The 66126-nt window shown below is 39.9% G+C and overlaps 1 protein-coding gene across 1 annotated transcript; it reads left to right on the top strand.

Moving 5' to 3' along the window:
* The first annotated feature begins 7609 nt into the window (after positions 1-7609).
* fbxl16 (F-box and leucine-rich repeat protein 16) lies at positions 7610-52006 on the top strand. Its single transcript, XM_077534942.1, has 7 exons — positions 7610-8163; positions 29766-30486; positions 39411-39653; positions 40987-41252; positions 45791-45875; positions 45964-46027; positions 48706-52006. Exons 2-7 carry the CDS (start codon positions 29773-29775, stop codon positions 48852-48854), a joined length of 1521 nt encoding a protein of 506 aa, XP_077391068.1. The 5' UTR covers positions 7610-8163; positions 29766-29772; the 3' UTR covers positions 48855-52006.
* The last annotated feature ends 14120 nt before the right edge of the window (positions 52007-66126 follow it).

The following is a 66126-nucleotide window of genomic DNA, read 5'->3' as shown; positions in this document are numbered from 1 at the left end:
CTTAAAGCGCTTTATAAATAAAGTTGAGTTGAGTTGAGTAATAGTTGTACTACCAGATATTTTGAATGCTATTCATTTGGCTACTGGATTTATTCAACATGTATTCATTTTATTGGATGTTCTATACAAAAGATGTATTTTATGAATTCAACAATTAGTTTTCAGGTCCCCAGTTCCTATTGAATGTTGTACATGGTTTAGCGCCTTCCTATCTTACTGACTTAGCGCTACCTTGTGTTCCATCCCTAACCTTTGCGCTAACAAAATGCTGATCTTTTAGTGATTTCGAGAGATACAGGTACAGTAACACGAAGTAAGCAGTTTTTAGAACATACTCTATTCAGGCTCCAGTGTGCTGGAATGCCCTACTTATTGAAATCAGATCAGCCATGTCTCCAGAAATGTTTAATGTTGATTTACAGTATTTCTACACTCTTTTATTTGGGTTAAGATTAGTCTAGTCTACTGCCTCACCCTGTGAAATCTGGATTTTGGCCTAACTGCGACTTCTCTCATCTCCTCACTCCCCTTTCCAGCTCAGAGGGAGGGCTAGATGTTAATGAGCCAAGTGAGGCCGAGGCTGTTACTGTGGAGGATTATGCATCGACCAACTGGGACAGGACCTGAGGAGGTTCACTTACCCGGAGGCATGTACCTGTGGCACTTCATTTAATGGACTCATGTTGTTCAAATTAACTTTTTAATTATTTTTTTAAGCATTTATTTATCATATTATGTGATGATTAATGTTGCCTACTTGGAAGGAAGATTCCTCTGGCTGTGATCCCTTGTCAAGCTTTCTTCCTTTCTTTTTTTTTGCCCAATTGTCATGACTGGGTCATGCCAGGGTTAAGTTTGGGTCATGACTGTGAGGTCAAGTGTCTGTTTTGAACTGATGTTTTGAACGGATGTAATCGGCATCTAGTTTCAACTGGTTTTAAGCTATGTGATGTCAGGGGCTATGTGATGTCAAGAATCTCTTTTTCTGGTCATGTCATGCCAGTCCTGTTACCCACATGTCTAGCCACAGCCAATCCGATCAATTCACTGTCTATTTAAGACAAACCGAGAAGTGTGTGTTTGTCGGATTATTACCTCGGTTTCTCTGTGCATCTCCACAGCCCAAGGTGGCTCGGCGCCGCGTGATTCTTGATGCATTCTCATTGTTTCTCGCCTAGTCAAGTTTGTTCTGCGCCTCTTGATGTTATGCGAATAAAGAGTTAAATATTATTTGTGTCTGTGCTTTTGGGATCCAACCTCAGAACATAACAGAATAATCCGACCACATGGATCCCGCAGATTTAAAAAGGATGTGTCATACGCCTGGACAACCACTCGAGGAAGCGCTGGAGAGAACTTTGCGTGGAACAGGTCCTGTGTTGGTTTGAGAGGGCAACGACCAATGGAGTACCAGTCATCCTGTGCCAGCGCCAACCGACTCCGCCAGCACCAATCCCCAATGCTGACGCATCGGGTGGGAGCAGTCATTTCGAAGCGCTCCCCGGTTCATCCCTGCCTCAGCTTCAAGTCCCCTCGTCGTAGTAGAGGTGCCGCCGACTGAAGTCCTCTCCTCGCAGCAGAAGTGCCACCATCGCAAGACGCCTCCTCACGGCAGAGGTGCCACCGGAACTGGAGCAAGAGTGCTTGAGACGGCGGCACCTCTGACCTTAGGGTCATGTAAGGGTTATGATTAAACCTAGGAGAACGCCAGGAGGCGTCCTTTGAGGGGGGTGTACTGTCATGACTGGGTCACGCCAGGGTTAAGTTTGGGTCATGACCGTGAGGTCAAGTGTCTGTTTTGAACTGATGTAATCCGCATCCAGTTTCAACTGGTTTTAAGCTATGTGATGTCAGGAGCTATGTGATGTCAAGAATCTTTAATCTCTTTCTGGTCAACAGCCAATCACATAATTCCATGTCAGTCCTGTTTCCCACATGTTTAGCCACAGCCAATCCGATCAATTCACTGTATTTAAGCCAAACCGTGAAGTGTGTGTTTGTCGGATTATTACCTCGGTTCTTACTTCTCTGCAGCCCAAGGGGGCTTGGCGTCTCGGGATTCTCGATGCATTGTCATTGTTTCTCGCCTAGTCAAGTTTGTTCTACGCCTCTCGATGTTATGCGAATAGAGAGTTAAATCTTATTTGTGTCTGCGCTTTTGGGATCCAACCTAAGAACATAACACTAATAGATTTTCTGGGATTCATTCCCTGCCCGAATTGGGGGGGGGGTTAGATCAAGGGGATGTCGTCGATCTTTGTGAACTATGTGCTAGTGAAGCCCTTTTAGAGTCTTTTGTGATTAGGCTCCTGTCTATAAATAAACTTGACTTGCCTTAATCAGCACCATTGTGTGCGTTCTCACCATTTCTCAGAGTTTTGGCGCATCTGTTGAAGGAACACTTTATTCTTACCCTTGCTTACCCTTGTTCCCTAACAGAAAGTGCGCGTTAAAATGGAATGATTTGTGTTCGCTGTCACCAAAAGGGACACAAGCTCCCACAATGTGACTTTGTAAACAGATTTATGCCCACAGCATCAGTAATATCTAGTGCACAGACACATATGCACACAAGCCCCCACCCCCATATCCATTACAGGGAGTGTTCCCTTTCCCCCTCCGAAAATCCCTGCATTATTGATGCTATAGTATGTGCACTACACTACGGTGAACGTATGCTGGGTTTTTCTTTGGCTTTGCGTTGCACTTGACATTTTCGGCCTGTATTACATCAAGTGTGCACACTGTGCTTCTGTATTTACACTGTGAATGCATGAATTCACTTGCTGTTTCCGTGTGTGTGTGTGCTTTGTCCATTCCGCGGGTGCTTTGTGCGAGTCTGTGTGGGTGTATCTCTTTGTGTCGAAGAGGGTGGGAGGCTGAGCGGGGCGGGTAGCAGTCTATAAATAGAAACCTACAGCTCCCTCTTAGCCCTCGTCTTGGACTCAGAAAACGAAAGGGAAGAAGGGTGGAAGGATGAAGGAGGGAGAGAGAAAATGCAGATTGAGATGAGAATAAGCAGAGGAGGGAAGGTGCTAAACTGTGTTGTCACTTCCTCAACAAGGTGATGCCCATAAAAGGATACAGAGCATCCACAGATCTAAATACAGCCAGGTAGCTTGTATAAACGCACTTGTTGTTAAATGAAGCTTCATTTGAACAATTATAATTTTTAATGAGGTGGAAAGTGAAAAAACAGATCTCAATTATCTTGAAATGATCTCACAAGATTTTGCATGAACGTGGAACTCTAAATCCTATGACTGACATACTTGAATGTTTTTATGTGAATTATGTCATCATAGTTGCTGTTTAAAGGGAATTATTAGGTTAGGTAATGCCATTTTCTGTGTGGGTTTGTTTGTTTGTTTGCTTTCCTCCAAGCTCAAGGAGGAGGTAATGTTTTCATTAATTTGACAAATTAGCATTTAGTTTGTGCACCACTGGCTGTATTTCTTTGTATTCAGATAACACAAGAATAGTATTTAATGTAGGCTATCTACTGTATATTTTCCGTCTGTCCATCAGTCAGTCTGTCTCTGTCTGTCTAGCCATCAAATCCATTAATATATCTCTGAATTCTCGATGTTAGCACTGCATAGCAGCATGCCCAATGAAATCAACAACCACTGTTTTTTTTTGTTTTTTTTGGGGGGGTGGGGGGTGGGGGGTTGTTTTTAATTTTTCTTAATGAGGAATTCCATTGGCCACTAAGCAGGTTTATTAAACAGGTACTTGGCCACAAAGTCTATCTCCTTCATCGACTTTTGATGTAAAATATTAATCCTGTCATGTGTTAGTGGTTATTATGAGCTCTGGATAATCATGGATCATGATCTGGTTCACACTGGGTACTGTAAGGGAACAAAATGAAAAACAAACTGCTTGTGTATCGTGTGTAAACAGAAACTGGCCTAATGTCATTTAAATAATTCAGCCCAAGTATTTTCTTAATTTGAACAGTGTGATTAATTATGTTATCTAATAACTGGATATGTTACTGATTTGAGTGAATCAAAGGAGCCCGGGATAGTGCCTCGTACTGCGTGGCCCAAATTGAAAAATGTTCAATTTGTGTAGTAGCGGGCTTTGATGACATCTCAGCGCATTCAATAGGCGAGACGGTGGCAGAGTGATTTTAGATTGATAGTAGCAAGAGATTTTGGAAGAGTTCTACGTTGAAAGGAGAATGGAGAAAGTGAAGGAAAAAGTTATTAATGCAGTGTCCTTGGGTCCTGACCACATGTGACACAAGACAAATTGTGTAGTCTGACATGGTTCCACAAAAAAAAAAAAAATGCTCCTTGTTTAGCCTGAAGCACACCTCAAAGCTGTCTTCATGAACTGTAGCTCACGGACAAGCCTAAACTCCCTGAGATCCTGCTGCCCGATTAGAGTCGAATGGACCATCATTTTTATTTATTTATTTTTTTGCTGCTGCTTGTCTTCTCTTCCTTACGACAAGCAATGTCAGGGCAAATGACAATGACAAATCCATACTGACAAGATGTGGGAAAAGACACAAGGCTACTTCCTGTTCAGTTGCTTAGCAACCAACACCAAATATGGGCAAGCTTCCTTCGTGTCACCCTGGCCGATACGCCATCCTGTGGTGCACACTGAGAAAACCAAGTGCTTTTAACTGTAGGCCTATGTACAATTAAATGTGACCCACTCCAGCAAAAGGGTCCGCATGTCGGGAGGATCAATCTAGCGATAAGGACGATAATAGACAGTTGGACTTTATTTGTCCATTTTGAGATTTCTCCCCAAATAGCCTCCTTGAGGTCTCTAGTTTCATTTCCAAGCAGCACAAAAGTCAAAATTGTAATAGAAGTGTATGAAAATGAGCAATTATTAGACAGTATGCCTCATAACTACGGGGCATGTTTTTAGCCGAGCCGCTAGCTAACGCCGTGTCTTGCGCAACTGTTTAAAATCCCAAATTTCCTAGCCTCAGACGTAATTCACAAATGATTTATATAAATGTTGTGAGGATAAGCAGATCTGATAATGGATGGATGGATGGATGGATGGATGGATGGATGGATGGATGGACACAGCAACCAAAATAAGTCGAAATACATCATTCAGCACAAAAGTGAAAAGATAGGCTTGATAGGCTACCTTGGAGCAGAAGCTATGTACTGTCATCGGTCCCGGATATCGGCGAATTGTAATCAAATATTCTCCAGGATCTCTTTCTTAATGAATCAATTTCTACTTTTAATTGAAATGATTATGTTCACACACTAAACTATATACAATGACAACTCGGGGGAGCAGCTACAGGCAGTTCTCCCAGCAGAGCACAGACAGGTTGCCACTTGCTCTCTTTTTCCACTCTAAACTAAAAGTTATGACATGCGCCAGTGCCTTGTATGTAATGTAGGCTAAGGTAATGTATTCTAAATACTAATGTAATGTTTTGATCGCTTGTCGATGTTGTCAATTTCATATGACGCCTTACATGCTGCTTCAGCGTCACAAATGAAGTCTGCGTACATAACTACACATTTTTTTTCAACTTTTTTCAACATGAACATAAAAATGAGCTATGAAATATGAAACTTGAAGATGAAAAATTATCGCGATGGTCCACTCAAAAAAGTCACCATGACACCCAGCCCCAAAATGCACATATAAATACAATAGTGTCCCTCGTGTGTTACTTGGCCTGGGGTGGTGGGACAAAACAAAACAAAACAAAACAAAACAAAACAAACAAACCATCACATTTTCATTTTCTTCATGTGACCAAACGCATTTAAAATATAACATTCATGAGAAACTATCAATAAAGCACTTATCACAGGCCACATCAAATGTCAAATAATCTTTTAATTGACACAAAATTATTAAATCAAATTTCCCAGTGTGGTAATATAACCTCATTTAAGCAAGAAAATACCACAAGGGGCAACAATAAACTAACCAAACTTTGGCTGATGCCTCAGAAGATGACTTGTAAGCTGAATGTTCAAAGTTGAGGCTGATTTTGTTTCTTGAGAGGTCAAATTTCCAAAACATTTAAAGGGTTAAAATCTCGGACGATGGCCTTGCCTGCTATTGGAATTGACTTTCCACTGGTATTTTAACAAATCCTGAAAATTTCAGGTTCATCTATTTTTCCTCTGCACTTTACGCATCCTTTTGGATTGATATTTTGCTTAGTTTTTCACTGAACCTATATAGCGTTTCTGTACATTATTGACATATCTCAACTCAACATTATTCATTGTCATGGCCTGCGCCAGAGTTCATGACCTGTTATGTGCCTGTTATGCGTCTGTTTAGGTTCGATACGTGATGTTCGTGATGTCAGCCTTTGGTCCTTTGGGTGAGGTCCGGGCCTATGTGATGCTGTCTTTGGTCCTTTGCGATTCACTGTCTGTGGGTGCTGTCCGGAAGATGTGTTCGTTGCTGGATTATTAAAGACTGTCGGGTGTACTGCGTCTCGATGTGAATAAATGGAGAAGATCTTATTTGTGTCTGCATTCTGGGATCCTACCTCTCAGCACACAACATTTATAAAGCACTTTAAAACATCCATTGCTGCAGGTAAGTATACAAGCAAATAAAATTTATATTTAAAAAAATTAGAACATGATGTAGGGAAGTGAGTAAGTAATTATGCATTGCATTTAATAATAAAATCAACACAAAATAGAGAAGTCACCATAAAAAAATGAAATGATGCGAAGTCTCATGCTGAGTCAAAGACCAAAGAATAGAGATGTTTGGCAAAAAATTTGTCCATATCGTACAGCCCTACTTCCAACACGCAAATGAAGGCAACTGCTAGCCAATTCCAGATAGAAGGGGTTGGGTCACAGAGTCATTCATTCGGACATCGTTGTTTACAGAAGTAACAAGTGGTTTTGTGGCAAATAAACTTGAGTTGAATAAATCCAAAATGAACGACAGTCTTCCCTCGCTATAACGCGGTTCACTTTCCGCGGTCTCGCTGTATCGCGGATTTTTTTTTAAGTGCAATTTTGCATATTTTTTTACAGTAATATACCCATTTTATAAAATTTATGAAGGTTTGAACATTGTCAAAGTTTGAACAAGAGAGAAATGTGAGAACATGTAAATGCCTCAATGAGAAAAGTGTATAAATTGTGCGGTCGGGGATTTTAGAGCCTTAAAACATTTATAAGAGTTGTAAAACATAAAGCTAACTACTTCGCGGATTTCATTTATTGCGGGTATTTTTTGGAACCTAACCCCAGCGGAAAACGAGGGAACACTGTACACAATTTTTTTTCCGTTTGTCTTTGAGATTTCAGAATGAACTGCCGCTTATAATTAATAACAGAAAATATTTCTGCGCACTTTTGCAGTTGTCACAATGCCACTGTTCAACCTGAAGAACATGAGATTTATGTTGATGAAAGTGTAAAAAAATAAATAAAGATAATGCCCCAATGCAATTTCTTTCTGCTGACGGGTCTGCATCAATATGTTACTATAGTGTGACAAGGGAATATAAACAAATGTCAATTCCTTGAAGAGGGCTCCACATCAGTCGCATGCATAACCCCTGCCTGCCCCCATAGTGTGTCTGCACCCACAGGTTGTCGTTGAGCAGTCCCCTGCACGGCCACGGTCACGATTGTTTGCACGTTCGAGCTTACCTGTGTTTCACAGGCAGCGAGCGTGTGTCTGTATACGCTATAGCCATCACCAGAAGCTGCTGCTCGGGTTACATAAGAAGCAGGCGAGGGAGGAGAGGCTCCGGGCACAGCTGCGCCATCCTATCTCTTTAAATGACACGGAGCCGTGCAGCTCTGCGCGTGTGCGTGCACGTGCATGCGTGCGTGTGTTCGGTCGAGAAATTACGCGAGCGCTGCCGTGTTGTGCCGGAGGACGATCGAAAACACAACACAAGACGCCCCTTCGCTCATCTTTTAACGCGTAGAAGAAGAAGCTGTTCGTCGCTTATCCACCTGCGTGTGAATGCTTCTCACTTTTGGACCCGGCTGCTCCTCCGTCGTGTCTATGGGCTCCGTGGGTGCATCGCTGGCCTCTCCATAGAGGAAATAGCGGACAGGGCGGCCTCCCGATTCTAATTTGTTTCGCCCATTTGCCCGGAGAAACGTGATCTAGAGGCAGCGTGCGGATCATGGATTAAAAGCCGAGTGAATATCCATCTGAGAGGTAAGGGGAGAAGTGGAGGACGTAGAGTGCGTGGATGTACAACGATAAGTGGCGTGTGTGTACGTGTGGCGGTGATGGGTGAAGCTGTGCTTGGTTATGGCAGCAGCAGCAGCAGCAGCAGCATCCACGCTCCACACTGCGGTCCTTCCTCCGCTCCCACGAGGCGGAGGAGAGCGCGCAGAGGTATCCGGGACGGGGACGTGGGGGGGCCGGTGCACGGTGCTGGCTGTTCCAGCGTCTTTGTGTGCATCCAGCCTCGGGGAGACGAAGCCGATCAACCGCATCGTGCTGCGGATTATTAACGAACACAATGACGTCACCGTCTGTGAGTGACGTAACTGTTTTGGTTCTCGTTTTGTGCAATGTGAGTTCACTGCTTGCAGTGCTTGGTATGAGCGTCCACATTCAGTGGATGGTTCTGTTGTCCAGTATCTGGGGACCAACAGGTTTGTTTTTGTTACGGTTATTTATTTTACACTGTTTAGAACTATCCACCAGGTAGGAACTCATGGGTATAGGCCATGCCCTTTTTTATTGGATTCTACTGGATGTTTAAACTAGAACTGTGTGGTCATAAACTAGGCCCACAACAAACACCGTCTATTTACAGTAAACGGGTCATTCCAGAATTAGAGAGCACATTCTGTTTTCCCTCCATGAAATTTCAAATCAAGCATAAAATACACAAAACATGCACTTGTATTAATTATAATTGTCTTGATTTGGGATATTCAATACCACATCTTTTTTCAGACTGATTGTGTAAGTACTCCACTTTTGAATAGTTAGTTAGTTAGCTTTATGTTTTACATTTATTAAAAATGTTTTAAGGCTCTAAAACAAGGGGAATTCCGTGCTGGTTACAGCACCGCCACCTGGTGGTCGGGAGGGACGAAATCGAACCCCTCAACACACAGTTTATACACTTTTCTCATTGAGGATTCACATTTTCTCACAATTCTCTCTTGTTTAAATGTTCAATAAATATTCAAACTAGAGTTGTCAAACGATTCCATTTTTTAATGAGATTAATCACATCGTAGAATTTTGATTAATCATGATTAATCACTGACCTAAAAAAAAGCTTCTTTCCCCAACATATTTTGCCCGCTAAATTTGAAGCGCACCTGTTATGTGTTAATTTTTTCAACATTTAATGTTATGAGGACGTCTTCAAAAATTATATCCACGGCACACGCTCATCCTGCTTTTTCTAATTATTTACATAATTTAAAATAGGAAATATGACCTATGGCATTTGTGAAAATGTATTAAATGCTTTACTTTAATGCATGTAGTTATGTTTATTGCTCAAACTCCAACAGCTACCTTTAACGTAACCATCCACTGTCAGCTAAAAAGGATAATCTGCGGTCAAAATTAATAGTGTGATTAATCTGTGGTAATACAATGATTAATGCGGTAATTTTTTGTGATTAATTAATTCGTTAACGCTTTAACTTTGACAGCACTAATTCAAACCTTCATAAATGTTATAAAATAAGTACATTACTGTAAAAAAGAAAAATGCATGCAAAATCGCACTAAAAAAAATCTGCGAAACAGCGAGACCGCAAAAAGTGAACCGCGTTGTAGCGAGGGTACACTGCATAGCATTTGTCAATGTAAATGTTCTATTCTTCTCATTTGTAATTTCTAGTTCCTGATCGTAAAACGGACACAAGAGGGGAGTTGATACCGTCACGAGTACCGATACCTTAAAAAAAGGCTGGTATCGGCACCAATACCTGATATCGTTATTCGCCCATCCCTAGTCTTGAGACAAAAATGTGGCTAGTAAAAATGATTTGCTTTCCAAATATTGCTCTTGAGCACCATTTAAATGTTTTTTTTTTTTTCCATACTTTCACCCTGATGACCAACTTATAGAGGTGGGAATCTTTGGGCACCTCATGATTCAAGAGCTATGATTCAAGTATCAAACAATTATTGGTGCATTTTTCATTTGTGTATATTGATACACTTTTCTCAACACAGATTTCTATTTGTATCACTAAGCATTAATCACTTGAATTTTTTTTCCATGAAAAGTTTTCTGTATCAGCAGCTCAATAGTCGCAAAATAAAAAAGGCTGTCTTGACTTACATTATAGCTCAATTGCATTATCAAACAGCAACAAAAAAAAACATGCCCCCCCACTTACCAAAATATTAACTTGACTGCAGACTAAATGCTTGGCACAGAATCCTTTTAAAAGTGACTCCAAAAGGCCATTGTTATGGGATAGCTTGGTGTACCTGGGTTCCAACGTGGTTTTCAGCAGTGCTCGAAATCCCTCATTTTCCACGACGGCACGAGGGCCTTCGTAATTCGCGTCGCCTTTTCCGATGAGGCTGTTGGAATTGCTTCCTCGATTGTTCTGTCGTCATACCTGCAGTAACAACAGCAATCTCGCTGACTCCTCCGTGGTATAATTGAGTTATATGACTTATCATGTTTGTTGCGTTACGAAGAATTTTAGTTAAGTGCGACACATCTTACAGATAGTGGCATATAATGTGGCTTTTATCCAGTTCACTTCTGCTCTCGACATTGTAGAAGCTCAAGTGTTTCGACACGTCTGCTTTTAAATTAGAAGCAGCTATTTCGATCTCACGGCGACGGTCATCCATGTTTGTTTTCATCTGCGCGTGCTGCATGTGTCGGCGTTTGCGTTTCCCAAAGTGTCCTGGAGGTTATGGGTACCACACTTCCTTAGTTCTGCATTATTTTCTACGTTCTGTACCTTAATAATAGAAATGTGGATGTTTTGGATCGATTCAGGTTCCTCCACGTCTGAATCGCGATACATCTAAGAATATGACATTTTTCCCATCCTACCAACTTACATATCACATATTAAATCCATTTTTTTTTGTATGATTTTGTTAATATGTTTTTTTTTACTTTGTTGAAAATTTTTCACAGACATATTTTAATAGTCAGAAATATGCTCTGAAGTTAAGACTTTCTGAAAACATAAAGCAAAATATAAAATCAAGTGAGTTTTTTCCCCAAAAAATGTTGCCTATAATCATCCTCCAATTCTAGAATGACCAATACGTTAGCAAAATATAGGTCGCCAACAAGTTTGCTGTTTTAATCACCTTCTTATAGTAGTAACATACAAATATGCTGATCAGAATTAAACACATACACACAACATTTTAAAACCGAGTTCCCCGAAACCTTGTAGTGAGGACACTACTAAGGGTCTATGCATGACTGACACAGACCCTAGAAAATTGTATTTAATTTGAAGCCTACATGCTGCTTCCCCCCAACACAGAGTGTCAGTTTGATTCCAGGCCACACGGCCAGCGTTGCAGTACCCAACCACTGCCTGTCCCAAACCCAGATTAAAAAAAAAAAAAAAAAGGAACGTATCATTCAAGTGGTGACCCCTAATGGCTTTAGCTGAAAGTAACAATAACAAAAGCAACAACAATGTGGAAGGTTGCAAAGTTATATGTTCCCCTCTCTGGCATGGCCCTTTGGCTAAAGAATAATCCATTGAAAGTTTGGTGAGAATCTGTATAATGGGGCAGATATGATGCATTATTTGTTAGGGTCACTATATGGCAATAATAAATTACAATAGCGACATCCAGCAGTTTAAGCAGTTCATCATTTCCATGAATCAGGAAGTTGCTCTCTAACAACATAATAGACAAACACCACTTATCTATTTTATTACGGGAACACAACAACAGCAAAAATCATTTTTCCACTGTAGATTTAGTTAAAATCATTTTTCCACTCTAGTATATTCCCATTTAGCATAAAAAATAAGATGCTGAACAGAGTATTAGTCAGACTCCATAATGGCCCATACAGTTCAGTTATGAACGCACAAAATTTGAACTTGTTCATCTTCAGTTCGTGAAACGGTTCAGGTTCACGACTGATAAGCTTCCCATTTTGCAGTATTATTGGGCTAAAAGAAGATTCATTGCCTAACAATCACGCTATTGATATATCTTCATTCACTTTTTATGAATGTATGTTCAATTCAATTTTGGTTCTCCCTTGTAGAAATATTGTGACAGAGCATTTATTTATTTATTTACTTATTGTTATTAAATTGTAAATTATTATCCATCCATTTTCTTAACCGCTTACTCCTCACAAGGGTCGCAGGGGTGCTGGAACCTATCCCAGCCGGCTTTGAGCAGTAGGCGGGGTACACCCTGAACCGGTTGCCAGCCAATCGCAGGGCCTGTAAATTATTATTATTATGGTTTTTATTTAAAACACAATACTTGCAGTCTTGAAAATGTACTCCTGGCAAGAAAATAATGGCTGGTCCTCCAAGTGGACAATTTAGTTAGTTTGATTATAACAGTATACTGTAACATGAAGTGATGTGTGGGGGCGACTATGCACCAGAGAATGAGACACATCCATTGTCGTATATAAAGAACGACTTCAGTATTTGTACTTTTTTGCTGTTTGCCAATATACTTTGTATGTTAAGTCGTAGGTATGTTTACATGTGAGGGAAAAATAAAAAACAACAAAGTCAAGACCTGTCGAGGGATGCACTTAAATGGCATTATCAGCATTACATCCACTTATCAAGTCTAAATCCTTCTAAATCCCCCATTAAACCCTGGATGACTAGTCAACAAGACTAAGTAACTTTGCATTAAAGACTGGCTGTAGTCAAAAGGTCTAATCCGCTTTTGTTGACATAAACAAAGTAGTGTTTAGCCACTGCCTAATTAATGCCCATCTCTTGTGAAAGACGCCCAACCAACTGAAATGCAAATACCTTGTAGCCAAACAGTTTGCTATATATTTTCCATGCAATTTATTTTACGTTTTTACAGTCACTTCAAATCATTGTGCATTTATGATTTTACCAACAGAACTCTATAGTTCTTCTTACCTGTGAATGATCAACAAGTGAAGATCCAATATGCAGTGTTGTTCATACTGTAGTAGCATAAAGTAATATTAGGTACATGTAATATAGGGTACTTGTAACTTGATTTTCAATCAATGGATTCTAAAAGAATGCGATGCTTCATGTCCAGTATCCCCGCCTAAGGCGTTAATTCTTCCTGCAGTAAGGAAGTCATCTTTTTTAAGAGCAAAGCTAAATGTGAGGGTGTAGGAGGCCGTCAAGAGGCTAGATGAAAGTTTTTTTTTTTAAATCTAGTAACAAAACAGGAGAAGTATTTGTCAGGTAGGGCAGCACGATTTTGGAGAAAAAAAATCTAATTGCGATTTTTCAGACCAGTATTGCGATTGCGATTCAATTTGCGATTTTTCAAATGGAAAGTGAGTCAGTTTAGTGATGTAATGTAGTTAAGTAGTTAAGCAATGTTATCAATATAGCAATGCAATACTATAATGTTACTATATGATCAAAAGTACAAGTACAGTACTTCTGATGAATGTACTTTGACCTACATTCTGAACCAAATAACTTGTGAAAAAAAAAAATAAATACATTGAGGCTCAGGCTATGGTGAGATTAAATATACTATAGTTATTAGGGGTGTTAAAAAAAATCGATTCGGCGATATATCGCGATACTACATCGCGCGATTCTCGAATCGATTAAAAAAAAAATTGATTTTTTTTTTTATTTTTTTTTATTTTTTTTTTATTATTTTTTTTATAAGAGCTCAGAATTGTTCATTCGGTAGTCTTGCCGATTCAACGTCTTATCATCATTGCCTTTTTTTTTTTTTTTTTTTTTTTTTTTTTTTTGTGTGTGTGTGAATCGATTTTTAAACTTCCATTTTTAATGGAAAAATATTCAACAAAACGTCTGATTCGGGTTAGGATTCACACCTTGAGCATGGAAGAATGTTATATGAACGGAACATTAAGCCTTAATATTTTATTTTAATGCTGTTCAAACATGAAACAGATTACAACCTCTATAAGACTGAAATTTCAGATAAATAAATAATACATTTTCATATAAATCTTACACTCTACAAGCTTACTGATTAGTATTTTCTAAATTTGAATGAAAATAAATCGCAACAATCGACTTATAAATTCGTATCGGGATTAATTGGTATCGAATCGAATCGTGACCTGTGAATCGTGATACGAATCGAATCGTCAGGTACTAGGCAATTCACACCCCTAATAGTTATATATCCAGAATAATAACACAAAACGGAAAATAACATCCCAATTATTTATTTCTTTTGCAACATCATTAAAATCAAACAAGACAAAACAAACCATAAATAACCACCACCGACTTCAGTATGTCAAACAGGTTTGAAAACGACAGATGAAGGGGAGGCAACAACTCGCGGCCATCCATTCATCCATCCATCCATCCATCCATTTTCTTGACCGCTTATTCCTCACAAGGGTCGCGGGGGCTGCTGGCACCTATCTCAGCTGTCTTTGGGCAGTAGGCGGGGTACACCCTGGACTGGTTGCCAACCAATCGCAGGGCACACAGAGACGAACAACCATCCACACTCACACGCACACCTAGGGACAATTCGGAGCGCCCAATTAACCTGCCATGCATGTCTTTGGAATGTGGGAGGAGACCGGAGTACCCGGAGAAGACCCACGCGGCACGGGGAGAACATGCAAACTCCACCCAGGAAGGTCCGAGCCTGGACTCGAACCGGAGACCTCAGAACTGGGAAGCGGACGTGCTAACCACTCGACTACCGTGCCGCCCCATCCATTCATCCATCCATCCATTTTCTTAACCGCTTATTCCTCACAATGGTCGCAAGGGTGCTGGAGCCTATCCCAGGCTTCGGGCAGTAGGCGGGGTACACCCTGAATTGGTTGCCAACCAATTGCAGATTCACGTGCGAAGTAAAGTTGGGTGTGTTGCCTCTGGATCTGGCTACTAGCTTAGCTAATTTTGCATCTGGTGCTTTTCTATTGTCGAATCCAAAGTATGTCCAAATAACAGACATTTCGCCCACAAGCTGCTCCGTCTCCTCCTTTGTAACTTCTGCCGTTAAATCCACCTCGGTATGCGGCAATCACAACAAACCTCGAAGTGCTCGAGTGTTGTTATGGTCACGCTGTGCTGACTGTAGGTGCCGGAGCACATACTGACTTGTATAAGCCAACAATGCTGATTGGCCAGCGCCATTAAGACACAAGGATCGACAAATCTGGTTGGCTATTACAGCGTTCACTCAAACGCCAAAGGGTGAAAAAAAAGAAAGAAAAAAAACCCTGCATTGTTTTGCGATTAGATTATTGCACTAGACCAAACCTCGATGCCGATTAGATTTAGCCCTACCATCAAGGTGTGAAGGTGGGCTGGGTTTTATGACGCTTTAGTAACGTGTGTACATTTACACTGACTGTCTTCAAGGAACGTGCCACACATTTTGACAGGGTTTTTCCCTGGCTCAAATTGGGGCAGACGTGGTATCACCCTGACTATGATGGGTGATTACCAATACCAGGTATCGGTATCGGTGCCAATACCAGTCTTATTTTATTATTTTAATGTATCGGTACTCGCGGCGGTGACCGATACCATTATGGGTCGGATCAGGGACTAGAAATTATATGAATACAAAGTTGCTATTTATTTTTGCCATTTTTAACTACAATCATTGAAAATTCAGTACATAATAAACTGTAAATATAGTTCAGCATCGTTGCAACGGTTGCTCAATCATCTGTTTCTTTTTTGGTACATTAAAGGCCCAGTCTGCCGTTTTCACTCAAGAAAATGCACTTTTTAAACAAACTAACTACTTTTCAATTTATAGATATGGGCTTTTCATAACGTGTGGGAGTGATTTTGTGCGGAACGTTCCTGTGGAAAGACAGTGTTTAAACCCCTCCAGCCAATCGCAGAGGGATTAATTGCGCTTGCACCAGATATTATACTGCCATATACTACTAATATTTTTTTGCGGATTTGGGATGACATGCAGGACAAACACAGTACTTGAAAAATCAAAAAATTTTGATATCGTTGATTTTTGTGCAAAAAAAAATGCACAAAATAAGTTGTTGCACTTAATGTTGGTTTGCTGCTCAGCAGTTTGTGCCATTCTTGAATGCATTTTTTTTTAATGCACGAGAGCCCTTTGCAATGGAAAAACAAAACAAAAACCAAAGTGTGTTGTAACTTATTTATTTATTTATTCATTTATTTATTATTTTATTGTTCAACTTAAAAATCGTTGTTGAAGGCTGGAGCATTGAGCATGACATTTATTAAGATGTTGTGATGTACATTAGTTCAATAAAAAGCAGATATATTTTGTCCATATTTAAAATGACTTTTTATGTGGCCTTCCCAGTAGCAATGATGAAAAATTGTGGCCTGCTCCATCATTTAGGGTGCCCATCCCGAGTCTAAATTGTTTGTGTGTCTCCAGTATGTCTATGTGCCCTGCGATCGGCTGGTAATCAGTCCAAGTGGATCCCACTTTGCTCCCAAAGTCACATGGGATCGGCTGTAGCTCACTCGATCAAATTTGAAATTTTTTTATAAACTGTCATGAATCATGAAAATGTAATTAGATGTCCAGACACATCTTAGGATTTATAACTGTCATACCAGTATAAAAATAAGTTAAACTGTAAAATATAAGTTGTAATTTATTTCCCTCATGGTATGAATCATGTGTATGCATGGATGTGTATGAAATAGCGCTGTCACTATCGAATATTTTTAGAACCGATTAATCGATTGATTATTCAATCGATTAATCGACAAATCAGATACATTTTAATTTTGCATTAAAGTGTATTTAAAAAGCATTTTCTCCTGATTACTGTTCATTAACCAGTGATTGGTGTTTATTTTGTACTTCATATTTGCATAATGATTAAAAAAAAGAGGTGGATTGATCTCTTCCAAAGTAGAGACAGATGTTTACAAATGTCTTATTTTGATTAAACACAGAATATAGTCTTCTTTCATGAAGGACTACAGAAATCAATGGACAATTACTGTTGACATGCTGAAATCAGAGGATTTGGACAATTTAAAAAAAAAAAAAAAGGCTCTTAACGATTACTCGATTATTTAAATAGTTGTTGATTGATTTGGTAATCGATTACTTATTGATTAATCAATTAATTTTGACAGCTCTAGTATGGAAGTATGCTCGTTCACTGGATGTAAAAAGTCTACACACCCCTGCTTAAATGCCAAGTTTTCGTGATGGCCAAAAAAAAAAAAAATGACACCATCCATCCATCCATTTTCTTGACCGCTTACTCCTCACAAGGGTCGTGGGGGTTGCTGGCGCCTATCTCAGCTGGCTCTGGGCAGTAGGCGGGGGACACCCTGGACTGGTTGCCAGCCAATCGCAGGGCACACAGAGACGAACAACCATCCATACGCACAAGCACACCTAGGGACAATTTGGAGCGCCCAATTTACCTGCCATGCATGTTTTTGGAATGTGGGAGGAGACCGGAGTACCCGGAGAAGACCCACGCGGGCACAGGGAGAACATGCAAACTCCACCCAGGAAGGCCGGAGCCTGGACTCGAACCCGAGTCCTCAGAACTGGGAGGCTGACGTGCTAAAATGACACCATGATAAATCATTTAAAAACACTTTCCACCATCATGTGAGCATTTTCCTATATGCATTTGTGAGATTTCAAGTGTGTTTTTGCAATATTTTGAAAACAAGGTTGAGCTATTTGACCATGGATGGAAAAAAAAACCACATTTAAATTACACATTGAAATGATAAGACTCAATGACTACAGCTTAATGGCATGGCGACTGAGTGGGTTAAAATTGCCCATAGATGTGAATGCTAGTGTGAATAGTTGTCTGTATGTGGCCTGAGATTGACGGGTGACTAGTCTAGGGTCAAGCCTCTTTTTCACCAAAGTCAGCAGATAAGAGGCTCCAGCTCACCCAGGATCCAGTGAGGTCAAACGCAAAGAAAAATTGATGGTTGGATGGATCGATGTCTGATGCCGGAGTCTGCCATTCATCTAACATAATGCATAATCCTTGCTAATATCATTTCAAGCTATCATGATATCAATTTGATGCCATTAAGTTCAATGGGAAAGTCACTGGCTTTATTTGTCATAAATGATTCATGATATCATTAGATGGAATGATAAGACCTTGTAAGCCACGTTGATCTGCCTCTTGCACTCTGCTTGCACACCATAATACACAATGCTTGAGATTCATGCCGTCTGCCCCGATTCGCTCCCATAATGCAACTGCGGCTCATTGTTGGTAATGACAGCTTCTTAGGAGGCCTCTTTCCTAAAAGTGAGTATACGTGTTTCAAAAGTTGAGTTTCAGGCTTTGTGCTAACGTTGTACTTTTTTTTTTTTTTTTTTTTTAACTCTTTGACCAACAAATAATAACGATTAGTAAAATCACGATGTATGCCGCCATAAATGTTAAATGACGTCAACTACCTTTTGTGTTTTTTTTTTGTGTGTGTGTTTTTTTGTTTTTGTTTTTTTTAAATCAATGGGCAGTGCAACATCTAAGTGAAGCGTGCCTGGTCAATAGGTTGTGGAATCAAAAACACTCACTAACTACGGCCAGCAGATGGCAGCATTGTATCTCTTTTCAATGGGCTGCCGGTGTATGAAATTACAATGAAACATGACAATATCTGATGAAATAGAACTTTTTCAAGGATGATGTGAATCATCAAAGCTTTTGTCATATTATTTATTTATTTATTTTGATAACATGTGGCAGTAAAAGAGTTTACCTTTCACCCTGAATCTACCTCCTGTTTGTCCCGTGTTTGTGCATGTTGCACTTGGAAGTTGCAGATTTGAAAGTGGGTTTGTCACATGACATCACAGTGACAGATTGTTCGAGACAGGATTTTACAAAATCATATATAATTTTTTGCCTCGTCTTTGTTTATGAACTAAAATGTCCACATATTTTAGTCCTTTTTTTCCATTCTGATTCACTTAATGTTTATTAATGAGGGTTTTAGTCTAATTTAGTCTAGTCAGTAATTAGCACTAGTTGCCTCACTTTTAACCAACAGTTCAAACAAAGCAAAATTCCAGATATATCATTTATTGCTATCAGGCTGGATAGGCGCTCTCAAAGCCCGGACTTGGACACCCTTTATCTTTCTAGAATCAAATGTGTGTTGTCAGCGTGAGTTCAGTTCCCGCACAGTGCCAAGTTCAAACGCAAGCCTGAAAAAAATGTCTGTCTCTGTACGTGCACTGTGACTGACTGTCAGCCAGTCCACATGTAGTTTTCAGGGTGTAGTTGCTGGGGTAGGCTGCAGCTCACCCGCAACCCTTAACAGAATGTCGTGTAGAGATGGATGTACAGCGAAAAGCGGAGTTGTGTAAACAGCCCCTGAGATGGTCACACTTGGCTGCAGTACAGAATGAGTAGTTCAGAATATAAATAGACAGAACCTATTCCTATTAATTGCTACAAACAAAGTTTTGTCATTTTAGTAAGTAATATTTATCAGCATTGCTCAATGTTGCTTCCCTTGCCTAAAAAAAGTGGATTAAGGCTTTCACTGTAGTTGCTGTCATAAAATGTTAGTTGCCAGCCATGGTTACATCTCACTCGATCATAAAAGCATTGCCAGTGTGTGTTAGCATCTCTAATTGTCATGATTGGTGTTTTTGCTGATTTGATTTCAATTAGATTTAGTTTCATCATATTCTTCCTTGGGTTTAGCACATTTTCTTCAGCTCGGTTAATTACTGCGCATCGCAAATTTTTACACATTTTACATTATCACTTTACACGCATGAATGGCCCAACGAACTCATTAGCAGAGCAGGAATACAAAGATATGTCACATGCCAGAATGGCTGAGTTTCACAGGGGGAAATTCATTCATGTGTTTCCAATGTGCCAAGACAGATTACTACGGAGCCCCTAAGGTGAGATGGTAGAAAAAAAAACAACAACGTTGCGTTCCCTCGCAAAAAACTTTGCGTTCTCTTGCAAAGATTGCGAGGGAACGCAAAGTTGTTTTTTTTCGCCTACCATGTCACCTTAGGTGCGCCGTAAACACTTCCGGGTCATCTTCCATGTGACCAAAAGCGACGAGGATGTAATGTTTGTAAACATGAAACAAAGCAGTGGGAAAGATTTCCCAAAGCGACCAGGATGGAGCATGTATTTTCCCACTGCTTTCTTTACACATCGCTTTTGGTAACATGGAAGATGACCCGGAAGTGTTTACGGAGCACCTAAGGTGACATGGTAGGCGAAAAAAAACAACTTTGCGTTCCCTCGTTTTTTTTTTTTTTTTTTTTTTTTTTTTTTTTTTTTTTTTTTTTTTTTTCCTACCATGTCACCTTAGGTGCGCCGTAGACTACTGGACAATCTTGAGGAGACTGACAGTTGAAAATTACTTGTATAAATTGTTGGTGCTAATGGTCATTTCTGGAGTGCCAAACATTTAAGAGTCACCTTTTATGGTAATTAGATGCACATAGTCTAAAACTGTGAGGCTGTGTTTTGCTTCTATTCCCAGTTTACAAAATATGACCCAAGTTTCTGTTTTAGGAATCTCTGGCTCGGCATAAGGTGGAAAATAAGAAAATCCAAGACATTCATGTGAAGTGAGCTCATAATTATTAAGATCCTGGCGCTCGATGAATAACAGGGACAGAAATGTTGATCGTAGAGGTGCTGAATTTGGCTCCATGAATCATGGAAGCAAGATGGAAAATGAGTTATTCATACAGCTCCACTTCACAGCCTGGGCTGACTTCTCATCTTAGCTGACTGAGGCCCTTTGCAGCGAACCAAGCACACATCACTGGCAGTGCTACTGAGCTGGAAAGGAAGACTTGTTTAGGTAACTCCCGACTCGGTGGGATAAACACGGTGATAGTGCTCCTCTGCAGTTACAGTATGTCGAGCCTAGTGAGAGTGATTCATCAGGAGAGACAAACCTGTTGCCTCCTTCTGAAGCGCAACACGGTGCTTCTATAACAGAGGCGGACATTTTTTTCTCCTCGGAGGCCTGCATACAGAAAAATGGAAGGATGCCAGGACCGCTTTGACATTCTTAGGCTGAATTTATTAAGCATACTAAAACCAATCCATGAAGCGAATGTATGTTGTTTTGGTGTACACTGAATTTCAGTTATTTGGAAAAAGTCACAGCTTAATCTTAAAGATGATAGTAAAAATAGTTTAGGACCTTTCAGAATCTGAAGGTGGCTCACGGCTCGCTAATCCACAAAAATAAATCTGCCCCTTCACTGAGCAGCAGCTGAATCACTTTGCACAATGAGAACCAAAGCAAAAGTGACAATCTTTACAGCAGCGTTTACTTGGGGATCCTCGGATGTGAGATTTTCACTATCGTCGGACCTTGACATACAATGCAAAATCTGGACCACCAAACCATTTTTGGCTTTTGAAATGTAATTGTCTTTAGCCACTGTGGTTTTATGTTGATAAATTATGCTACTACTACACAGTAAATGGCTTATTTACATATCTAGAACAGATCTCTATTTAAATGTATTATTAGTTGTAGTAACAGTCATAGTTGTTGGCAGTTGTTTCATGAGAGCCTTTTGTTTGAGCAATAAACATAACTACATGCATTCAAGTACAGCTTTTAATAAATGTTTGCGTATGACATTCGGAATATTTCTTCATGTCAAACTATCGGGGTCATTTTTTCTCATTTTACATTATCCAACTAATTAACTGATTAGAAAAAGAGGAGGATGAGCATGTGCAGTGGATCAGAAAATGTTGACGTCCTAATAACATTAAATGTTGAAAGAATTGACACATTACAGGTGCCCTTTAAATTTGACAGGGAAAAAAATGTTGATTAAAAAGCCTTTTTAATTAAGCAATTAATTGTGATTAATCAAAATTCTATGACGGGATTAATCTGATTAAAACATTTAATTGATTGACATCTCAAAAACGAATTAAAGTCAATTTTATTACTTTAACCCAAATCGAATTTCTGATTGAGTATGAACAAAATTTCCAGGGTACAACCTGAGTTGGTTGCCAGACAATTGTCGGGCACACATAGATGAACAAACATACACACAACCACATCACTGGACAATTTAGTATTCAATTAACGTACGTAGGCACAGGGAGAACATGGAAGCTCCACACAGGAAGGCTGGAGGCTGTATTTGAAACCCTGGACTGCTGAACAGTGAGTTGAATGTGCTTAGCGGTGAGCTACCAAGCCGTAAACTCATTGAAATAAAACAAAAAAACATATTTGTAGTCCAATAACAAAATGCTATTAAAAACAGAAAACTGACCCTATAAAAAGTTTTTATTTCTATTTAAAACTAAAAAGTTTTTTTTTTTTTAATAAAAAAGCTAGAACTGTAAAAATTATGAAAAAAAAATTCCTTGATATTTTTTCCCGTCTTGAATTCTCATATGTATTAGATAAAAATGGCAAATTTTACACACAAAGCGGAGCTAAATTATTATTATTTTTTTTAGTCTGCAAAAGAATTGCATGTGTTCCAGTGTGCCCCCACATCTAAAAAACAAAAAAAAAAAAAAAAAAAAAAAAAAAAACATGCATAGTTGGTTAGTTGAACACTAAATTGTCCCTTGATGTGTACGTTTGTTCACCTATGTGTGCCCTACTGGCAACCACCTCAGGTTGAACATTACACATTTTGTTCATACTGAATCAGAAATTCAATTCGGGGTAAAGTAATACAATTGACTTTAATTAGTTTATTCCAAAGTAAAATGTTATTTGGAATTAATGTTATTATTTGGCTTGAGAAAAATAAATGTCTTTGATTTATATTAAATTGAAAATGATTTCAACCAAATCATGAATATAATGAGAAAAAAACTAAAAAAAAAAAAAACGAAAAAAAATAGCTCTAACAAATGACAGCTTTTTGTTTGTTTATTTGTTTGTTTAGTCCAACAAATCACTTTTTAGTCTACACACACCGGTGGAAGGACTAATATACGTGCAATCAGCCCTGGGGAAAGGTTCAGTTGAAGGAGCTACAATATTACCTCACCAATTAATAATGACACACAGGACTATGTTCAAGAACAATCCCAACACTACTTACTTATTCATATATCAAACAGTTTATCCTCACGAGGATCGCTGGCATGCTGCAGCCTATCCCAGCTACTTTCGGGCAGTATACACCATGAACTGGTTGCAAGCCAACCTCTAACTACAGTATACTGTAGGAGTTCAAAAAGCTTCATATCAAATATATATCAAGGTGTGAAATAAAATACATTGTGCTCACCAGAGATGCTGATGCAGCAAACCTCATTTCTTCGTCTGTGTAAGCGAACTCTTCCACTCTTGCATTTTGTCCTGCTCTGATAGTGCCCAAAAAATCAATTTCAGGGTTGAAACAAGTCAGCCAGCAACAGTTTTGGTTCATTTTGCCTCATAAACTCTTTTTCTGAAAAATGCACCTTGGAAAATGAATTTTTACCTGTGTCCGACATCATCCTACCTTGTAAATCAATATTTGGTCCGCATTTAAAACAATGAGAGGGATTAAGCATAGCTGAACTAATCAACGGACTGAAAAATGCCGACCTTACTCGGAGGATTCGTGAAGGCGCAGCATGGTGAATCTGAAAAATGACTGGTTAAAAAAAAAGAAAAAAAAAGAAACAGCCATTTCAACCGTGGGTGTTTATGTGTGTGCATGGTCAGCGCTAGCACTCTGGAAGGTGTTGGGCAACAAATATTTGAATGGCAACACATCGAATCTGAACGACACATAAAAGTCAACCTCTAAACGACTGGAAGCTGCACAGCCAAGACACACGCTAGGAAATGAACACAAAAAAAGACAGTTGTCATTTCATGTAAGATGTCAATGTAGGTCCATACTTTGAATCTGATGGTGTTTGTGCCCTGACCTCATTGCCATTGGTTGTTAAATTTGACATTACTAAACCTTCCAATATAATCTATCTGTATGGTTTGCGTGTTAACGATAAGAATGTAGCTATATTTTACATCATTGTACATGTTACGATTCCTCGGCAAGTGTAGACCCAAGTGCAGGGAAGGAAGGCAGCAGGGAGCAGAGGTGGGTAGAGTAGCCAAAAATTGTACGCAAGTAAGAGTAGCGTTACTTCAAAATAATATTACTCAAGTAAAAGTAAAATGTAGTCATTAAAAAAATTTACTCAAGTAGAAGTAAAAAAGTATTCGCTAAAAAGAATACTCAAGTACTGAGTAACTGCTTGAATAATGTCTGATTTATTTTTTTTTAAAAACGATGTAATCACACAGACAAAAACATTCATTTTGTTGGGGTGAACCCTCTGTTGACACAAAACATATCAAGCTTTGAGTTTACAGGCGAGTAAGCCATTGAAATCACACATTCAGTTCAATTTGCAAAGTTAAATTAAGTTAACTATATTAGAGTAGGATTTCTGATGATTAATTTATTAAATCTGAGTACACCTGAAAATATTGCGGTCACTTAATTTCTGTAAATACTCATCCGCAGAATAATTAGAAACTTGTACGTTTTAGCCTAAATCTTTTTTGTTTACATATGCTATCATTGCTACATTGAATAAGACGTTGATATGTTTTCTTACCAGGTTCTGGCATTACATAAAGTCAAGTGTTTATCTGTTCACAAAACTTCTTTAAAGTTAATCATTTGTGACACTTAGTGGCTACCGCCAATTCATGCCTCCATATAACATGTATCGTGATCTGTTTAATTTATGGCAACAGTAAACCAAGTGTCTGCAAAAGAGTCTATGTGAAAAGGTCCTTTTCAACACTTAAGAAAAATACCTGCCTAAATACAGCAAAAAGGGAATTTAGGTCAAACTTATCGCGACATGTTAACTCAGGTTCGATGTGGAATTTTTATATGCCGAAATGTCCGTTTGTTTCGGCAGACACATAAGACACCGTATTATAAAGCTGTTATTACGCACAACGTGTAAGGTAAACATGCTAATTATATGAGGCCATGGGTGTTCGGCTTCGTCCTCTCCGGCTGACATGTTCCAAATGCCGCCTGTGGTCATGTGACTGCATTGTTACGTCTGATTGGTAGAATGTTAAGGGCAGGAGTCGTCATGTGATTATTGTTGCTATGTCTGATTGGTGAAATGCAGTCATGTGGCAGAACCGCTGTTGGCTCTCTGGTAGAGATAATGAAAAAAGGACAAAACGTAACGACTTTAGTATGGCCAAATATAGCGGAGTAAGAGTAGCGATCCTTCTTCACACATCTTATCAAGGAAAAGTAAAAAGTATTGTGTGGTAAAACTACTCTTAGAAGTACATAAAAAAAAAATAAAAAAAGTTAATCAAGTACATGTAACGGAGTAAATGTAACTCGTTACTACCCACCTCTGGCAGGGAGGTTGAGGTGCTCAAAAAAGAAGTGTACTTTAAACAAAGCAAATGGCAAACAAGGTATTTAGCAACTTAAATCAAAACAACAAAGTCCAGATACTAACAAAAAACTTCAACAACAAACTAACAAAAACCTGACAGGGAAAAACGAGGCGTGGCAACAGCAAGGCAAAACTCAGCAGCATGACGACGGGAAAATAATAGGGGTGGGAATCTCTGACATGAGGCCGATTCGATATGTATCTCGATACACAAGTTGCGATTCGATTGAAAAACGATTATCTTTCAGAACAGAACAGTTCGATACGGTTCGATTAAGTTTGGGAACGATACAATTTACGATTCGATACGATTAATTTCAATATTCAAAACTTATAGTGACATTTGTTGCTTGTAAACAAGCTTACAACACCACAAATTTTTACAGTATCTACAAATGTGTTAAAAAAAGAACAACAACAATGTCTTCTATATTTTTATATATTGAATCAATTATTTAAATGGACCGGAACAAAGGGCTGGGCGATATGACTGAAAAATGTATCAGTTTAAATATTTATTAGTTGTTATTGACAGTTATAATTGTTTTTTTTGTTTTTTTAATTCAAAATCAGGATCAGGAAAACAAAAGGCTGATAATTCAATTTGAAATATAAATATTTAACCTTTAAAAAGACACCAACACAATTAAACAGAATATGTCCACATTGTGAAGTATTTCAGAAACATAAATTTAAGACATGAAATAAACCTACCGTCCAGCCAAAAGAAATATGAAGCCACCTTATGGAACAATAAATCTATCAAACACATTTTAACCACTTCATATATCCAAAAATATTTCCAAAAGTGCCCTAACCTTTTTATCAACAATTTTTGTTTTTCTTTGCCATCACATTCATTTTTGGTTAATGTATGACATCTTTTTTGTTTTTTTAATCTGAGACACGATGATGACCATTTGTTTTGTTTTTTGGGCTGTCGTTCATTTTGAGTTTGATGACGTAATTGCGGGCACGTCTCAGTTCCCTGCTGCTCATGCGAGTTGTGTACATTGACAGGGAGCCACAAACTGAGAAATGAGATACTTGCAGTGTGCTTTTAGCTTAGCTGGTGTGTTGGCTGTGGGACATACCTGTGTCGTTTGAATCCATGCATTGGATCGTCACGGGAGTTATTCTTTTTGGCTCGCGCGCAGTACCAACGCCGGCCCGGGACATACAAGTGCACCGAGAGGACTCGATAGCCATGGGAAATACCGAGATGTACGACACCTGCTTCTGCTAACTGTCTCCACTGTTGCATGTTGTCACTCGTTGTGCGCGCGCGCGCCGTGTCGCGAGCACGGCGTTGACGGTAGGCTCCCCCCCAAGGTGCGTAACGTCTTTGCATTATGTTTACAACATCCGGGGAATGAAGCGTCTCTGAGCGCTACTTTGCTCGCTCTCTGTAAACACGGAAGTAGCTTGAATAGTGCTGCTACTGAAATGTAAACAAAACAAGTAGAGCACGGTGCAGAACTCTTGCTATTGTTATGAAAACCATAAAGCCTCACTCGCAACCGATTCACAGCAACGCGATATCCGGTCCACAGCTTTACAAGCAATGTATCTAAGGATTCCCGGTGGATTTTGTATCGGTTGACAAGTTTGCTACCGATACGGTCGTTTAGCTCCCCTTGACGACCGATGGTTCGGTCGAATCGGTTTTTTGTCCCACCCCTAGAAAATAACAATGAACCGACAAAGGACTAAACACACACACAAACACACACACACACACACACACACACTAATTGACAATGATTAGACACAACTGAGCAAGACACAAGTGGCAGGGGATTCTGATTGGTAGATACATGAGGAAGGGCAGGTGACAAGGTGGACAAAACGAAGCTTAGATTCAGACGAGGGGATGACACAAGGACAACAACTCAAAAACACAGAACATGACCGACTTAAGGAAACACGAGGAAAAATAACCAAAACACAAACTAACCCTAATCAATTATAAAAGTGACCCCGTAAAAAACAAAAAACAAACATGACAGTACATTTTTGTATGTTTTCTCATTTAGGTTTATAGATAAACTGTAATTTACATCCCAATGTGCCACATCAACCAGCTATTTAAAAACAGCAATATGTTTAATCTTGTTGTTTGGCTTGTGTAAATTGTTTGGGATCTTATTATAATTGTGTACCTAAAGAAGAATTAGATGAGTGTAGATTTGATGATGGCATTCATTAGGATAATAGAGGCGTCTTTTTACATGTTATTTCATAATGTGAAATTTGTGCTTGCTCTGAAATATGTCAGACTTTTTCGAAACGCTTCAGTGCTGGCTGTAGCCAGTCTAGCTGAAAGAATTGTATTATGTAATGGAGGAACCTGGTGATGCTGCAGATGAGGCAGAGCAAGGCTCCATCTGCTAAGGGACCGGCAGAAAATTCTGCAAATCTCCAACAGGGCTCGTGCTAATGAATCGATAGCATGAACAGATACATGTTAGTGTACACGGATGTAGCATGCGTTGATGCACAGTGGGTTGTTTTGGCACAATAGGGCCGAGTGATGCTGTTGTGTGTGAAGCCCTAAAGTCAGGGTGTTACATAACTGATCAGTTGGAGCCTCCTCCTGCTGCTGACACGGTGAGATCAGAGAGAACAGGCAAGATGAGGCCATTGGCCGCGGATCATTTGCACTCTCATGTGAACATGGCATCCGCATTCTGTCCAGAAACATACGTATTTCAACTGTGTGAAAACAAATTGAAGAATTCGCTTCTAAATCAGTGAACAAATAGAGTATGATGATGATGTAACTGTAGTACAGTTATGTGGAAATCTATCGGTCTTGAGTGTCGACTGGCTTGCCAATCCATCTATCGAAAAATGTGAACTGTAAAGTCAAAAAAGGTTTTCAATTTCAATTCAAATTTTTTTTATTTCATTCTTCAAAAGGGAGGAAGCAGAGGAAGACCAAAGAGGAGATTTCTGGATGTGGTGTGGGAAGATTTGTAGGTTAGCGAAGAAGACGCAGAGGACAGTAAGAAATGGAGGATGATGATTTGGTGTGATGACCACTCAATAAGTTGAAGCCAAAGAAAAAAGAACAAGATTTAGTGTATTCAACATATTACAGAGTAAAACATAGTCAATTATAGAATACTCATGTGATTTCATCACTTCACATCACAACACATATGTTCCATTTCCTTCAGCTTCAAGCTACAAAAATGTTTTGACTGTGCGTACTGTGCAATGAAAGCATTTTATTTTATTTTTTTTGGTCACAGTTAGGTATCAAAGGCAACACAATTATGTTTTTTCAAGATGGTGTGGGTTTGATGAAGTCCAGCAATATAGAAAATGGTTGGATGGATATTTAGCAGGGCGGCACGGTAGTCGAGTGGTTAGCACGTCCGCTTCCCAGTTCTGAGGTCTCCGGTTCGAGTCCAGGCTCGGACCTTCCTGGGTGGAGTTTGCATGTTCTCCCCGTGCCCGCGTGGGTCTTCTCCGGGTACTCCGGTCTCCTCCCACATTCCAAAGACATGCATGGCAGGTTAATTGGGCGCTCCGAATTGTCCCTAGGTGTGCTTGTGAGTGTGGATGGTTGTTCGTCTCTGTGTGCCCTGCGATTGGTTGGCAACCAGTCCAGGGTGCCCCCCGCCTACTGCCCAGAGCCAGCTGAGATAGGCGCCAGCAGCCCCCGCGACCCTTGTGAGGAATAAGCGGTCAAGAAAATGGATGGATGGATGGATATTTAGCAGAAACCATCTGTTCAATCTCCGCAATCTAGATGACCAAAACCTTAGTTTTTAAGGGTTAATAATGAAAACTTCAATCAAATAGTTTCTGCAAACCTCACCATCAACTAAATAATAAACATTTCATTCACATAAATGCTAAAGAGTAGCTTGGTTTCCACAAAACTTTGCAGAAACGTGGTCATCATGAGTCAGGTGGAACAGATTCAACTTTGGTGAATAGAGGTGCAAGAAATTTGTTTTCACCGTTACAGTCCACTTTCACTGGGGTCAGGTTGGTCAATGAGCCACCAGATCCTGAGATGTGTCGAAAAAAACCTGCTACGTGAAACTGTTGGGGCTAAATTTGCAATGTACACCTGTAGGAGTGGAGTGCAACAGTCTCATCCATGATTGTTCAATTGAACCACTCGGGCAGATCTTTTATATTGATGCACAGCAGCAGTCGAACTGCACTTTAGATTTACTTGGACTAAAGTGCATATTTTCCGATTTTTAATATTGGATGTGTGCTTTTCCCTCAGGTTCCCAATGTTGAACATGTCCACCCCCAGTGAGCTGAAGTCTCCCTGCGTGACTCGCAACGGCATGGTGAAGCTTCCCCCCAGCCAAGCCAACGGTCTGGGTAGTGCCAGCATCACCAAGGGCACCCCTGCTGCCAAAAACCGCTTGTGCCAGTCCTCCTCAGTTCCCTCCATTCTGCCTCCGCCACCATCCTCCCTTCCCTACCACCACCACCACCACCACCACCTGGACAACACGGTCATGCCACATTCAGCAGCCTCCATCCTCGGTTGTGACCTGGAACCCGGGAAGCAGCTTGTAGGTCTGAAGTCGTCGCTACGCCAACTGCCCCCGCTCACTCTCCCCAAACCCATTCTGCTGGAGCGCCAGCTTGTCCTGGATGAGAAGCTGCTAAACCGACTGCTCTGGTACTTCACCACAGCTGAAAAGTGTGTGCTGGCACAGGTGTGCAAGACATGGCGAAAGGTGCTGTACCAGCCCAAGTTCTGGGAGGGTGTGACACCCATATTGCACGCCAAGGAGCTTTATACCCTGTTGCCCAATGGAGACAAGGAGTTTGTCAGTCTTCAGGCCTTTGCACTGCGTGGCTTTCAGTCTTTTTGCTTAGTGGGCGTGTCAGACCTGGACATTTGCGAGTTCATTGACAACTACCCGCTCTCCAAGAAGGGCGTACGTTCAGTCAGCCTCAAGAGGTCCACTATCACGGATGCCGGATTAGAGGTGGGTCATTCTCTCGTATGAGCTTCCTTTGTGTTTTCACCTGATTTTAAAACACGATGTACAGAGTTGCCCTGCCTAGATACGAAAAGCCTTACAATACCCTTAAAATGTTTAAGTTAAGCCTATAAAGGCTGCAAGATGGTGGCAACTGGCAAGGCATCATTTATGTCAAGTCAAACTCTTCAAGTGCCTTCAACATTGTTGCTTGACACCAAAATGTCAGAAGAAGGCACCGAAGCAATACTTTTATTGGTTTGTCCTGAACAAAAAAAGTAGGTGGATTTCTCAGCAAGTAATGGAGGATAAGTAAAAAAAAAAAAAAAAAAATCAAATCCTTTAGCTATGTCTACACCCGCTTGGCAAGTCCATTGTATTATTGATCTTTTGTTTATTTTTAACTGTATTTAGGACATCAGTTTTCAGTGTAGTGTTGTTCCGATACCGGTTTTTGGCTCCCGATACCGATACTCAGCTTTGCAGTATCGGCCGATACCGATACCATACTGATACTTAAGGCTTTTTTTTCCTCAACATGAAAAAGCTGTCCCGCCATTGGTTCAGAGCATTCAAGGGCCAATAGGATATCTTAGATCGGCATGCAGTGAACATGTCACATACCAGTGAATGTCGTGCACCAGCAAGACACAAGATGCTGCATCCAAAATTAGAGTTGGAATGAATGGTATCGGTATGTTACTTGCGAGTAGTCACCGATACTGATACCACTGTTTTAATGCAGTATCGGCACCTCTACCGATACCAGTATCGGTATCGGAACAACACTATTTCAGTGTATCAATAGTGTTGTAGTGGTCCCACATTGAAAGCTAAGCTTTGAAGACTAAGTTGTCCATATTTGTGAATGCAAATGTGAATGGTTGTTTGTTTTACGGTGTATATCACGTGTGGCAAGATCCGGTCCTCGAGGGCCTGAGTCCTGCATGTTTTCGAGGTTTCTCTACTCCAACACACCTGATTCATTGACCAGGATCATTATCAGGCTCCTGCAGAGCTTGCTGATGAGCTTAAATATGAATCAGCTGTGTTGAATATGGGAAACCTCTAAAACATGCAGGACTCTGGCACTCGAGGACCGGACTTTGACACCATTGGTGTATATGATCTCCAATTTGCTGGTGACCAGTCCAGAGTCTATACTCAGCTCCCTCGGTCACGTGTGTCTTGTCCAGGTGTCTCTCGTCTTGTCAGTTGTGTATATTTAGTTCCTTGCTTTCTTTCCATCCATGACATTCGATTGTCCGTTTCATGTTTACGTTATGTCGTGTTAATTAAGCGTTTCTTTGCTTCTTCAGTTGAAGTCTTGTGCTTGTTTTATTTTGGAATTTTGTTAATTAATTTTGTTGGCATTGTTGATGGGAGTGGTAGAGAAGTGTTATTTTTTCCTCATGATATTGATTGTATTGTGCTATCGTATATTTTATGCTATGAACAGAAGCTGTTGCGTGTTTCTCAGATGGCTTTTCATACCTGCTAGGCAAGGATGCTATTCTGGGATGAGTGGATGGTTGCCATGGTGAAAGCTGGAACTGTTGACTGCATGATCTACAGTCTATGTGGACTTTCCTTTTGTGGGTGTTGAAATGTGCATTACCAATTGATTGCACCGATAACAGAAGAATTATGCGGGTCATCATCACAGTAAAACCAACCTCGGACATTTACAGCATTTTTTAAATGTTGGTGCTACCGGTAGAACATAAAAAACCGTATGACACAAACTCATTCATATTTCATCCCATACCTACATGCATGAATACATATGTAACAGATACCAGCTTGAGTTGTGCGGTGCACGTTACTAAAACCTCGATTCCTGTGCCTTCAAACTGTCTGCTGACGACCAGAGGTGTTTAATCCAGGTCCAGAAAGTAAAAACCCTGCCACAGTTTGGCTTTAGCCACAGGTGCATCTAATCAACCAGCAGGTAAACAAGTTACTTACCAATCGGCCAAGTAGAACCTCCTGTGACTCAAGCCAAACTGTGGCAGGGTTTTTACTTTCTGGATCTGGATTACCCACCTCTGTTGACGACCCGGGTTTTTAGTTCAGAGGTCAACGTTGTACGCGCCCAAGCTGGAGACATGGTGGCGACGGACATATAAAAAAGGGCGATTCTCAAAAAGAATACACCAAAAACATCACACGATATTTCAAAAACAATAGAAAGCTCTAGTTTGGCCACATATGTTGTGTATATACCAGCAAGTTTTTATTTCATGTTTTACAAGTGCCCAGTGTGGCCACCACCAGCAGCATGGACAACATCAAGTCGATGATAATTCCTCTCAAACGCGCCTCAGCATGTCACACTCCAACATGTTGATTGCAGCTGTTATTAGAATTTTCAGTCTCTTGTAACTTATATCCGTATTCTCATATTTATTACCTTTCAACCACTGAATCCCAAATCAATTTGAATGGTTCACGAATTGTACTGCTGCCAAAAATCCAGTTTAATCATACAGTGGTCACTCACTACTTCGCGGTTCACTTATTCACTCCATCACGGATTTATATTTGGGTGCAGTTATGCTGTTACTTTTGTCCTTTTTTGTAATATTTGAGTCCCATATTTTCACGACTATAAGGCACACCTAAAAGCCTTCAATTTTTTCAAAAGCTGACCATGCGCCTTATAATCCAGTGCGCCTTATATATGGATCAATATTGAGCCGCAACAGGTCTCGCTGTCAAGACGCTCATCGGTGACACTGCACGATCGGTGACGCGCATGCGCAGAAGATTCCTCCATCTTGGATGGCTAGCTAATACTAATACTTTACCTCAGAGAAAATAAAAAAACAGCTGTGTATTCATTTTGGGTGTGAATGGAGTTATCAGAAAGCTGGTTTGTAATCTATTCATAAAGTTTGACTGACCTATCTGACTGTTTTGTTGACATTCCCTTTAGCGCAGCACCATCTAATGCGTGCATAACGTAACCCCAGCCTCTACTGTAGCGCCTTATATATGGAAAAGTTTTAAAATATGTCATTCACTGAAGGTGCGCCTTATAATGCGGTGCACCTTATAGTGCGGAAAATACGGTAAATATAAACAGTTCTTTCTTTCATTCAACACCATCTATTTCATTTTTAAACAAAATATAGATTATTTGGTAAATTAAGTGTACCATGATGAGTTTAAAAATGATCGTTTACTGTAGAAGAAGTAGAAAAGCAAGCTCCTTATGGTGACAGACAGCATTATCGGATATTGCAGAAAAGAAAAAAAAAACGTCTTTTTTTTTTTTTAATCTACATACTACTACCGGCAAATTGCCGTTGTTGTCAAATCCAGCTTTTTTCATCTTAGACAGCTGGCTAAGGTAAAAAATCTCCTATCCCAGCAGCACATAGAAACGGTAATCCATGCCTTTGTTACATCTCGGCTGGATTACTGTAATGCATTTTATTTTGGAATTAGCCAGTCCTCCCTCCAGCATCTCCAGCTTGTCCAAAATGTTGCTGCTCGTCTCCTTACTGGTGCCCGTAAGAGGGAACACATAACCCCGATACTGGGCTCTCTTCACTGGCTGCCCATGAAATTTAGTCCACTTTAAGATTCTTCTATTTGTTTTCAAATCTCTCAATGGTCTTGCCCCACCTTATCTCGCCGAGCTCTTGCACCCCTACACACCTGCCCAGTGCCTCAGATCAGCAGACCAGAATCAATTGGAGGTACCGAGGGCTAAGCGGAGGCTTAGAGGAGATCGAGCCTTTGCTGTTGCCGGTCTCTCCCTTTGGAACGACCTTCCACTAAATATTAGACAATCCCGCTCATGAGACTTGTTCTTGGTGTTTTGTGGTGTGTATGAGTTTGATGTTTAGTCTACTTACTTATGTATTTATTTATTTATTCACTCGCCTATTTCTTATCAATTTTCTGATGTAAAATGTATTTACTTGGGAAAAAAACGTGTATACACACTCCAAAATGTTTGCTTTGTTCTTGTTTGGTTACCTTATTCTTTACTGCACAACCGATATTTATGTTTATGTACAGCACTTTGTACAGCAATGCCTGTTCTTAACGCGCTTTATAAATAGAGTTGAGAATAAATTAGAGCGATATGGCATAAGAGGCTTAGCATATAAATGGGTTAATAGTTACCTCGATAAAAATATATTTGCAGTTTAACAACATACAATCAAAACAATTGATGATCTCTCACAGCGTTCCCCAAGTGTCAGTGCTTGGCCCTTAGTCATTCATATTACTGTAAATATAATCAATATCTGCTGTGTTTTGTTCACTGATGAGACAAATCTCTATTGCTGAGAAATGACAAGCCCACTGATTTGCGACAGTTAAATATAGTTGTTCTGGTGTCGAATTGCACTACTTGTCAGTAGAGAATGGGCGAACTCACAGTTGTGTTAGACTAATATGTGTCCCCCACAAACAAATGACTGGTGGGAACTAATAAGCTAATCGTGAGACCTGGAGTTGCAATTGTTTTTTAGCTTCTCAGTGTGCCTTTTTGATTTGATTTTAAAACCGGTAATTCAAGCCAACAGCTCGGTGTTCCAACAATGGCAAAAGGCTTTACCGTCTGAGCCCGCAACAGCTTTCAGCCAACCGGTTTGTGAGTGATGCTGCTTATTTCTCTTTCTTGCGTCTTGTCCCTTCTCACTATCCCCTTCAATGGCATTCATTTTGCTTCTGTTTATCTTTCCTTCTCCTTCTCTGTCTTCTGTTTCTGCCTCTCATTCACGTTGTTTTGGTGGTTTGACTTTTGTTCGGCTTCCTGTCTGGGAGCGTCTTCTCCTGGGGCGGGCGCTTACCAATCAGCCAATCAATGCATGGACATCACTCGCTTCTCACGCTCATCAAAGCGCGATTGACTGGTATTATGTCACAAGAGAACAGATTCCTTCAGATTTCGCAAAAAATTCGTTTCAGTTTTGCCGGCAATAGTATGAAATGGTCAGATTATCGTACTTTTGCCATTTTTTTAGTATTATTGATCATACAGATGGACACATTATCGTACAAATACGATAATTATCGTACACCTGGCAACACCGGGGATGCTGCCATGAAGTACACACACACACACACACACACACACCTACACACACACACACACACACACACACACACACACACACAAACACAAACCGGACCCGTCGCCATGGGCGGGCCTTGGGGGTCCGTGCCCGCCCTGTCAGTCAGCCGTGCCCGCCCTAGCAAGATGACTCACCAACTATTCATCCTATCAGTCACGTAAACTTGCGCCTTCTGTTTCAAGTAAAGCATGGCGTGCCAGCCAACCACATACCTCCTTTCAGGTTTGGCTGTGATTGACAACTAAGCGAGCCAATGACAATCAGGATCAGGAGGGATGGGGTGGGGTGGGGGGAGAGGCGCGCTCTGCAGACGTGCCTTAGCCAAATCTACTTCCGGGTAGATAGTGCGCATTTGCCTGCTGGCGCTGGGACAAAGACTGAGCAGTGAGCAGTCGTGTCGCTTTAATGGAAGCCACCAAATGCCAAACCTCGATCCAGGATGACACAGTTGACATCAATGGGAATCCTGAGTCCACTGGTTACGTTTACAAGTGAGTGTCAAACTTTTATTTTAATTAGTCAAGCCACACAGCACGGATGAATTGTAGAAATACACAGTATGCTGTTAACAGACCCAAGCAGTCACACATACACAACAACAACTAAGGAGCATAAAATTATTTATCACTAAAGCAGTTGCAGTACAATGTGAGTTGAATTCTCTTTTTTTATTGCCAAGTTTGTTCATGTTGATGACTGTCACTAAGTTCTAATGAAAAAAACAGCACTTTACACATCCTTTTGGATTGATATTCTGCTTAGTTTTTCACTGAATCCATATGTTGTTTCTGTATATCATCGACATAACCTTATTTCTAAATCACTTTAAAACAGCCATTGCTGCATACACAGTGCTGTGCATGGAATAGAAATTAGTCTTTTAGTAGACACAAGTGAAATAAAATAACACAAAATAAAATTAATTAGAGTAAATATAAGTAGATAAGTATACACGCAAATAAAATACTAAAAAAAATAAAAAATCTGTACAAGTATAGAAATAAAATAACACAAAATACAGAAGGCACCATAAAAAGAGTAAAATGATGTGAAGTCTCATGCTGAGTCAAAGAACAAAGAATAGAGATGTCTGGCAAAAATGAAAGGAAATTTTGTCCATATCGTACAGCCCTACTTCCAACACGCAAATGAAGGCAACTGCTAGCCAATTCCAGATAGAAGGGGTTGGGTCACAGAGTCATTCATTCGGACATAGTTGTTTACAGAAGTGAAGAGTGGATTTGTTTCAAATGAAATTTTGAGTTGAATAAATGCAAAATGAACTACACATTTTTTTTTCAGTTTGTCTTTGAGATTTCAGAACGAACTGCCGCTTTTAAGTGACAGAAAATATTTCTGAACACTTTTGCAGTTGTCACAATGCCGCTGTTCAACCTGATGAACATTAGATTTAGGTTGATAAAGTGTGCCCCCCCCAAAAAAGGTAATGCCCCCCCTACAATTTCTTTCTGGTGACGGGTCTGACACAAACAAAATCTACGTTGTGCTTGTGCATTGTTGGAATGTCAGTGAAATGTATATATTTTAATACTTTTCTTCTTTGAATCATTAATATTGTGTGTGCAAATGCAATGCCATGATTTTAGTGAGGTTAGTACAAAGTCATCACCATAAAAGGAATTGTACACTATAAAGACGGTAAATATGAAATAATCACTTGGTGATTCATTATGAATCAAGTATATTATGAATATATGGGGCCAGTAGCTCAACATGCTTGATTGTCAGACTGTGTATTGGAGCAAGCAAGAGGAGAATGGTCAGTGCCTGTTTATCCCCAATAACCTCTTGGGCCAGAGAAGACAAATCCTGGACTGGTTGCCAGTCAGTTGCAGAGCAAATCTATACAGTAGATTGACAAGGCAACAGTTCACGCTCACATTTGTCTTTGAGTGGGAATTGAACAGACGCTGGCTACACCTTTGGTAGTGGGGTTGGCCTTTTGTCAGGCAAGCAAATTCAATTCAACTGCAAATTCTTTTGTCAATATGCACAAATGTGGGTGCAATTTGTTGATAATATTTGCACTGCCTGTCTAATCATTAACTTTACATATGTACAGTTAATAAAATCTATACCAACACTGTTAGTGTTTATGTTGTGTATGGCTGCCACAAACGACTATTTTGCTAGTCGACTAATCACCAACAGTAGTCGCGATTAGTCGACTAATCGTATCGTAACGTCAGCCTCCTTAAATAATTGCCCAAAGTATTTTTTTTGGACCGTTTTTTCCTCAGAAAACCCCAAAAACGGAACCACATTTTGTCTTGCATATTTTACATTGAACATTATTCGCTTTAGCATCTTTGTAGAAATGTTCCCAAACTTTCGAAGTCCGATGTCAGTTAGCCATGATAGCATACTGTGTACAGCTGGTGCTAAGAGTATATACTGTAGCTTCTGGTGACATCACGTCTGACCCGGATGAATGCTACCGCGCATTTGCGTCCAGTAAGAGCAGGCGGCAGGCAGGAGGACGAGTGGCAGGCAGTCAAGCGAGCGGTTGAGGCAATTATGGAAGAAAAAACAAATATAAGGCTGATATATATTATGTCAAACTGACTAGTCGACTATTTAAATTAGCCGTCGACACTTTTGGTCGTCAACGTAGTCACGACTAGTCGACTAATCATGGCAGCCCTAATGTTGTGCCAAAACTTCCACAACAAAATATGCATTTAAAACATTGTAGTTTCTGCAAGTCATTATCAGTAATACGGTGAAAATGCAGCGGAATGTGAATTTTTACCGTGCAAGTCGTGCGCTCCAGGACTGGGCAAAATTCAGAATTCAAATTCAATTCAATGGACATAAATGAATGAATTTGAATGTGAATTGACTCCACCCCACAGGCTGTTGAATTTAATTTGAATTGCAGGAAGCAGAATTAAATACATTTTTTAACATACATTTTTCTTCCAAATGTAGTACGGAGACTAACATTAAGTATAAATTTAGTTAGTGCTGTAAAGCTTGGCAATATATCTTAATTTCAGATTAATGAAATGAAATTGTTTATGTATAGGGGCGATGTGGCCATTGGGACTTGTGGGTGTTTATAGAATGGCCAGTACATTTTCGGGCTGGTCGCACGCATCCCACAATATGGGGTATATGCCACGGAAGAGTCGGGACTTCCGACTTCCGTGTTTTTGTATATCAGCTTTGATTCCGGTTCCGGGTTGTGACGTGTGGGCCACGTTCCAACACTCGCATACCCCACCCCTGCGCCCCCCAACCTCGTGCTCCTGTCGACGGGCGGGAGCGCGCAGGGCGTCTCAGCAGTCTGACATGCTTCGGACAACTGACAGACAAACTACACACTCGCACCCGTCGACAGGAACGCGCAACCGAGGGGCACAAAGTCGGACGCACAAGTAATGGGACGCGGCCCACATGTCACGAACCGTAACCGTTGTCAGCTTTGATGGTGCAACATCAGCCCTGCCTCTTCCGTGGCATATACCCCATTCTACCTTGACAAAGAAAATAGTCAGAAAGGTATAAGTTAATTAAATTTGTTTATTATTGTTGCTTGATTAGCTAATCTTACAGATCAATGGTGCAATTTTTTCAAAAGTGTTTGATGATGTCAAGTGCAGCGTATCATCTGATTAACAGCTTTCTTTTTCTTCTACCGTGCTAAGGTTTTAGCAACAGGGTTGCGTGCATGTTGTGAGACGTGGATTATTTAAAATTTGATTGGTGGGACATAAAATATCCTCAACTATTCAATCCCATCAGTCAATGAGTATATCTTCTCAGCTATATGAATGAATGTGGCCAAATGTGGCCTTTGCTTTGCAGGTGATGTTGGAGCAGATGCAGGGTCTGATGCATCTGGAACTGTCAGGGTGCAACGACTTCACGGAGGCCGGCCTGTGGTCCAGTCTAAACGCCCGCCTAACGTCACTCAGTGTCAGCGACTGCATCAACGTAGCGGATGATGCCATCGCTGCCATCTCACAGCTCCTGCCCAACCTATCGGAGTTGAGCCTGCAGGCTTACCATGTGACTGACACGGCCATGGCCTACTTCACAGCCAAACAGGTAGGATTGAAAAGTAGACCAGCATCCATGTAACCAATTTCACAACCTCGTACAATAGCAGAGGAGGGGGCAGAGTTGTGTGCATTTCATCAGTCACCATGGGTTATACGTTTACAGTTTCATGTTACAAAATATCACAAAGAAGCTTTTTCAACATTCAAGATGTTCAACGCTCATTTAAGGGCACGCAGTCAGGTACTTCCCAAAGTTGACACAGCAATTCACCAGCTAATAGTCATCACGATTCAGTGAGCTCTCAGCAAACAGCAATAGCTAACGTACTGTAGCATACACTAGCAAGCAGCATGTTCTTGGCATCAATAGAATAAAACAGTAAGAGTGTTTGTGTGAAAGCACTTTAGACAGGAAGAGGGAGGAAAAATACAAAGAAATATGTGTAAAAAAAAGTGACATATAAATCTGATACATTGTTATTGTTATTATTATTATGATTATTATTATCATCATTATTAATATTATTAATAACAACATAATTAATTTGATATTTGATGATGCCAGAGAATTTAACAGAGAATGATGACCACATCTACTGTACTGCAAGTATTACTATTTGTTCCGCAAACTGTCCAGTTATAGTGTAGTCACCTGCATTACTGTACGACAATGGTAAGCTACTGTATGGTAGTGGTAGTAAGAAGCATGGTTATCCACACACCAATAGTACAATTACATCGTTTTAAAAAGGACATAGTAGTTTTACATTTAGAGGCTCATCCCAAATCGACTTACAGTATTTCTATGTTTAGCTACTTTTGTCTTTTTTTCTTTTTTTTTTGTAGCTTAGCTAGCTAGATTTCTCTGGAGGGTAGCTTCAGTGAAGTGAAGCTACTTTAAGAATGGCTTGTATCCAAGTACAGCAGCTTGCCCAACACTGCCTACAGGTATAAACAGAAGTTGGACAATAAATAAAATAAAAATAAAGTAAAGCTACTCAACCTTTGAAGATGCCTGACATGATTGTCAGAGGGAACAGGAAGTTGTTTATTTTCATACTAGTCATTATGCTTTCAGCTAATATGCTATTTACATTGCATCTGCTTTGTTCTGTTAATTTGAGTATTTCATGAATATTTAGTTTATTGTATTAGTCATATTGCCATGATTTCCTAAAGTACCGTAAGTTACTATTTAGCTTAGTGACTAAGTAAGTAAGTAACTAAGAAAATAAGTAAGTAATCTTTGCCTTTTGTACTTGATTATTTGATTCTCTCTTTAAATGAGAACATAATGAAGTGGTGGAACTGAACAAGCTTGACTTCTATAACATGACTTTCTATCACCTGAAATAACGAGCATCTCTCCCCCCATACAGGGCTACACCACCCACACTCTGCGGCTTCACTCGTGCTGGGAGATCACCAATCACGGCGTGGTAAATATGGTGCACAGCCTTCCCAACCTGACGGCACTCAGCCTCTCCGGCTGCTCCAAAATCACTGATGACGGCGTGGAGCTGGTGGCGGAGAACCTGCGGAAGCTCCGCAGCCTGGACTTGTCATGGTGCCCCCGAATCACCGACATGGCCCTGGAGTACATCGCCTGTGACCTGCATAAATTGGAGGAACTCGTCCTTGACAGGTCAGTATGTGTGTGTAATTTGTAATGAAAGTTACTTTAGTATGGCTATGCAAAGCCACATATCCACGATCGATATACAGTATTTTAGTTCAATCTATTACTGTCCAAGTTACTGAAATTCAAAGATTAAAAAAAAAAAAAAACACCTTTTAATTAATCCTCCCTCTATGATAATCCCCATTTTTTTAAGAATACTTTTTTCCCATCTTTCCATTCCACGTGGAAGGAGGCGGCCATTTTACTGAACAATGGACAGCAGTCTTTGTCAGACCGGCGGTGCTGGAAATGGTTGCTTCAAGGAAACAACACACCACTTTACACATTGCATTGACTTGGTTACATTGACTTCTGTATTTAACAAATATTTAATCAATTACATTGGTCATATATTTGGTCACGTAAGTAGCTAAGTAAATAACTAAACTATGTGACTAAGTAACTAAGTAAGTAAAATAAAACTCACCAGAAAATTCCAACACAGAGTAACTCCTAATTTTTTCATCATCATAAAGATGAGGGAAATTAAAGTTTTACTTTTAAAAGGAACCCTGGCTGTAACGTCAAGTTTGCTCCAAATGATTTATTTGGTTGTTACTAACATAACTATGAGATTCATTTTTATAAAATCATTTCCAGTTTAATACATTTTGTATAAATAATTTTATTTGGACATACGTCGCCATTGTTGTTTACGTCGCAACACATTCAAGGGCATATTCATGAAAGGTTTGTGTTGTCTTTGTACGCCGCTAACCGGTAAAAATGGAGCAATCCGGGAGCGCCTAATTCACTAAACACGCACAGATGGGGAAATCCGTCACTAAGTGCACTGCCAACCAGATTGCGTCACGGTGCGCTGGTGTTATTTGCGTGTATGTAAATGAGGTAATTTGCATACATTTGACGCAAAATATGCCCACCCCAATGCAAATGAGACTCATTGATATGCAGCATCTAATTCACTAACGCCAGCGCAAATAGCAACACCTCGTTTGCGTGACGCAAATAACGTTTATGGAAAGCATGTATTAACCTGCCGCAACCTCGATCCCGGGATCATAGCAGGAGTGCATGCCAAATACGGCACATTGTGCATGGCAGAGAGGAGAGAGAGATATCTTCTATGTTGGTTTAGGACACATAACGTAACCTGGGCTGATTGGCAATGGCGGGAGGCAATTTACGATCGTTTTTACGTGCCAGATGCATACTGTACGCCCACATCAACCTCTGACAGTATATTTTGAAAAAACGTTCGCACCAATAATTTGTACTTTATGAATTAATTACGTCATTGTCGTCCTCTCTGCTCTGTCCAGCTTAATGGCGCTCTAAACGCTTACGCTCGGTCCAACCTCGCTTTCTGATAATGTCATCTTCCTCGCAACTGTTACTATAACAACCATGTTGTTGGCGCAAATCCATTGCCATGTGTGGTAAATCAGGTGCAGATTTGCTCCAAGCTGTCAGTTTTGTGGGCGTGTTTGCGCCGGTATATGATTAGAGCAATATCCTTAGTGAATAGGTTGGTAACTGGGCGCAGACTGCGGGTGCAGTTGTGGTGCAATATTTTGCACTATTACCGGATGCAGCGTATTCTTAGAGAATATACCCCTTGTGCCTAGTGACATAGAATGGCGGTTGGCTCTCTGCCGAATAATGTGAAACGGTTATAAAGAAAGCCATGGATATCTATAAAGACTAGTCGTTGTTATACTACATACTTATCCATTTAGTTAATAAATATCCATTCAGATTTATTACTACTTTATTAAAGCTTGTAAGAATGCAAACCGTGTGTAAATCCGTCAAGTTCGAAGCGAGATAACAGATTTGACGTTTGTTCAGATCACTCACTTTGCTCACAGTCAGTACAACAGACCAGACTGGCTGCCTGTGACAAGATGGTCGCCCCGTGCGGACGTTGGATTCTCTGCCGTAAGACATCCAGTCATTATAGATATCTATGAAGAAAGCGAGGTAAGGCTCTGTAGAGTTCCAAATGGGACAATCAAAACACTTGAATGCATCTGGGGAATGATAAGTGCACCGCGTGAGGGAAGGTGACTCTGCCGATCGCATGTAGTTTCTTTAGGAAGGCTACGAGGCTTTACCTTTACCTTTCTTTATATCAGTTTTGCATTGCTCGCCACAGAGACAGCCGCCATTCTACGTCACTATGTACTGAATGCGTTGCGAGGCTGCGACGTAAACAACAATGGCGGCGTACGTACAAATAAAGTTTCTACAAAATGCATTAAATGATTTTTTGTGAAAAATGAATCTCATAGCTGCGATTGGCTGGCAACCAGTTCAACCACTAACTGCCCGAAGCCAGCTGGGATAGGTTCCCGCACCCCCACGACCCTTGTGAGGAGTAAGCGGTTAAGAAAATGGAAGGATGAATGGATGAATCTCATAGTTCTATATAGTGCAAACTTACAGTTAGGTTTCCTTTTAAGAGAAAGAAATCTGCAGCTACTGTCCTATCGACTCGATCCTGTATTGAAAATGACATTTGCACTTAATCCATTGTTAGCTTCAAAGAGAACCATTTTATGATGCCATGATGTTGGCTGTATACTGTTATATACTAGGGATGTAACGATATCCAAACATCACAATACGATATCACGATATGAAGGTCACGATACGATAATTATCACCATATTGTGTGTGTGTGTGTTTGGGGTCAGCGATATTTAAAAAAGGTCACAATATTGTAAGAGAAAAAAAAAGAGCTCATACCAAGTTTTGGCAGTGGCAGTTTTAATATCACGATATCACGATATTGCCCTTATCGTTACATCCCTATTATATACCCCTCCAAATTGTTGTCAGATTCCAAATTGGACTTTTGGAGCTTTCACAGTATTTTCAAAAAGAATACAGTCCTCAGAAAGTGCTGTGATCCTGTGGGCACAGAAGTACTGCATAGAAGACCGTACTGTATTCAATGTATGCATTTTGAGCTGACATCATTCCAGTTTGACATCATATTTGCAAGAATGGAAGCAGAGCTTGTTTGTGCGTTAGTCAGAAGTGAGGAATAATCAGATTTTCTTTTGTTCCCGCGGTCCAGTGTGGTTGGCAGGTCTGCCTCGCAGCCACGAGGTCTGTGTTTGAATCTTGTTTAGTTAGTGAAGGGATATCTGACATGCATTCACTACTAAAGCGCACCATTGTGAATTATTGGATCTATTTCCAATCTCCATGTGTAAGATGCTCTGAATAGAAGGCGCAACCATTTATATTGCACATTAGTTAGACAAATACTCGCAGCCATACGGCAATATAGTAGAAATCGATATTAAGAATCCAACCGTTTTTAGACCCATTTATCGCAATTATCTTGGCAGCAATAGACCCACACCATCAGGCAAGAGATTACTTATGTAATGAAATTGTTCTACTTCTTATACAGCATTTTAGCTACAATATACGGTAGGACTGAAATAGTATCAGCATGCCGAGTCCTTGTTGCATTTTGTTTACATGGGTGACTAATGTATGTAGAAGCTATAATGTGTTATGTCCAGCCCAATGCCCTTTTATAATTGAGTGACTAACTCATACTTCCAGTAGATAGTAGACACACACACACACAAAGAGGACAATATAACGCCACAATAGTCCCTACAGATTCGCGTCATTATAACACACAGTGCTGTAGCCGGGAAGTGGTCGAGGGGCAAAAACATCCCAGTGAGAGCAGAGCTTTGTAATGGTGGCGTCGGTATTCTGCTGAGTCCCGCTTAAAAACAGTCCACTCATCAAATGTGCTTTCATATGTTTTCCTTTACACATGTAACTAAATCGAACATTCATGGAACATCACGGCCCAACCAGCTGTGTTATATCACAAATCCAGTTTGGAGCTTGTCGTGACCAAATGGGAAGCAAAACTGCGAGATTGTAAACCTGCAACCATCCATCCAGTTTCTACAGCTTTGTCCTCATTAGGGTCACGGGTGAGCTGAAGCCTATCCAAGCTGACTTTGGGTGAGAGGCCTCGTACACGCTGGACTGGTCACCAGCCAATTCCAGGCCACACGGAGACAAACAGCTATTCACACTCACATTCACACTCGCGGATGATTTGGAATCTTCGCACACAAAAATGTTGGGTTGTTTGTTTTCCTATCCCACTTGCTGGGTCGCTTGGATTTGGAGCAGATTGGGATACTTTTGCCCAAGGTTGGGTTCATTTTTTGACCCACTAGATTGGGTTTATTGGTGTGGAATACTGGACCTTATTAACCTTAATTGTGCAAGTGCATTTTAATTAAAACACCACCATGAAAACATGTGACCACAAAGTCATTGTTCTTTTTATTAACAAATTTGACATATGAAATGCTACACAGTATTTATCAGAATGTAAAATATCAATTGATGTTATACTCATGGGCTTCAATACATATAAAATGGATTGTGTATATATGAGTGAGTTACCCTTAAATTACAATCAGTTTAATTCTCGCACAAATTCCAATAAACCAAAGTGGACTTAGTGTATATATTGTGCTTTCTTTTAGGTGTGTACGGATCACAGACACGGGCTTGGGCTATTTGTCCACAATGTCATCATTGCGGAGCCTCTATCTGCGCTGGTGTTGTCAGGTAACACAAAATATGCATGTTAAAAATAATAATGATGTTGCTGTGGCGCAAACTGGTGGTGATTTTTCATTGTGTGTGACTTGCTCAGGTGCAGGATTTTGGGCTGCAGCATTTGTTTGGAATGAGGAGCCTTCGTCTACTCTCTCTAGCAGGTACTGTACAGGTGATTGCTTCGTGTTGTGCTGAGATTTCTGGGAAACTGTGTAAATCATTCATTAATTGATGGTTTTGGTGCTAAATAAAAGTGGGGTCGTAAGTATACAGCAGTGCTATATGATGTTTTGAAATAATGACTGGTGTTCATCCCAAGGTATGGTGACACTGACACTAATAGAGTAAGTACCTATGACAAATACTATAAACTTAAAGGGCCTGTCAGTAGGTTTGACAGTTTCTGTTAGTAAACGAACCGTTTCTGTTTGTAAACAAACAATTCAAAATGGGCGCCTCCCATGGCTCAACCCACACGAGCTCAACGTTCACACCCCCTGCCTCTGCCCACCGCCCCCCTGCCTCTGATCACTCTAATCACTCTACTCGTAAACAAACAACCCGTCTGCCTACACGCCCACCGCCGCTCCAGCCACGCCCACTCCCGACCCCCGCTCTGCGATTGGGTTTAGGGGGAAACAACCGTCTGTCCACAGACGCCACCCAGAAACGTCCCGTTGTTAACAAAACAAACACAAAATGGTAAAATATAGGCTGGAGGTTGGGGGTAAATTAAAAAAATCACCACCATACATTAACTTAAGCCTAGAGGAGTAGACTGAGAAGGAGTTAAAGTGTGTGCATCCTGTATTTAAAAAGTGCCTTTTCCAGAGTGAAACTGGCAGACAGTGCCTTTAACATAGGTGCAAAGGTACTATATTTGTGCTGATATTTATCTCCCACCGCCATCTAGTGGTGACTCTTGAGAAAGATTATGTAAATGTTACCCAACCTGTATCCACTCATATCAGTCGCGTTTCCCAGCCTTCACAACTCTCATGCGCACCACCTAACAAAAAAATGTCACAAAAAGTGTATCCACATAACAATTATGTGTATACACTTACTGTTGTTATAATTTGCCGGCATAGATAGATAAAGATTTTTGAAAGGATAAAAAAATAAAAAAATCACACTTTGTGTTTTTTCTTGCTCTGCATAAACATCATTGGCTCCGTGCTTCAGGTGGGGGCTAAAATGGCTGACACAACCCGCAATGCAATGTAAAAGCTGTGCTGCTTTGTGAGAGCGGGTGGCCATTGAGGCCAAGCAGGAGCCATTGTGAATGTTTGCTTGCAAACCCACTGTTAAATTGTGTTTTATTCACCTAATTCAAGGCTCGAAGCTTTTTTTGCATTTTATGCCTGATCAAAAAAAAACAAAAAAACAAAAAAACATTGATTAACAAAAATGAGAATGAGAAATTTTTACGTTTTTCTGACTGTTGAACCACCAAGACGGTCCCAAAACGTTCGCCCGTTGGCACAATACATTTAAGTCACCTCTGCCCATGCAATCGGAGGGTGGCTAGCTTGGCGCTACTTATGCTGCACCAGCTAGCTAGCAAGGATCTGCTGCTGGCTAACTAGCGTGGCTAAAAATCATGTCTCCCCAAAGTCAGTAATCACCACCTTCATGGCAGCAAATAAGCTACACTTCTGACAAGTATCTGAAGGGATAACGAAGAAACATGGAGAAACCATGCTAATTGCTAAACTAACCTAAGATTGACAATCATTTTAACACCGGCATTAACTGCGCGGGTGATCGAGTACACTTTTAACAGTCTGGCTGAAAACGTATATGACTTTGAACAGCAAAGTAGCTGGCAAATTATAAGTGTCGGGACCCTGGAGAGAAAATTATACAGTAATCAATAGCAATCAACACAACCTGAAATGGAAATGAATTATGTTACATCAGCCCGGAGGAGTGGCCTATAAGATTAAAAGTCGAATACAAAATACAATATTTATAACATCAATCATGTTGTTTGATTGTTTTCACAATTGAATAAAAATCAATTTAGCTCTGTGAAAAGAGCATATCTTTTAATGCATTTAGTATAATACTGCATTTAAACTGAAACTTATATTTGTGTTTACAATTACCCCACTGAAAATGTCTCAATGTGCACAATGTGAATTTAAAAAATTAAAACTGTTCATGATATAAAGAAAGGAGAGCAATTGTTAATCATTTATTGTTTATTAATTATGTATTGTAATGAAACCGTTGCTTCAGGGATGCAAATAAAAAAATGCTCCTCAAATTTAGAAAGTTGCTCTTCATTTCAAGCCATTGTTTAACAAAACTGCTCCACAAAGAAAATGTTATATATATATTTTTTTTTTTCAAAGTGTGTTCATATATTATCCAGTATTTATTCCTAACCACACAATGATCAAAATAAGGTAAATATGTTGTTCTGCAGCCGGAATGGTTTCATTTGTATTTGCATTTATTTCAATGGGCAACATTAGCCTGGTTTGTGAACATTTTGGGTGCAAGAACGGGCTTGAGGAACAAATTAGATATGTAACCTGAGGTTCCACTGTAGTGTATGAATTGTTTCCATCATATACAAAATATTGCTGCTGACTATAGAGTGAAACTTGACTACTTGCCAGGGACAGGGAAAGAGCCCCCCAAAAAGGTGCCACAAGATGGCATCAAAGCAATACTTTTGCCTACTGTAAAGACTTTTTTTTATTTTTTTTTATCCACCTAATAGGTGACTTGGCGAATATTGGACCGTGAATATACAGAAATCAACTGTAAGCATTTCCTTTGAATGCACTCGGAGACATGCGTAAACAGATGAGTTCCCCTCCTCTAGGTTGCCCCCTGCTGACCACCACCGGCCTATCAGGCCTGATCCAGCTGCAGGATCTGGAGGAGCTGGAGCTGACCAACTGCCCGGGAGCCACCGCCGAGCTCTTCAAATATTACTCGCAACACCTGCCGCGCTGCATGGTTATCGAATAAGACCGCCACCCCACCCTCGGCGACCAACCGCAATACTTCCACCTTCTTCCTCGTTTCTCTTCCTCACTCTCGTCAAATGCCGGCCAGGATACAGAACACCATTCCTCATCCTGGTCCCCCCCGCCACCCCGCCCGTCTTTCTTCACACTCCATTGAGTAGGACTGAGAGGAGGGAAGGTCACGAGTGCCACACGACCGGATGGCACAGCAGCGAAAGGCTTGGTACGACGTCTTGTCTGGCCACACAGAAGGGTGCAGGAGGTTTCAGACAAAAAAAAACTTGGAGGATTTCCCGCAGCAGATTGAATCGACACACGCAGGTGTGCGGATCCAGCTGCAACAAAGTGGTATTCGAAAAACACAAATACAGTACGGACTTCTGTGTTGCTGTTCTGGTGGAACTCACACATGTGCTTAATCACTTTAACCGCACTCACACACATAGTGTACGTGCTCAGTGAAACGAGACCATAAGTACTAACAGTTTTTTTTTTCTCATCACTATGTAATATACGCATCTGTTTTCCCTTCAAGCTTCAGTGTTCAGACACAAACCAGCCGGTGATGAAATCCGACAATTTCTCGGGTGGAACTTCTCTTTCTCTTTTTCTCTCTTCGTGCGTGTGATGTGTGTGTCATGAACTCATAGGTTTCGCAATTCTTGGGGGATACCACCACTAACACCCCCCCCCCCCCCCCCCCCCTTTCCGTACGTCATCAGAAGTCAAAAAACATGACAAGACATTTGCAAAACAACTGTTTACATTGTTTGTCCTCCTTTGTTGGACTTGCACGCTTGATTGACTTTTTGTTTCACATTTCCTCACTTCTCTTTTTTATTTTTTGCAAGACGGTGAAATTCTAGCTCTAGATAAGACACTGTTGTACACTATCGCTTTTGTGTCTTTAAAGATTAGTCAGAGAGGCAGCGGAAGAGCGTGAAGACAGAGTTCTACTTTTTTGCTGACGGTTAAGTGCTTTTGCCTTGAAAGGTTTCATGCTTGCAAGGCCCTGCCTTGAAATGTTTAAATCCGATGACAACGTGTCAATTTGTAGTATTCCATAGAGTGAAGGGATGTTGAATTTTGGAACTTCACTTCAAATTGTGGTCGAAACACGTTGATGGTTTAGTGTTTCTATTTGCAAATTGTGTGTTTCTAGAAGTGAACATGAATTAAAGGACCCCGCGGGGTCAGATTACTTTTTCAAAAGTCGTGGGATTTCACTACAGTATTTATTAATTCCGCCTAGGAGTTGTGTTTTGTTTTGTTTTTTGGCCGCTTGTTGTTCCGTTAACTGGCTCACTCACAAATTACCCGGCAAATTTAAGACAAACGTGCATTTAGAGGCACAGCCAAGAAAATATCAATTCATATATTACATTATAGTCAGCCATGTCCACAAATGGTCAAGAAAATAAAAGAACTTTGAAACTCCTGAAATGTAGTAGAATAGTTGGTAAACTATAGCTTATCTCAGAGTGAGAAACAAATTTATGGATGCCTTTTATGTTTGCATTGCTGAGTTCAGACAAACCAGACAAACAGTTGAGCCCCCACATGTCCAAATCTTGACTAACATTTGTTTTATTTTTCTAAAGAGGTTTCTTATGATTGGAAATAACAGAAAGGCAAAAGATCCCACAAATTATTTTCAAACATGCTACGATTTCATAAATGTGATTGACAGACGGGCAGATTTCGATTAAAGGCGTGGTGGGCGGTCTTTACAGCTTGTGGGATACCCATTCACAAAATAAAAATTCACTTTTTGCTGACACCAAGTGAAATCAGGGTATGTGAATAGCAGACTAATAAAATTTAAATATTAACCATATACAGTGGTACCTTGATATATGAGTTTAATTTGTTCATCATCTTTTTGAATGGAAATGTCATTCATTGGTTCCACGATGCCAGGGAAAAAAAGAAAACAGGAAAATATATTTTATTCTAATCTACTCTATTATATTTTGCATTATATATATATATTAAAAAAAACATTGAACTACTTGCAGTTCCTTCTGGTGTGCACGACTTGGCCAAAGAGCGATCTAATACAGTCATGTGGATGCAAACAAATACGAGTTTCTCCACTCCTGTAAACTGCAGTAAAAGTAATTATCTTTTCAGAGGATAAAGAATATATTTTTGTGAGAATTGTTTTATTGGCTGTGTACATGTTTTGTGTTCAATTAAATATCTGCTGCGTGAAGTGTTACGACACTGCCACATCAATGCTATTCGTTAGCCCATCTCTGTTAGCATTAAGCTAGCGGACTTAAGTGTTGTTTTCAATACTGTGTAATTCAATTCATTTTGTGTTTAGTGCGATGGTAAACTTCAACTAGAAGTGGCATTAAACAGCTTGTAGCTTCTTTTGAAGTATTTTGCTCTACCAAATTTTTTTTTTTCCCAATTCAAAGCAAAACAAATTGCTAACATAGCTATAGTGCACATCTTGAAAAATTTCTTCAATGGATCACTCATATCTCAAGGCACAACTGTATGTGTGAGAAAGAATGAGTTTGCAAGTGTTAAAAACTGTAAGAGAAATATTGTTGGAGGATTTTGAAGTCAAATCTTAATGTTGCAAGTGAGTCTTCTAATTGAAAAACGAAAAGCCACACTGAGCTCAAGTGCAACACGGCAAACATTAAAAAAAAAAAAAAAAAGGCATCTGTTCATTTGTCTGACTCCTTTGAAAGCAAATATTTATTTTTATACAATTGGTTTGATATTAAAGGGAGATTAAGTTGCCTGACAGTGAGCCTCACTGCTAATTTTGTTATTTCCTGCCTCTAGTGCGTCGTCAGACGTGCTTACTGCCAACTGAAAGGTCCGGCTGAGTGACAGCCAGCGTTAGGTTGTGCCAAATAAATCTGCAGCGCCACACGTCGCTGCTTTGCCTCGTACGTGGACTGTACATGATGCATGTTTTCAGTTGCGCTGCTTCTGTGTTTCAAGAAGGCTGTCCTTCATCGCTTCATTGTACATATTTATTTATCTATTTATTTAAATTCATTTGGGTCTCACCTATATGGTTTTATTTATTGAGAGACATTGCTTCACGTTTGCAACGATTGCTGTTCTAGTTTTCTTCCTCCCCCGCAACATTTCAACCCCTAAAATAAATATTTGACTTAATGCTGACATGATGCATTCACTGTTATTGTCTTGAATGTGGCAGAAAAATATTAAGTCTGACATAGAACTTTGTCATGGCTAACAAATGTTTACACTTATAATACTACTAAAATGTTTAAGGGCGAGATTTATGATTTGGTCATGCAAAATGAAATCTATGGAAGCTTATTAATGACAAAAATAATAATAATAATGTTTTAATCTTGACCAGAACTTGGCCGTGGTGTATGTTTATCATGCCATCATAACTATGACAGAACATGTATTAAAGGATTTTATTAACTATTATTTATTTGGTGTTTTGATTTTGATTTAATGCTAATGTGTCCATCAAACGCCATACATACAAACAAAAAACTCTGATCAACAGATTGACAGCGGTCAATTTTCTATGTCGTGTAATTTTAACAAGTGACAGCTGGCGGGAAGTATATAAATATAAATAAAATATTGTGAGCAGAAAATTCAGTGTTTAAATTGTTGTACATAAGATATAGCCTTTGTTTTATATAAGAAAAAGAAAATCAATTGTTGTAAGTAGTTAGTATCATTCCATCAATATGTATTCTTGGAGAAATAAAAATCCAGAATTTCATTATTCCAGAATTTGATGACTGAACACAACATTGTCTGAAATGAGCTTCCATAGGTTCAGGTGCAAGTTTACATATCATAAATGGACATTTACAGCCTGGCATTTCAAATCGAAGTCCACGGTACATTAGCGAAGGAACATTTTCAAAGAGAAAATTGTACCTGTCACTTCTACTGCTGTCTACAGTCTTTGTATACATCTGTCACCATTTTGTTACAAGCCTTGTACAGCACAACTTTCAACAGTCAAATAAATATAAACCGTTTACTGATAATGAAAATAATGATGAAGTGTGTGTACTTTCCACTTAATGTTGCTTTTGTTGTATAGACAAGCAGTTTAAGCAACTCGCCTGGAAGCGGCATGGAAGAGAAAGAAAAGAAAGAAAATATTTGAGTTATGTAATTCCCTGCAACAGATCAGTTATGGTGATACTGTGATCCACCAGTAGGATTTTTAGAATGAATTTTTTTTTTGCAAAGTTTAGTCTGACCACCATGATTAACGTTATTGCGTTATCACTTGCTAAAGTGGGTATACGTTATTATGAACTACAGATGGAAAATGTGATGGATCTTAATGTCTTGATATTGGTTAATGAATGTGTACCTCATCTATAAACATATTTAGTTTCATAATACCCCTGCTATTTATAGATGCCACTAGATGGCAGTACAGCATGATTTTTTATTTTTTTTTTGTCCAAATGATGGTCTGAAATGACTACTTTTGTTTAAGCGAAGCTCCTCAATTCACTTCAACCTAGTTTCTCAACATCCAAATGCCACAAGACAAACTTATATATGAACATGTATATAAGGAACATATATAAGGAAGACATGACATTTGTCTGAGCAGTGACATTACAGATATTGAAGCCCAAATGTCAGGTGATTTTGAGATAATCCTAAATCCTTCAGGTCAAATTTGAACATATTAACAGAAAGTAACCCAAAGCTTACAACTGTTACTCATCTACATGCACTGATAGAAAGTGAAGATAATGCGAGTGAGGAAATGCCCACACACATGAAACACATTCATAGTAATTCATCGTGTGGACATTTTAGAACGACAAAGACATAACATTTCATAGTTCATTGTTCTGTTGCAAAATAAGACGCACAGGCGGGTTTTGAAAAAAAGTTTGTTTTTTCTTTGTTATCTTTGGGTGTCTTCTGGAGGATTCCGCATTCCAGAGATGGGGGACAGTCAGCTGTGCAGTTGAAACAGTCTCTGGAGAACGGCAAAAATAAAAAATAAAAAATAAATAAAAACGAGTTATTTTGTCCTTGATGAGCTTGCAAAAATTAGCAATCGGACAAAGTTCACTACAGCCTTGCGTCAGTGGAAGTCTGAAATCCCTAATAAATTCATTTTTCATCTGTTGAAAGTGCCAGATTTTGCTGAATTCAGCCATTTATTTAAATAATAGTAAAAAATTCTGACACCATCTTTCTGATTTAACAAAATGACACTAAGCTAAATGTGGCTTTCTAAAGTGTCCTGAAACTTCCATTTTGTGTTAAAAATATAACGTTCATGTGATCACAGCAGTAAAGAGATGTGATCAATAGGGGGCACCAGAGGACAGTTTTAATACGGCCAAATGATATGTTTAAAATATTCGCCTATATATGCCCTCTTGTGCTGCTTTAATTGTCACTATTATTGATGCACTCATCTCATAACTGGCTAAATGTTTACATTGGGTTACTTATGGGCTTTTGTGGCTTAAGCACCAGTCTGTGGCACTTTGCATCAAACGGTGGATGCTCCAAACATAATTTTGTCATTTTCTTTGATAATGATGATAAATCTTCAATCCATATTTGAATATAAAGTTAGGTACTAATTTCTTCATTCGTCAGCAATGTTCACCAGCTCATCCAAGCAAGCATTAGCGTGCATGTGTGTGCGTGTGCAATGCATGCGCGTGGTTGTGAGTTTCTTGACCGTAACCGTTTGGCGAGCAGGTGTCCCAAACCATATGGCTTTCCCTTCGCTCTCCAAAACGGCCGCCAGGATTGCAACACTCATCAAGAGACGCTCGCTCGTCTGCACACAGTGGTCGTGACAGCTCGGCGAGCCTCATAGCGTGAGAAGGTTGAGGAAGTGGCTGGTGTGAGAACTCTGCCACCGCAGCCCTGTGGCAATGCTTGCTGACTCTCCTGTCTGCGGTGTCGACCTCCTTCGCCTCTCATTTACGACCTGCTGTCAACTTCCACTGCACTTTCGTCAAACCGGGGCACCTCTTTTAAGCACTATTCAGAAATGATGCATCCTGATCACATATGAATACCAGGTGAAGAAATCTAGATTATTAGAGCAAGGGTGTCAAATTTGCTTTAATTGGTTCTAACATGACACCACGGTGAATAGTTCACGGTTATACCGCAGTTTTTGGTACAATAAAGGAACAAATTGGAAGAATCACTGATTATCTATTGAAAACATTAAATGACATTTAAAAATGAAATGAAACAACAGCTGTTAAATGCGATTCATCGCCTTTTCAGGTAATGAACACGGCAGACAGTACTACAGTAATGGAGCACAATTATTTTTTTTTCTTTTTTTGTGTGCAATAATTGTGTGTTATTTTTTGCCTGTATAGGAAGAGCGTGAGAAATGCTTTGAAATGCCATACGTACATAATGCTGAGCTGCTCTGTTTGTTTACTGATTAGGCATGAGGCTAAAGCGTGAGGCTTCTTAGCCACTTCTTAGCCAAATAAATTTGTTGCTGTCATTCATGCTCACTAATATTTGGACTGGATTCAGTCTGATGCAGCCCAGTCCTATATCACCTTAAATTTAAGACCCTGGATTTTATGTATTTATTTATTTATTTATGAAGGTCACACAAGTCTGAGAATGAGTGAAGCTACATGCTGATTAACTTTAAATGAACTATCAATGAACCAATGAATTATCATTTTTTAAGGTATAGGGTAACTGAGTGCCTGTTCCTAGCCAGTGACCAATTAAACAGAATAATGGTATACTGTGGAGGTAGGGCACTGTACTATAATGTACTTATAGTAAATTACCCATAGCAGACATTGTGTAGACTAGTTGAGAGTGAACCAACATCCATTTAATCGATTACTACATTAAAGCAGCACTCCTAAATTAAAGTGGTTAAATTACTTACATTCTTGCTTATTTATGCACAATTATGTTTCCAATAAGCTACATCTCTCTGTTATTTTTCAAAGTTTATTTGCCTTTTCATCTGATTTTCATCTGTATCCTACCAGGAATGGTCAAAATTTTCATTTGCCCTTTTGTCGAACATCTTGCTACCAAAACAATATTGCATTTAGAGGTCCTAAATTTTGGACTGACTTCGATACGTCTTTGACATATACAGTAGTGTATATTCTCTTCACTGTTTTTAAAAAGTAATGTAAGTTACATTTACTCGTAGCCTGATTGTTTATAATTTTTTTGCATTTCCCCTCTTTTTGATTTTGAAAGGAAATCTCAAATCTGCCTTTACTGCATGTAGTTCTTATTCTTGTTCTTTCTCTTCTCAATTCAATTTATGTTGTCCTCCTGCCTTGGTAGATTTTATTGTCCATCCAGAAATATTTTCAATTTGATATGATCTTTGGAGTGTGGAGTGGAATCTTGTTCAAGCTATTTCAGCTTCATTCGCTCCTTGCACTGTTTTGAAATTGTGCTAAACAAACGAAAACGAAAATGTCACGAGTCTTCTTTAAACTGCCTTCTATATTCATACACCCACAATTGAGCCAAATGTAACTGCAGTTCTTGTGAGACACGATCACATTCGATTTGAATGCGCAACAGAGGATGAAAATGTACAGTTAATATCAATTACACGTGAAAGTCTGTCTGCATTTTTAACCCTCAAATCCTTTAAGAGTGGCCTCTGAATACAGAAAGGGAAGCTATAGGCCAGTGGTGTCCAAACTACGGCCCAGGGGCCATTTGCGGCCCGCCGTCCATTTTTCAGCGGCCCGCGACATATGCTAAAAATGGTATTTGACTCAGTTCAAATAAAATAAACAAAACAAAAATGTTTGGAGATGGTCAAAGTAAGAAGGGAAGGTGTCAAAAACACAGGTGCTATTAAAGGTTATTTTAGTTAAGTAAAACTAATTAAAAAATAAAACTAAAATTCAAAAAACATTATTACCGAAATAAAAAAAAAACGAAAATGCTTTTTAAAAAACGAAAACTAAGTGGAACTACATTTTATGTTTACAAAACTAACTAAAACTAACCATACTTATAGCAAACATGTCTTTCGTTTTAGTCTTTGGTAATTAATTTAATGCATGAGCCTTTGGGGATGATTTTAAATGTGATTTTTAGTAGGTCTATTTTAATATAAACCGGAATAATGACGTTTTGAAAGTATGTCCCACAGAAGTGACGTCATCTAGCAGCAGCCAATAGAAAAGTGCACAAGTAATACATATTTAAAAAAAACAAAAACAAAAAAACTTACACCAATACTGAAATTAACAAACTAAACTATAACTAAGCATTTTTTTTTTAAAGAACTAAACTAATAAAAACGAACAGAACCACCCTGAAAACTAATAAAAACTAACTAAAATGAAAAATTCCCAAACTATAGTAACCCTACTGCCATATTACAAATAAATTGGTTGATATACTGTATCATTTTTCTAAATATGCAAAAGCACAAATACATTATTTGTCCAATTTTTAGGACTGAGCACAATTTCTCTTCATAACATTATGTGGCCCTTGCGTCCTTCTGATTTTCTGTACGTGGCCCTCAAATGAAAAAGTTTGGACACCCCTGCTACAAGTCAACACTCAACCAATATATTCATATAGATGTGATATATATATAGAAACACTCCTAAAAAGGTTACTGAGAGTCATGTGTGAGCAGCAGAACTGCAAAACAAAAACAAGTTAAAGTGTGAGGATGGCAGCAACATGTGTGCGGTGTGTGTGCGCGTACGTGTCTGGGGTCCAACGAGAGTGAAATGTGACTGCAAAGCTTCTGGTTAAACATCCATTTTAAAGTCTTGCAAGGTGTATGCATGTCTATATGGCACACGTAATGAACACAACGACAGAGAGATTAATGAAAGACGCAAAGTCCTTTAATCTGTTAATATACAGGCATGGAGGCTGTGTTCCACGACACACACACAGTGCCCAGCAACTGAACATAATCCGGGCTGACAGCTAGCCTTCACGCTTGAACACACCTCGCCGCTCAAAATGGATGCAGAAGGAGCGTTTTACATGCACACATGTCCGCATACACCAACTAAATGGACTCTCTGTCTAGTGCAGCTGAGAAGGCCGAACGTGAAGCAGGGAATTAGGAGGTGGGTGCGTACTTGCATGTGGATTAGGAGGACAGATGGACAAACAGACGCACAAGCAGAGTAAGACAGACAACAGTAAAAAGGGTGGTCCGGAGAAAATGTCTGTCTTAGCCCATGGCGTGAAGTGCGAACTGTGACGTAGCCAGCTGAGCATGCCCTCAGCAACTGGTGGTCACATGCCAACAATGTGATACATACCATTATGCGAGCTTCTAGCAGGTGGCACAGTGGCCATTTTGCTGGCATAGTTTGTGTCTTTTAAGTCAGTATTTTTCAACCCTGGTCCTCAGGGCACACTATCCAGCCTGTTTTCCATGTCTTTCTATTTGCAACGCAGGTGATTCCAATGACAGCTCATTAGTAAGCTCTGGAGAAGCCTGATAACGATCCTCACCTGCGTTGGAATCGGGAGACATGGAAAACAGGCTGGATAGTGTGCCCTGAGGACCATGCAGGGTTGGGAAACACTGTTTTAAAGGGGCTGTCTGCCGGATTCACTCAGGAAAATGCACTTTTTAAATACAGGATGTACACTAACTTTCTCTCAGTCTACACATCTGTGTTTTTGTTCATCTTTTGTGGTAATTTCATCCTAAACCCCCATCTCCCTAGCCTGTATTTTGCCATTTTGTGTTTGTTTTGTAAACAGCGGGACGTTTCTGTGGAAAGACAGTGTTTACACCCCTCCAGCCAATCGCAGAGCGGGGGGGCGTGTCGCAAACGGGGCCAGGCGAACGTGTCAGCTGGGTGACATCACTCCCGCAGCAATTTGAAAGCACGCATGGATTTTTTTTTTCTTCACTCACTCATTCACACACGTAAGCTTCTGTGAGGGTTGTAAATACTGTCTTTTCACAGAAACGTCCCGCTGTTTACAAAACAAACACAAAATGGCAAAATACAGGCTGGGGAGGTGGGGGTTGAGGACGAAATCACCACAAAAGATGAACATAAACATACATGTGTAGACTGAGAGAAAGTTAAAGTGTGTACATCCTGTATTTAAAAAGTACATTTTCCTGAGTGAATCCGGCAGACAGATCCTTTAAATTACGCACGATGGAATGACAATTCGGTGACAAAAAGTTGATCGGAACTTGAGTTACGTCTGCTTTGACCACATCTAAATACTGGCGCAGCTGGTGTAACGGGATGCATTTCAGATCATAAATATGACCACAGCAGGCATAAATCCTTCTATTTATCATTGTGGTTGGTCAAACAAACAGTCTGCGGTCAATATACAAAATAAGCCAGGTTAATAATAAGGTAATAAGGTAATAAGCCAGGTAAGCCAGCTAGGCTAAATTTATTTTTACCATACACAACTAAAGATGGCTGCAAGACCCAAATACTCATGATCTGTTTTGTTGTTTATTTGGTTTTATTAGGCTTAGTTTTGTTTCATGCTGTGTCCATTATGCACATGCCTTGTTTCCCAGAGCCTCGTGACTACCAATCAGCTCCCTCACCCACGTGCATTTTGTCCAGGTTGTAACGCGTGGTGGTTTCAGCCATTGACATGCGTTGCTGGATAGCCAAAGCAGAGAGCAAAGACGTGCAAAGTTCCACTTGTACCATACTCACTTTATTAAAATAGAACAAAAATAGTATGTGACGTGACCACATAGCGTTCTTGTACACATGACCGCTCAAGTCCATGGCAAAAAGTTTGTTTCTATTGTAGTCATGTTAGTCACATTTCCCCATTGTTTCATCCTGACTTGATGAATTTAGTGTCTTGATATCCCAATTTTTTTTATTATTTTTTTAAAATAAATTATATATTCTTTTTATTGAGGAATATGTTTATTAAAAGTCCAGGCTCCGGCCTTCCTGGGTGGAGTTTGCATGTTCTCCCCGTGCCCGCGTGGGTCTTCTCCGGGTACTCCGGTCTCCTCCCACATTCCAAAGACATGCATGGCAGGTTAATTGGGTGCTCCAGATTGTCCCGAGGTGTGCTTGTGAGTGTGGATGGTTGTTCGTCTCCGTTTGACCTGCGATTGGCTGGCAACCAGTTCAGGGTGTCCCCCACCTACTGCCCAGAGCCAGCTGAGATAGGCGCCAGCACCCCCCGCGACCCTTGTGAGGAATAAGCGGTCAAGAAAATGGATGGATGGATGTTTATGAAACATCAGTCATCGTTTCGCCCAAACATTTGATAATCTTACCTTACTATGAATCCCCTGCACATTTTGCATGACAACCAAATTCCCATCTCGGAATGTTTACAACCCTCAGCAAAATGTTTCAAATCTCCCCCTTGCTTTATTGTTATTTTTGAACACGGAGTACGACGTGACAAAATAAGATGCAGGGGCCGATAAGAGGGAGGCAGAAATGATTTAGAGCACAGTTGAGTTATGATCAGCGGCGCTGACGTGTGATGTAGTGTTCAGGGGGAAATGGAAGAATCGGTGTGCCTTCTTAGCAAAGATTGAGTGTCGTTTAATGCAGAAGTGAGTGGAGAAATTATGGCATGGCTGCTACATGGCTGACGATATATGTGACGCATCGCTTATAAGGTTGCTCTCCCTGCTGAATGACAAGTATCACATTAGTACCAACTGAATACTAACGGCCACTGGCAGCAAAGAGCTGAGCTGGCTAATGACTGTATATCACTGTAATGGTGTGTCTCTATCAAGCTGCTCTGCCTCTGCGGGACACTTAACTCTTCATCGTTCCAGCTCTTCTTCCTCCTGCCACTGTGTGACCTTCCTATTGAGGCTCTTGGTGCAAAAGACATTTCTCTAATTGTCTTCGGCTTTGAATGTAACCTTGAAGCTCTGCGATATGTTGACAGATTGTGTCACTTTTAAAGCCAAAAAAGATGCTGATGATCTCGATTACAAGAGATGGGAGCAAGTAGCTCAACTGATCAAGGTGCTTAACATTTAAGGAAATGATCCTTGACTGGGATTTGCAATGGGCTGTGACTGAATAGAACAAATAGATGTTCTATGCTTTGGAGCGCTGGTCGATAAATCTTTTTCTTCCAAGACTACAGAATTTGATTCTTTTCGATGGGTTTATCATACTTGTCCCCAGAAACAGACAAGACTGCAACGGCTCTATCGGTCAAGCCTGGGAGTAAATAACAGTGTAATGTTTTGCCAACAACAATGATAGTGTCACATGATGATGAATTACAATGCAACTGATGGAAGTTCAACATTTTAGTAACTCTCAAGTTACACAATTTGAAACCCAATTTTACACCACATTATCCAGCCATTTATTTTCTATGACTCTTGTCATTAGAGTCACGGGTTAGCAGGAACCTATCCCAGCTGACTTTGGGTGAGAGGTAAGGTACAAGTTGCGCTGGTTGCCAGCCAATGGGATCTTTGCAATTAATACGGTGGCGTCATATCCGTTACAGAAACTCAAAAAAGGGGAAAAATGAGAAACCTTGAGAAGGAGCCGCAGATGTGGTAATCCCCCTTCCACGATATTCAGGCTGCAATGGATGCTGAATGGGCAACAATTTTCATAGTTTGTGATACTAAATAATATTAACTAGAATAGTGCAAAAGTCCATTGAGGAAGTTGAAGCACTGAAAGAAGATGACATCAGGCAAGTGGGTCCTCATCCAAATCCAACCTGATCTGTTGGGGCAGCTATCTCCATGGCGGCAACTTCAAGGTGATGGTCCTCCCCGGATCTCATCCCGGCCAACCAGCGCAGAACTCGTAAAACGGCATCCGAATCGGTCACTGACAGCTAACTCCCCCTCCAAGCCGCGGAAAAGGGACAGAAAGCAGCGGCAGTCACCAGGCACAACATGCAGCCAAATGAAAGAGTATAAAAATGTGTCTTAAGACACGATTTAAACATTTCAACAGAAGTAGCAGCTCTGACCTCCGAGGGGAGGGCATTCCTGAGCACAGGAGCCCGGACTGAAAACGCTCTTGAACCCGCTGACTGCTTTTTAGCTCTTGGAATCACCAAAAGACCAGCGTGTTGCGACCAAAGATTTCCTGTCGGAACGTACGGTATTATTAAATCGACGAGATAGGAAGACGCCAATCCATACAATATTTTATATGGAAGTAACAAGACCTTAAAATCGCATCTCAGGTGGACTGGGAGCCAATGCAAGTTGGCTAATATGATTGAACTTTCTCATCTGCGTCAAAAGTCTAGCTGCTGCATTTTGAACTAACTGCAGACTTTTAAGGCTGGTCATGGGAAGACCAGAGAGTAAAACATTACAATAGTCAAGGCGAGACATAACAAACGCATGAATTATAATCTCTGCATCACCATCAGACAGAATTGGACAAATTTTAGCAATATTGTGAAGATGAAAAAAGCAGTTCCAGTAATATTTTTAATGTACAATTTAAAAAGAGAGATTTGGGTAAAAAATAACACCGAGATTTTTTATCTACTAGCTTTGGCTAATAGTACATTTATCAAGGTTTAGAGAGGTGTTAGTAAACAGATGCCGATGACAAGCGGGACCGACAATCAACATCTCGGTTTTATCTCGGTTAAGAAGCAAAAAGTTGAACGGCATCCATTGTGTGATGTCGGCGAGGCACGCCTCCAGATTACTGCAGTTTTGCGCATTTGTTATTTCTATAGGCAAATATAATTGAGTATTGTCAGCATAACAGTGAACGTTTATATTATATTTACGTATAATATCGCCAAGCGGAAGCATATAAATGTTAAACAAGAGAGGGCCTAGTACCGACCCCTGTGGGACTCCACACGTAACGTTACATAGCTCAGAAGTTGCATTGTCATGGATTACACGGTGCATTCTCTCTGAGAGGTACGAACGAAACCACGAGAGTGCTAAGCCTGAAATACCAATACATGCTTGCAGGCGTTCTAGTAGAATAATTATGATCGACGGTATCGAAGGCGGCTCTAAGATCGAGTAGTAATAATACTGACGAGGTATTGGAGTCCATTGCTAGGAAAAGATCATTAGTCACTTTAGCAAGGGCTGTCTCAATAGAGTGAACGGCTCTGAATCCAGACTGAAAAGGTTCATATCGATTGTTAGCGGCCGTGTAATCATTCAGCTGTTGCGCGACAACTTTTTCAAGCATTTTTGCAATAAACGGTAGATTTGATACCGGCCTATAATTACAGATTTTCTGGGTCGAGGGTAGGTTGTAAGTAGAGGTTGAATAACAGTTTTAAGAGCTACTGGAACAGTGATAGTAGAAAGTGATAAATTTACATTTAAATTGGACGGTCCCAAGATTTAACCAGTTTGCCTGGGAGCGGGTCAAGCAAGCAAGTTGTTTGTTTTGCTGCACTAACCAAATGTGATATATATCAAGTGATATTTTATTGAAGAGAGAGAGAGAGAGAGAGAGAGAGAGAGAGAGAGAGAGAGAGAGAGAGAGAGAGAGAGAGAGAGAGAGAGAGAGAGAGAGAGAGGGAGAGAGCAAGCACTCACGTGCATTTTTCGCAAAAAGCAGCTCACTCAAAATTGGAATATTATTCAGGTACCATGTTTGTTCCGTATTGCCCCGTCATTCCAAATCCTCAAAAAATTATCAAGCCTAGTACTCACATTGTAGTATAGGGCAGTGTAAGACCGTGCAAAATGCAACTAAGCTAGTCCAGCCATCTAGTGGTAAATGGTGATATTACAATTTAAAACTATAGAAGAGGAAGCATGTTTGTAATATTAGTACAATTTAGTGTAATTTAATTTTCATTAGGGATGTTTTGGCCTTCTATGTTTAAAATCTGTGCTAATTGTCAGATGAAGGGGAACCTAATTTGCTTGTGAAGCGATCAATGTGTGCTTGCATTAGCAAGTCAGTGTCTCAATATTGTTATTAGCGATTGTAGATGATTTATATGCATTGTTGTTATGTACAAAAGCACAATATTGTGCTTTTTTTAGTATGAGCTCTCTTTTTTACAATTGTGATCTTTTAAATATCGCCAAGGCCCCCACAATATCGTGATAATTATCATATTGTGATCTTCATATCGTGATATCGTATCGTGATGTTTGGATATCGTTACATCCCTACCATTTGCCCTTCTCTGGTTTTGAGTAAATTATTTTTTTTCTCCCAAAAACAACACAAAATACGATGAACATGGTTGTGTTCAAATGTGCACATCGTCATCCAAAGGTGTTGTTTTAAGTTTCTCCGGATTTCCAAGTGATGTTGAATTCACTAATGACTACGTGTATTGCTTTCTCTGTCACAGAAAATATCTTCTTGGGCACTGCAGTGAAAGAAAACAATAAATTAAAAGGAGGAATAATCTTAAAATGCGGGAGCTAAAAATTAAACCCATGGAGGCTCAAGACAAGCCTCTCTCACCAAACTGGCTTTTACTAGACTTTTTCCTGTGCTGCTGTTTTTGTGCGCACTGCGCTGCAATGGAATGGGGAACAAAGTCGACCTGGCAATTTCCTTGCTTCTTCGGTCGTATTAATTACAGGACGGCGCCTGTGTAAACACCCCAGACTTTTCCTGCTCTATTGTGTATTTTGCAGAAAGTATTTTACATGTCTTCATTTGCCTGACTTCTGTGTTGGCAACGTAAGTGTGTGTTGTGTGATTTACTTTCAACCATCTGCCTTTCGTCTAAAGTCAGCTGGGATAGGCTCCAGCTCCCCCCATGACATTGAACAGAAAAAGTGGTGTAGAGGATGGATGGATGGATGGATGGATCTGACAAATCACACATCAAATGATCTCGATGGAGGGTTCCAAGTGGCTGTGTGAAAGTGCCCACCCCTGCAGCAATATATACCCACGTTTGTTGCCTTCTACATAAAAGGCTCGGGCAAGCAAGTCCCCATTCAAACGTTTCGACTGTGATGTACCGATTTTCAGGATATTTGTATGGTTGAAACACTTTCTCTTTTCAGAGGACCTATAGATTCTAGTTTGAGTTTTAGATGACATCATCAATGTTGATCGCCACAATTTTTATTTTTTTTTAATTGCCAACGACCCAGGTGTCAAACTCAAGGCCCGAGGACTAGATCCAGGAATCCACACCATTTTATGTGGCCCCCAAAACATTTTATACTTATTAACGGACAAGAAATGCAATTTGTGATTGCACTTGTGCCTATTACAAAATACAGTGGACATTAGGGGTGTGCCAAAAAAATCAATTCAGAAAAGAATCGAGATTCTCATTTATTAATCAAATCGAATCGATATTAATATCCAAAAATCGATTTTATTTAAATTAGAAATGAAGAAGGGGGAAAAGGCAGTTGTAGCCCACATGCAGTTTTTGTGGCAAAAGGCACTTACAATACAAAATTAATCAATGTTTAAACAAAAAAACAAAACAAAAAGCACTTTAATGTCTATTTGTTATTTTGTCTGGCAAAGCAGACTGGAGTAGATCATGACAATGTTGTGCATGTCTGTAAATTGAAGCAGAAATCATTTGTCAATCAAATAATTTTAATAATAATTCATTTTAATCGTTTGAATCGAGAATCGAAAATCAATTCTGAATCGAATCGTAGACCCAAAAATCGTAATCGAATCGAATCATGAGACAGTCAAAGATTCCCAGCCCTAGTGGACATCATATTAAAACAAAAACAAAACAAAATCTTCAAGCAGCATTCAAAACAACATTGCATTTTACTAACTTTCTTAAAGTAACCATTTAGCCAGCTAACCTGTTCATTTTAAATTTCAAAAACATCTGCCATCTGTTTGCTCTAAAGACCACGACCTTAAAGCCAAATTAAGTACAGAAGAGTGATTTTTGGTGTACTTTATGTGGTTTCATTGTTACAGCCGACCCCCTGAGGAAATCCATAGCTAAGATGTGGATCACGATGAAAACAAGTTTGACATCCTTGGTCTAGGCATGGATGTCTATTGTACATTCATTTTAGTTGCAATCATGTCTCGCCTTTGGGGTGCACTCATGTTGAGCCAGTTGTACAGTATTATTATGAAGCATCTCTCCCATGTCACACCATGCCGTATTCGACCATGCCTATGTTGACGTACACATTTAGTTTACATTATTACTTACTGCGGCTTTACTGACTTTGAAGCTTATTTTAAGCCATTTTGGGGTATTTTTTACAATCATACAGTCATAATTATAATTGTTATCAATCATGATGCATAAATAAGCAAGCTTTAGAGGGCTCAAGTCCCCGAATGCTAACAGTGCTAAGGCCAGTGAAAACGTACATTTAAGGG

Source organism: Festucalex cinctus, chromosome 1 (assembly GCF_051991245.1).
Source record: "Festucalex cinctus isolate MCC-2025b chromosome 1, RoL_Fcin_1.0, whole genome shotgun sequence".
Lineage (NCBI taxonomy): Eukaryota > Metazoa > Chordata > Actinopteri > Syngnathiformes > Syngnathidae > Festucalex > Festucalex cinctus.
This window is presented reverse-complemented; position numbering and strand designations above follow the sequence as displayed.

What these genes read in the sequence shown, in the direction of transcription:
- fbxl16 (XM_077534942.1), top strand. Translation starts at nt 29,773, where the DNA reads ATGTTGAACATGTCCACCCCCAGTGAGCTGAAGTCTCCCTGCGTGACT. An exon ending in CCTACTTCACAGCCAAACAG is followed by an intron (nt 39,654 to 40,986) that starts GTAGGATTGAAA and finishes CCCCCCATACAG; the next exon opens with GGCTACACCACCCACACTCT. An exon ending in ATCTGCGCTGGTGTTGTCAG is followed by an intron (nt 45,876 to 45,963) that starts GTAACACAAAAT and finishes TGACTTGCTCAG; the next exon opens with GTGCAGGATTTTGGGCTGCA.